The following is a 71,146-nucleotide window of genomic DNA, read 5'->3' on the forward strand; positions in this document are numbered from 1 at the left end:
TGAATCAAACTCAGTTTGATGAGTCCAGGCCTGTAAGGCACCATACCCAGGTGGCCTCGGAAGGACCTGGGGAGACAAGGGCTTGTTGTCAAAAGTAGAGGAAGTGAGATTTTTCATTGTGGCTTAGAGCAGAGATTCTAGTGGACATACAAGCCCCTGAGGGGTCTGGTTAAGATGCAGATGCAGCCTCAGCAGTTCTGGATGTGGCCCCAAATTCTCTGTGTCCAGCAACTCCCAGGTGAGGCTGATGCTGCTGGTCCTCCAAGGACCACACTTTGAGTGGCTTAGCTCTTATTCACCCGCCTCACTCAAGCCACAGAGGAGACTCACACAAGGAGAGCACATTGTAGAAGCACAGGTCACTTCTCACTCCTCCCCTTGTGTCTTAGATCTTTTTCTGTTACTGTAAAGAAGTACCCAAGACTGGGTAATTTATAGAGAAAATAAAAGGTTTATTTGGCTCACAGTTCCAATGGCTGTAAGGTTCAAGGTGTGGCACCTGCTCTTGCTGAAGACCTCAGGCAATTTCCAGTCATGGCAAAAGGTGAAGGGGAGCCAGTGTGTGCTGAGGTCAATGGGGGGAGAGGAAGCAAGAGAGAAGGGGAAGATGCCAGGCTCTTTTAAATAACTAGCTCTTGTGGAAACAGTGAGAATTCACTCACCCCAAGTGAGGGCATTAAACTATTCATGAGAGATCCACTCCCATCACCCTAAAAGCTCCCATTAGTTCCCACCTCCAACACGGGGGATCCAGCTTCAACATAAGATTTGGAGGAGACAAAGATCAAAGCCATAGCACCCTGAGGTTAGGCCACGCACTTGCTCATCTCTACATTTGTCCGTCCCCTCAGGACTGGGGTCCTGACTGCTCTGACTCAGTCTCCCTCCACTTCATGGACACCTGGCAGTCTGTCATCATCTGCTTTGCTGAATCCACAGCAACACTGGGGGTAACAATTTTGTCTCCTGGTTCCATGGGAAACAGAGTAGAGCCCCACACAGCTGAGGTGTGGGGTCAAAGATTAAAACTAAGAGACAAAAATCTGATTCTCAGGCTTCAAGTCTGACTAGTGAGCTTCTTTGAGACTCCCTGGGATCCCAGCAGTGAGACTGAACATTATTGCTGTCCCACACATCCCAAGCAATGAGGAAGTAAGACCAAAACCCTCCTAAGATTCCTGACTTGTGTCCTGACACCAGGCTGTGATTTCCGTCATTCCTTCAAGATTGCTCAAATAAGCAGTGACAATCACTTCCATATGAGATATGAGAGGAAAAAGAATTCCACATGAACCAAACCCACGAAGCCCACACTGAAGCCTGTCGAGTTCTCCGCAATCCAGTGAGATGGAGGGAACATTTTCATAGGAACTTTTGGGAATATGATGGGAACCAGCCCCAGCTATGGGTTCCAGAGACAAAACTCCGGGATGTCTCTCCCTGGCCTGGGCCCATCACCTGCTACCTCTCCTTACTCTTTGCACAGATGCTGCCCCAGGCTAAGCCCCCACAGGACCCTAAGCCTAGTCCTGACCCTGAGCTCAGCCCAGGTGATGCTTCAGGAGATGGGATCCTGAGAATGAGCCCCAAAGCCTCCTTAACCTGAATCCTCTGTGGTCTCCTAAAGACTCAGCTACCCCCAGTAGAGATGGCCATGAGACACCTGTCCCCACCTTCTCAGGAGACAGTGGAGCAGGCAACAGTGCAGAGAGAACCAGCAGGAGCCAGGCCAGGCCCTGCATCCAAAGCAGCCCCCAATTCCCACAGATTCTCCAGCTCTAGCCTGCGTACAGCCCCCACATTCTGCAGGCTGAAGTGGGCTTCTCGGGATGCCCAGGCCATGATGGAGGATGGAAGTGTGTCCATGGGACACAGCCATGCTGCCTGCCTGGCCATCATGTCCCCTCCCTCCTTACCCTGGTTAAGCTCCACCTCAAAGGGCCCAGGTTCAGAATTCAGGACACCTGGGTCAGCTCCTGGATTTGCCCCCACTGCTCTCTGTTCTCCTGAGCCAGTTAGTCTCTTTTGGCCTCAGTGTTACCTGCTGTGAAGTGAGGAGGCTTATACTGAAGTGAAGAAGCTCTTTTCTTCATTTGAAATTACAAGATAGAAAAACAATGAGTCATGTGAATTAAAGCCTGCTGAGGGGATGTCATTTAATGGGCTCCAATGGGCTTCAGTCATGGAACTTCTTGTCTTTCCTCTGTAGGGTTCCAAGAAAGGGACTCAAAAAGAGCTTGCCTTCTGTATGATGCCAACTACGTTCCCGAACCGAGCATAACCAGGAGAGTCCCAGTTTCATCAGCAAGACAGACCAGGCTAAAGTAGAAATCCTCCCCGCACAAGCTCTGAGAGGTGTGGAATGAAATAAAGATAAACATGAAATTAATATGCCGACGATGGTGATGTTAGCTCGTAACTAAGCTGCAGAACCAGAAACATCAGGTGATGGCAGTGAGTCATAGCTGCTCTTACTGGGTGGGAGGTGCACCACTTTGCTTCCTTAGTGCATAGAAGGCCTGGGTCCCTGTAGGATGGCATGCACGTCTCTCTGGACTTCCAAAGTATTGCAGAAGAGCTTCAGTTGACTCACTCTAATTAGTCCTGACCGAACAAACCCATTAGAGGAGAGCATTTCAACCCTGAGACACTTTCATAGCAATTTCACCTGCCCCACCTCCCTGCACTGCATGTGTGACCTCTCTGCGCTGGGCTGGGCAGGGCAGATTGGGTCACACTGGCACAGAATGGAGCTGGACTCTCTGGTCCTCAACTTCTGAGGCGACAGGTGCTGTTGGGTCACCTGGAAGGAAAAAATCTCCTGGGCTGAGTCTCCTCCACCAACTGGGGGCAGCAGAGCTGCCGCCAGGAGCAGTCAGGAGAGAGGCTGGGGCTGCCCAGCTGGGACAAAGAGGAAGGCCAGCCTGGGGTTCAACAGGTGTGCAAGAATCAGTCTTCAGACTGAAAGTGAAGACAGTTCATCCTATCCCCTCGGGCTGCAGTGGCCATGTTCCGAGGGTCAGACTCACACGGTGTCAGCTCAGAACACTGACAGAAGCCTGGCACAGTGAAGGCCTCACCTGGGAAATGCAGCTGGAGGAGGCTGGAACCAGGTGTCAACCTGGGCAGCTTCCTCAGGAAGGCGATTCCCTGGGAGATGTCCCGAGGTCGAGGTGCTCTAGGAGGGTACACAGTGTGAGGTGACGGGGCTCCCAGGGCCCGAGTTCTTCATCCAGGATGGCTTCCTGAACCTCCTGCCACTCTCAGGGTCTTGTCCCTCACTGTCCAGCAGCATCCTTGGGAGCTGAGCCCTCTATTATGGGCACTTCCAGATACACCCTCCCTACCCTCCCTCTGCCTCTCCTTACTGATCCAGGCAGACTATGAGTCAAGGGTAGCACCTGTACTCAGGGGAGTCTCAGGTGGGTGGGGTGAGGCATTTGGGGCCGTGGTCCCTGCATGGGCATCACCAGCCTCATTGAGGAGACACTCTCCAGAGGGACGGGGCTTCACACCTGCCTCAGGCCACAGCTCTGACCCCAGACTTGTCCATGTCACAGGTCAAAAACTAATTGCCAATCTTGAGCAGATTGTCCTGACTGTTTCTGCAGAACTGGACATCTCTTCCCAGCACCAGGAAGTCCCAAGCAAGGCCAGGTCTAGGAAGGCAAGTAGGAGTGTAACATACATCACAGAGTTTGGACAAGACAAAGTGGTTTTGCTGCAGTTCTGCTGGGACACATCCTGGTGATATCTCTCAGAACTCATTCAGGTGCCTGCAACAGAAAGCCCACAGAACAGGACAGCAGGATGAAGGCTGTGCTCCCTTTTTACCTGTGCACAAAGCAGTGCCATGTGTATGCATGTGTGTAAATGCATATGTCTGTGTGTTGATGTGTGTGCCTGTGTGTAAATGCATATACCTGTGTGTGAGTGTGTGTGCTTGTGTGTACATGTGCATGCTAGTGTTGCCAAGGAATGTCTCGAGTATCAAATGTCCCAAATTCAAAACTTTTCTATTTTCCTCACTTACCTCCTCCCTCAGAGTTAAACTCATTTAACTCTGGGTTAAATGAGTTTGCGGGGGCAGGGCCCAGAAATAGGCAAGGCACAGGCCATAGTCAGTGCTGAGTAAGGGTCATTAACGATTGTTATGCTCATATAGAACCTTCCTCAGGATGGGCCACATGTACACCCGGGTCTGGTCCTGACAGAGCAGCAGAAGGGGGACTGAGATACAACAATGGCCAGGGCCCTGGCAACACGGAGACACCTTCCCACCCCTGTGAGCTTCACAGACAACCATGGGTATGGGATTCTTGTAGTTCCTTTGAGTTTGTTCCAATAATCCCTCCCCTATGAGATATGAGAAGAATAATCCCACATGAACCAAACCCGTGACTCCCACACTGGAGCCTCCGAGCTCTCTCCAGACCCGTGACTCCCACACTGGAGCCTCCGAGCTCTCTCCAGACCCGTGACTCCCACACTGGAGCCTCCGAGCTCTCTCCAGACCCGTGACTCCCACACTGGAGCCTCCGAGCTCTCTCCAGACCCGTGACTCCCACACTGGAGCCTCCGAGCTCTCTCCAGTCCAGCGTGATGGAGGGAGCATTTTCGTGGGTACCTTTGAGAGTATGGAGAAGGCCTGAGGAAAATGGCCTCAGCTATGGGTTCCAGAGACAAAGCTCTGGGACATTTCCCCATGGCCTGTGCCCCTCACCTATCACCTTTCCTCACTCTGCACAGATGCTGCCCCCAGATAAGTCCCCACAGGGCCCTAAGCCCAGGTGATGCTTCAGGAGATGGTTCTCTGAGAATGAGCCCCAAAGTCTCCTCAACCCACAGGTTCTGTGGTCTCCTACAGACTCAGCAGCCCCCAGGAGAGGTGGGCATGAGACACCTGTCCACCACCTTCTCAGGAGAGACTGGAGCAGGCAACAATACAGAGAGAACCAGCAGGAGCCAGGCCAGGCCCTGCACCCAAAACAGCCCTCAATCCCCACAGATGCTCCAGTTCTAACCTGGGGTACAGCCCCCACCTTCCACAGGCTGAAGTGTGCTTCTCAGAATGGCCAGACCATGACGGGGAATGGCAGTGTGCTTGTGAGACACAGTCCTGCTGCCTGCCTCGCCCTCATGCCCCTTCCTCCCCACCCTGGTCAAGCTCTGCCCCAAAGGTCCCAAGTTCAGAACTCAGGACACCTGTGTCAACTCCTGGACTTGCCACCACTGCTTTCTCTTCTCCTCAGCCACTTAGTCTCTTGGGACCTGAGTATCACTTCCTGTGAATTGGGGAAGCTTATACTGAACTTAAAAATCTTTTTTCTTAATTCAAAATTACATGACAGAAAAGCAACAAAAGGCATATTAGTTAAAGTCTGATGAGGGGCTATCATCGAATGGGCTCCAATGGGCCTCAGACATGGAATCTCTCATCATTCCTCTGCAGAAATCCCAAGAAAGGTGGTCAAAAAGTGCCTGTTTTCTGTATGGTGGGAACAGTGGTCCCCATCTGAGAATAAGCAAGAGAATCCCAGTTTCGTCAGGAAGACAGATTAGGCTAGTGAAGAAATCCTCCTGGCACAAACTCTAAGAGGTGTGGAATGAAATAAACAGACGTGAAATTAATCATGCCAACGATAGTGATGTTAGTTCACAACTAAGCTGCAGTGCCAGAAACATGGGGTGATCGCAGTGAACCACAGCTGCTCTCATTAGGTGGGAGGTGCACCCGTTTGCTTCCTGAGTGTATAGGAAATCTGAATCGTTGAAGAATGGCCTGCATCTATCTCTGGACGTTGAAAGCTTTGCAGAAGAGCTTCGGTTGCCTCACTCTAATTAGTCCTGACAACCAAACCACTGTTGTAGGGCATTTCAAACCTGGGACATCATTATAGCAATTCCACCTACCCCACCTCCCTGCAAGTGTATGTGACCTCTCTGTGCCAAGCAAGGCAGATGGGGTCACGCTGGCACAGAATGAGGCTGGACTCCCTGGTCCACAGCCTCTGAGGTGACAGGTGCTACACCTCACCTGGAGGGAAGCTGCTGGTGTGAGTCACATCCACCAGCAGGGGGTAGCAGAGCAGCATCCAGGAGCAACCAGGAGACAGGCTGGGGCTGCCCAGGTGGAACCTAAGAGGGAGGCCAGTCTGGGGTTCAACAGATGTCAGAGAATCAGTCCTTAGCCTGGAAGTTGAGACAGTGCACCGTACCCCCTCGGGCTGCAGTAACCACTTTCTGAGAGTTAAGCACACAAATCATCACCCCAGGACACTGGCAGGAGGCCAGGCACAGTTAGGATTTTGCCTGGGAAATGCAGCCGGAGGAGTCTGGGCCCAGGGGTCAGCCTGGGCAGCTCCCACAAGGATGGGATTCCTGGGAGATGTCCCAAGGTCCAGGTGCTCTGAAAGGGGCAAAGTTTGAGGGGATGGGGCTCCCAGAGCCCAAGTCCTTCACCCAGGATGACTGCCTGAGCCTCCTGCCACTCTCAGGGCCTCATCCCTCCCTGTCCAGCAGTGTCCTGGGGAGCCAATCCCTCTGTCCTGGGCACTTCCAGAGACAAGCGACCCCTCCTCCCTCTGCCTCTCCTTCCAGCTCCAGGTGGATTCTGACTCAGTGGGGAGCTCCTGTGCTCAGGGGAGTCTCAGGTGGGTGGGATGGGGCGATCAGGGCTCTGGTCTCTGCATGGGGCATCCCCAGCCTCCTTGAGGAGACGCTCTCCAGAGGAAAGGGGATTCTCACCTGCCCCAGTCCACAGCTCTCACCACAGGGCTGTCCTTTGATCAGTGACAGGATCTGCATGGCTGGAGGAACTACTGAACACACACCTTCTGGAGCTCATGTCCTGAGCAGAGACCATGACCCGGAGACCCTCAGAGAGACCATGGGACCAAAAGTTAGATTTTCAGTACAGTGTGATTATCTGGTTCTTTTCGCAAGTTTACATAAAACATTGATGAGAAAAAGTGAATAAATAGAGGAAGAGCTGAGGATGGCAATTGCTGGTCCACTGCGGGGTTGGGGGATACCACGGAAAGAGCAGCAGCACGTGTCAAATGAGACTAGGGATTGGGATGCATCCACAATGTGGTTGCTCAAATGACAAAACTCTTCCAACGGCAATGATTAATAAGTGTCCTAAAGACACAGTACATCACGTACATAAAATTGCCAGGATGGGGCCAAGTGATCCTGGGGCATCCGGAGCGGAGATGAAAGAGGAGAAAGATGACGCATCTTTGGTGCACTTGCTGCTGAGTCGGGTGTCATCAATGATCTCTCAGCAGGGCCCAGCTCAGCCCCACGCCAGGCTCCTGGAAGGTCCACAGCCCTGCTCAATGCAGCCTAGGACAGACCACATGAGACAGAGGTTTGAGACAGCAACCATGTTGTCAATACCCAGGCAGGTGACTGTGATTACAGGCCTTGGAGGCCAAAGCTGATTTTCTGACTAGAGAAGCAGATGAAGGAAGTTGGGGACTCACTCCTTCTTTCTTAGTTTCTTGCGCTGCCCCAGAGCTGGCTTGAGGGATATCCCACCATGAGGAGTCCCACAGAAGTAAATTTGCATAAACACCAAGGATGCACTGCTCCAGTGGAACTGAGAGGAAATAAGAGAGGACTGGGGAGCCCAGCTGCTGCAGGCTCAGGAGGCAGAGCTCTGGGTGTCTCACCATGGCCTGGACCACACTCCTGCTCCCACTCCTCACCGTCTACACAGGTGCTGCCCCCAGGCCCTGCCCCAAGCTCAGCCCTCTTAGGCCTCTGAGCTTGTCCTGCCCTGAACCCTGAGCTCAGCCCAGGCAGAGCCCCAGGGTGACACCACTGGAATGGGTTTGTTATCTTCAAGCCCCCTCTCTTGTCCTCTCCTGCAGGCTCTGTTGCCTCCTATGAGCTGACACAGCCACCCTTGGTGTCAGTGTCCCCAGGACAGACAGCCAGGATCACCTGCTCTGGAGATGTACTGAAGGAAAATTATGCTGACTGGTACCAGCAGAAGCCCGGCCAGGCCCCTGTGCTGCTGATACATGAAGATAGTAAGCGACCCTCTGGAATCCCTGAGCGATTCTCTGGGTCCACCTCAGGGGACACGACCACCCTGACCATCAGCAGCACCCTGAGTGAAGACGAGGCTGACTATTCCTGTTTTTCTGGGAATGAGAACAATCCCACAGTGACACAGGCAGACGGAGAAGTGAGACACAAACCCCTTTTTCATCTGTGTCATGTTATTCCTCCAGCACCAGGAAGACTGTGGATCAAGCCATGAGCAGGTCTGGCCAAGTTCTACTGGATCTGAGACCTCCAGGCCATCCTTTCATCCAGCCAACCAGCTTGGCTCTGCAGAGGGTGGATCAGGAGTGGATTTAGGGCTGCTATAATCAGAATTCATGGTGTTTTTAGGCCTCTGGAGTGACTTGGGGAAATAAGAACTGGATGGAAGATGAGAGAGATGTAGAGAAACATCACTTGGCCTTAGATTTCCACACGATGGTGATTGGGTCACTCCTTCCAAATGGCCTACATCAGTGCCCAAAAATGCCCAGCTCAGCTCAACACCTGAGGTTCCAGGCTTCCATGGCAGCCTGGGATTTTGAACAAGAAAAGCCGAGAAAGGGACACTGTGGGATCAGCCTCAATACCCTTTTCTGAGCTCACCCACGCTCAACTGCTGGGAGCTTCTAGGAGCTCAGAACTGTGCCCTCACTGGGAAGTGCTATTAGTTCCAGAAAACTTCCTTCCTCATATTTAGGCCCAGTTTTGAGAGTTTTGATTTGATGGCTGCCTGAGCCAAGCACCCAAGGCCCTGCCTTAATACAGGATGACACTGAAAGGCCTTCCAGCTCCAGACCTCCCATCGTGGATGCCTGAGGCCTCCGTTGCAACCCTATTGTGGGTCAGGGTCTCCTGCAGGTGATGCCTTCCTCACTCCTTCCAGATCTTCTGTGCATGCACATCCTTATCTCAGAGTCTACTTCCAGGGAACCCAAACTAAGATGACCAGCTGTCACCAAAATGAAGTACCATAGACCTGAGGTGGAAACACCAGCAAATTTACCAAATTTCCATTGTGAGCATCCAAATGCCCATTTATATCTGAGTGTTCCTTGTATTCTTAGAAAATGAAAATGGAGCCTGACATACAAGGTTCTAGGAGTCCTGAAGGAGAGATGGAGTCTGATCCTCCTGCAAGGAATGCACTGAAAGGGGAGCACCCTCACACCATGCAGAGATCAGAGATGCACCCACAGAGGCAGCTGTAGGATGGAGCTGCCCACCTCCACCCTGCAAATCCTGTACAAATAATCACGCTTTCACCCCTCCTTCAGCTTATCAAAGTTGACACTTACGAAGCCAGCACAGGTCACCCTTGTTAATCGGACTCCTTCAAACCTCCATCAACCACACAATCCCAACATAAAGAATCTCCCCAAAATAATAATGGTAACAGTAGCTATGAAAATGTCTATAAAGTATCTCATAAATAAATTTAGATTGTGTGCATGTGTAAATATTATTTTTCACACTTTGTGTTAAATACAGTATATTATTGGAACTGATTTACCTTTTTATGTCTAATATGGTGACTAGACAGTAGGATTCACATGAGACTCACATCATGTTGTGATTGTACAATGCTGATCTCATCTTACCCCTTAACGTGACAGGTGCAGTGGAGTAACCTGCTTCAGCCCCATCTCCACCCGTAAGACGTATGTGTGAAGCCAGGGAGGGGCACTGGTGGAAGAGAAATGAGAACACGAATGTAGACCAGCTGTTTATGCAGGTGACTGAGTCCTGGAGCCCTGACCCTGCTCTGTCCTAGATGTGTCACATCCATCTCACCTGAGACCACTGCTGGCCTCTCTGAGCTCACAACTGGGGGCATCTGGCAGTTCTGGCAACATGGTCATTTGATGTCCAGTGTTATCCTGTCTCTCCCAGGGCCCAGTAAGACAAAAGGAGCTGTTTTTCCAAAGAGAAGTAATACTCTACTGCACATGACATGGCCTTCTTCCAAAACCCCAGGAGTCTACATTGGGATTCTCCAATGGGGTTTGCCATCTGCAGGAGGTTTCAGTTCCCACAGTAGAGTCAGCTGGATTTTCTGGCCCCAACAGCAGGACACTCACAACCCTGCCTGCACCTGCTGCAGAGCCTCAGTACTCTGGGCCTGGAAAACAATGGGTGATATTTATGGCTCCTCATATATGGGTTGGAGCCCCTTCCCAGAGTGTAAAATATGCTACCACTAGACCTTTATAGACCTTGTGTCTCTTTCTTCCTAGGGGGAGTTGAAGGATATAATAACATGTTCTTTATTTTATAGGAGAGTCTCAGCTGCTCCAGACAACTAAACTCCCAATTTCAGCTAATATGGAGGAGGAAGCATCTTAGTTTATTTCCCACTCTGAAAAGTGCATGGATCTCCCAAAACCTTCCAATAGGCCGTGCCCATCATGTACATGTGATTCAACTCTGATATCCAGATGGTCTGAACCCCCATAATGATATCATGACAGGGAAGGCAGAGCTAATGATGCTCGGCAGAAAAAGTGTGAATGTATACTGTTGTCCATCCCACATGAATGCACACTGATTCTGATCCTAGTCTCTGAGGGGAATAGACAAGAATTCAGTATCTGCTTCAATGGTGTAACTGTGCACTTGCAGCCATAACATTCTGTTCCAGGAGAGCCCCATCTGGCACAGATACTGCAAATGCCACTGTTGCCTGTATGGATCTGTACAAATCCAAATTCATCTTCCAGGATCCTTCAACTATTGTAGAGATCAGTTCAGTGAACTGAAAATGAGGACCCCAGATTTAATCACATGTACTGTCAGAGAGGAGAGAGCTGTCTCAGAGGCCACAGTCCTGTTGAAATTCCTCTGCTCCTTGGGAAGAAATAGCCCAGAAAAGGCCCCAGGGGCTGCATCTCATCTGGGTTCCCGGATGAGGAATACCCACTACTGTGCTGAGATTTCGCAGAAGCTGGGGTTGAAGTGCTAACACCGTCTTTGGTTCATCCTTGGGATTTTCTAAAGTAGCTGCCTAATAGATACAGAGGTACTGAGTGCACTGATGAAAAAGCTCTGGGGTTGGATAGTAGTGATGTTTGCACAACAATTTTACTGTACTAACTGCCACTTAATTACACACTTAAAAATGAATAAAAGGATGAAATATTTTGTTATGTTTATTGTACCATAATAAAAATATTGCATATTCTGGAAGCAAAGTAATACTAGTTTAATTTTGAAAGCATAGAACTGTTAAAAATGGAAGAATTATGTACCAAGCACCATTTTCTCTGTCCTATATGCTACAATTCAACTGTCTGTCTCTCTCACTCTTTCTTTGATTAACAGTGATCTCCTATCTGGTCCAAAGTCACACATTTCGTTTTCCAGGAATGTCTGTTGAAGCTGTTAATTTGTTGCCAGGGAGAATACTCAAACTTCATGCTCATATTTGATGGTCAGGTGTCTCCAGGCAGCATTTCTAAACCAGGATCCTTTGTCAAGTCTTGTGAAGAGTTTTGTAAAAAGTACCCCCCATGATGACAGTGTTCACTGTTGGTAGCAGCACTGTTTCCACACAGTAGGGCTAAACTTGGTGTGCTGTGGAGCCGTGCACAGTGTGCCCACGGGGCAGATTCTGTGCTGCTCACTGTGAATGATCCCTGTGCTTGGGAGGACCGTGTCCACTGCTGAGTCTACATCCAAATTTGATTCTCAAGAAAAAGGTCATTCATAGCTGTTGGACCCTCAGTCACATGGAGGGATAGACAGTGCCTGAGAACACCTTATCTCTGATGTGCATAAGGGGATTAGATCTGCTGGTGGAACAGGAAGATGAAGAAACCTGTGGTCCCAAATATGGAATTTCCATCCCTCAGTCTCTGCTGTCCATGCTCCCTCAGCTGTATGTTCCTGGGAGATGTGAACCACGTGTGTTAGAGGTGAAGGGGATTGGGAAGCTTTCATGTTCTCTCTCACCATCTCCCTTGCTCATCTAACACACTCTTCTACACCTACTTTATTGGAGCTTTTGCTCTACAAACATGCCTGACCTCTAAATTACAGACTTTTGAAAGTGCAGATGGATGCAGGAACTCGTCCATCTGGAGACTTTTCCACCACTTGAAGCAGTCTCTGCAAGGCTCCGAATTTCAAGAGACAGGATTTTGGGATTTCAAAGAAAACTCAATCTTTGGATGAACCACGACACAAGAGGGAAGCTTCACACATTTCCCTGCTGCTTGGGCCTCAGTGAGGACTGACTCAGCCAGTCTCTGGCTCCTGGAGACCGTCTGGGAGATTTGCACTAGGAAACCCTTTTCAGCACAACCTGGGTCAGGTAAGGGGCCGTTGCTCTGTTATTTTGCTGCCTGATAATTTTGCATCCAGAGAAGAATAAGGACCTGTGAGTTCGGGAGGTTCAGAGCCCACAGACGAGGTCCCTTCATTCTCCCATGACAGCCCGAGCTCTGCATTTCCCCCAAAAAAGAGCATCTTCCCAGCAGGAAGAACCAGGAGCAAAGAGGGAGCTTCTCAGAGGGCTGAGCGGGACAGAAGCCACCTTGGTCACTGGGAAGCAAACTTGCTCAGCTCATATCTGACCTGGAAAGACTCGGTCACACCTGTGCAAGGTCACCTGCGTGTGAGCATCATCTATTTGCTCCATGAGAAAATACATTGTGTGGCTCTTGGGTAAAATCATACCATAGGTGACACTTCTCTGCCTACTGCTTCAACCGATGTTGCTCCTGATGCACTTTAGGACACCTGCATAAGGTAAGCAGGTCAGGTTTGGGACGTATTGAACAGGAAAAGCAGAGGCTTCCCATATTAATGCTCATGGCTTGTATTTGTGCCCATACCTCATGGAAATGGGAAAAATGGAAAAGAAAATGATACTCTGCTCAAAAAAGTACCAAGAAATACTATTGTATTAATATATCTACAACTCATTAATTGACATAATAAAATATTAAAATAGATAGATCATTTTTATAGGGGATCCCTAATCCTTAAACATTATGTTAAAAATGTGTCAGGTAAAAGGCCTACGTTTGATTAAAATCTGGAGTAACGTCCTTTCAGTCTTCTAATCAGCCAATGAGTGCAGGGAGTTGGCTGCCCACCCAGGCCCTGACTGGCTCCATGTCCAGGTAGAGCTGCACTCCCCACAGGCAGCTGGAGGAACTGATGAGGGGAAGCTGTCTGCATCAGGACCTCAAAAATTTGGCTCAGGATTTTTCCATGTCCCCTTCCCAAGCCCAGGACACTCAGAAGAGCTCATCATTAAGGGTCTAGGACTTCCTTGGTCCTGCTCTTCTTTCTTCCTTCCCCAGTGGCCTTGAGATTGTCACTCCCTCTCATAGGCCCTTCCTTTCCTTGTCAAGTGCACTCCCTGAATTCTCTGCTTCTGGGTCAGCAAAGCTCTAGAACTTCAGGGAAAGTAGAGCTGGGTGACCCAGTGGGGCCCCAGAAAGCTGGCCCAGGACCAGACACACAGGCAGCAGGGGGGTCCCCACAAAGCTGACTGGTGGGCATCGGGTACAGGGGAGTGACCAGGACCAACAACCCTGAGTGTCTTCAGGGCCAGGTGAACTAGGGAGGGGCTGGGACCTGGTCTGGACCCACGCACTGGTTACTGCATTGACCCAGGAATAGGACAGGAGACTCCTCAGAGCAAGGACTGTGTCTTCCTCATGCTGAATTCCTAAAAAGCTGTCTTACCAGGACAGAGTGGATCAGGGGGAAATATTTGCTGGGTGAATGAGCTTCTGTCTCTGTTTTATTGCAGGAGTCACCACCAACCCACACTGGCCCTGTATTTGTATCCAGAACCAGTCAAAGCCACACGTGAGTCCTGCATCCCTCAGTTCCAAGGCCCAATCCCCCTTCAGGACCACCTACCACCCAGAGAGACGTGCAAGGAGCCTGAGAAAGAACCTGAAACCTCCACTACTACATGAAGTGTTTGTATTTCCACCAGGAATCTTGAGCGCCTTGTGCTGAGTCTTGAGGCAGGAAGGGGCCACACAGAGAAGAGGAATTTCTTCCCTGAGGTCAGCAGTCCATGAATGAAGGAATCAGGGACTTGAGCAGCAGAATCTGAAGCTACACCTGTACCCAGGAGGGCCCTGAGCCTCCAGTAGCCAGCGTAGGTGGCCACGAGGGGGCAGCAGAGAGTAACCTGGCAAAAACACCTCTGGATGGGGTGGGCCTGGCATCACGGAGATGCTGACATGCTGGGAGGGTCAGCGACCATGACCTGAGATGCAGAGGGAATGAAGTTCCTCTTTTCTTATAGTATTTGTCCCTGACACCGATGTTTAAATTCTGACTTCCTGGTTCTCAGATCTGACTCTTGGAGATGATCTCTATTTTTCTGACACACATTCAGGAACTTTGCCTCTTCCCATCGCCATGGCCCCCGTCTCACAGTCACACATGTCATCCCATCCTGTATTCACACGTGTCCCACATCCCTGCCCTTGCTTGGGGAGCCCTTATCCTGCAGACACAGCGGCTTCTCCTTCCCTGGCCACCCCTCAACATCCACTGTCCCCGGTCTTCCCCAATTCTGTCCTGGGGCACCTGCCAATTCACATTTCTTGATTTCCTTATGAGCACAAAACACTTACTCATTAATCTTTCACTGACTGAAGTTTGTATACATCGATACATTTTCCCAGCAACTGAAGACAACTTAGTTATAATAAACATTCATTTCCTGGGTCTTGGAGTTTGCAGCCCCCTCTCATTCTCTCATGAAGCAAAAATTTCCTTCACCTCCTGATCTGTCCCTGGTCCTGACAGCACCCTGGGGATACTGAGGCACAGCACATATGACCTGGCACAGAACTCACAGCTGAGGCAGAAACTTACTGCATCCCATGGATCTTCCAAAATTCTGTGTGCCCTTGGCAACCAGGGATTGCATTCTCTTCTAGGACAGAAGAGCTGTGTCCTGGAGTGGGGCCTGCACCTGTCCAAGGCTTGTGCTGTCCCCTGACGGAGATGAAAAGTGTCCCTGCATTGGGCTCTGGATGTGTCTTGGACATGAGTGAGAATGAAGAGGGTCCCGGCATTGGGCTCTGGAATGTGACTTCAAAATGGATTTCGCCTATACTGTACGTCTCATGTCTGACATAAAATATTTATAATCAGGACACTATTAGAGAAGCAGAAAAAAGCGAATCACCTCCCTCCTGAGCAAGGATGGAATGGATGAGGGGACTGTGGACCCCAGATAATTCCCCTGTCACCACTGTGACTCTGGCAACCTCTTGAACCACAGCCAAACTCTATCCCGTAGAAAGGACTTTATATCCCCTGGAAAATAGAGAAAGTCACCTGTGAGCTTTTCCATGACCAACCCAGCCAAAGAGCAAGGCTGGGCACAACCTAGGTAAAGATGTGAGCCCGGACCATGGGACCAGTGGGTGAAGGAAAATCGCATGGGCTGAGGGGCTGGGTAAGCAGGGGCCATCCCTCCTCCTTCTGTTTCCTTTGGGGCTGAGCCCTTCTCAGGAAACCACAGATCTCCTCTCCAGCAGCAGCACCTAACTCTGCTGATTTGCATCACAGGCCGCTCTCTCCAGTAAGAAGATAAGAGAGGCCTGGGAGGAACCTGCCCAGCCTGGGCCTCAGGAAGCAGCCTTGGCGGTGCCTCAGCCATGGCCTGGACCCTTCTCCTCCTCGGCCTCCTCGCTTACTGCACAGGTGCTGCCCCCAGGGTCTCACGAACCTGCCCAGCCCCAGGGATCTGGGTGCAGTGTGGCCTTGACTCTTAGCTCAGGAGGGCCCTGCCTGTGGTGGGCAGGATGGTCATGACCCTGCTGTAGGGTCAGACGCTGGTGGGGCTAAAATCCCCGCACACTCTGCTTAAAGACTCGTGAGGGCATGAGGGCAGCACCTGCCAGGAGAGAGTAGTGGGTTTTCCGTTCAAAGGCTCCACACGACAGGAAAGTCCATGGGCCACTGGCACTGGGGCTGATTGCGGGGGATACGCTGAGGGTTCAAAGACTCTCTGGAGCTTGTCCGGACAGCAGGGCAGGGATTTCACAAAAAGGGTCTTTCACCTGCAAGTTAACCTCTACTTTTTTTCTTTCTTTTCCTTTGCAGGCTCTGCGGCCTCCTATGATGTGACTCAGCCACGCTCAGTGTCTGTGTCCCCAGGACAGACGGCCAGGATCACCTGTGGGGGAGACAACCTTGGAAGTAAATATGTGCACTGGTACCAGCAGAAGCCAGCGCAGGCCCCTGTGCTGGTCATCTATAGAGATAGCAAACGGCCCTCAGGGATCCCTGAGCGATTCTCTGGCTCCAACTCAGGGAACACGGCCACCCTGACCATCAGCGGGGTCGAGGCCGGGGATGAGGCTGACTATTACTGTCAGGTGTGGGACAGTAGTAGTGATCATCCCACAGTGACACAGGCAGATGGGGAAGTGAGACCAAAACACCCTCCCAGCGTCTGCCACCCTCTTGCTCCAGCCCCGGGAGGCCTGTGGATAAACCCATGAGTGAATCTGGCCCAGTTCACCTGGATCTGAGCCTTTCAGGTTGCCCTTCCCTCCAGCCCCCTCCAGGAGTCTCTACAGAGTGTACATCAGGCAGAGACATGGCCTGGAAGGACCAGAATGATCTGGTGACTGGAGCTGTTGTGTAAGTTGAGAATGAGGGCCTGGGTAGAAAGGCAGACAGAGGCAACCTCTGTCCACATCCTGCCCCTGCATGGTCATATGGTGGGGACTGGGCCCGTCCTTAAACCAGCTGTCTGGATCAGGCCCCAGAACTGTTGCCCAGCTCTGCTGAGGTCCTGGCCCCCGGGCTGTGTGGCAGCCTGTGATTCCCAACAGAGCAAACCAGAGGAGGGGACACTGTGAAGTCTGCCCAGATCTCCTCTTCCATGTGACCCACCTGGCACTGCTGAGAAGCCCAGCAGCTCAGAGCTGTGCCCTCACTGGGAAGTGCTGTTGTTTGCAGAAAGCTGCCTCAAGTCTATGTCCCTTCTCAGAGGGGTTTGGTTTCATCAACCAAGGTCTCAAGTCCCTGCCTCAATTTGAGATGCCACTGAATGAAGGGCCTCCCAGCTCCAGAGCTTCCCGTGTGGATGCCTGAGGCCTCAGAGGCAACCCCGTCATGAGTCAGGGTCTCCTTCTGCCCAGTGTTGCCTCCCTCACTCCCTTCTAAATCTTCTGTGCATGGAAATCTCCATCTCAGAGTCGGCTTCCAGTGAACCCCATCTAAGATGGCCAAATGCCTCTACATGGGCCATCAGGGACCTGAGGAGGCCACTATACACTGAACACTCTGGCTTCTGTTCTAAATTTTCAGAGTAAATGTTCAAATGCCCAATGTGATTGTTCCTTGAAATTTTATGGAATGAAAAGGGAGCCTCAACTCAGGTGCTCTGGGTTGAGGGAGAGTTGGAATCAGATCTCCCTGCAGGGAAACCCGGGGCAGGAGCAGCCTCATCCCATGCAGGGACCACAGATGCACCCACAGGGTGAGCTGCAGGATGGACACTGCCCACCTCTGCCCTCCACATCTTCTCCAAATGTTGCTCCTTTCTACAATCCCAACCAGATACGTAGATGTGATGAGCTAGGTAAAAAACAGGTCACTTGTCACATCAAAAGCCACTGCAGGCCACCCTGGTCAACAGAAAACCCATTCACATCCCCATCAACTACACAGTCCCCAAATCATTGATCTCCAGAAAAATAACAGTAACAAAAGCCATGAAAACCTATGTAATTCATCTCATAAATAATTTCATGTTGATAACATGTGGAAATGATGGTATTTTTCTTTATTCACAAGAATAAAGTATACTATTTAGCCATATTTATTTTTATATTGTTTTTCATATCTTTTTATATTTAATGTAGTGACTAGACACTAGGGGTCACAGGAGGATCGTGTCATACCATTATGGGACAGAGCTGGTCAGGACTCTTTCAGGTGACAGGTGCTGTCGAGTAACCTGGTGCAGGAAGCCCCATCTCCACCAGACGATGGAAGTGTGAACCCAGGAAGAGGCACTGGAATAACAGAGAAGAATCTGCTTGTGAGGAATACAGTGCCCTTGGGCTCTGCTCCTGCTCCATCCTACCTGTGCCCCATCCATCTCACTATGGATCATTTCCTGCCCTGCCTGAGCTCATGATTGAGGGGATCTGACAGGTCTGGCTGTGTGGTCACTGCTATCTCACGTGGTTCTGTATGTAACAAAGCCCCTGAACATAGAAGAGGTTGTTTTCAATAGGAAATAATTCTCTACTGCACCTGACATAGACTTGTTGCTAAATCCCATGGGTCTACAGTAGGATTCTCCTCTGAAGCCTTGCCTTAAGCACAAAGTTTCAGTTTTGATGTCCAGTTCCTCTATTATGGTAGAGTCTGGTAGTTTCTCTGGCACAAAAGCAGGACACTCACACCCCTGCCTGCACCTGCTGCAAAGCTTTTCTGCTCTTGGCCCCAAAACACTGGGTGACACAGTTCTCAGACCCATGATTATGGTGTCAGTATTCAGGCCTCGAGGGTCCCTGATGGCTTCTCTGGCTCCAAGTCTAGCAACACAGCCTCCATGACCATCTCTGGATTCTAGGTTAAGGATGAGGCTGATTATTACTGCAGCTCACATAGGAGAGGTGGCACTTTCCACAGTGGCCCAAATTCATGGGGAATTGAGACCCAAACTTGCCCTGGGCTCTCAGGCTCTCCCTTATTCTGAAGATGTTTCCTCACCCTGTGCAAGGGGGTTCTTGCAGCACCGCCTTGAGAATTCCCCTCTCTCAGCTCCTCTCCTTTCTCACCACGAAGTCCAAAAGGAAACCTGCTCTGTGGTTTCTCATCCAGGACAAGGACAGCTTCCTGTTGCTTGTGTGCTGTGGTCCCTGAATGCGCAATTATTACCAGCTCTTCAAATGTAGGCACATAACGCAAAGGAGCAGGGGCATTCACTGCTGTTTTTAGGGGTATCCTTGCCCTGAATGCATCCCCATATCCAACACTGTGCACCAACCTGGACAGAAGTCATTACAGGGAGTTTCCTGAAATTGTATCTCACTCAACTCTGTCCACCATGCTCTGGTGAAGATGAAGATGACTCTCCTGGCGGGGCTATTCCTCTGAATCTCTGTTCTGAAGCAGTGACAATCACTGTGAGAAGATCTGAAAATGTTTTTGAGGGATTAAGAACAAAAGGAAGCTGTCGTTTTTCTTTTTTCTTTTTTTTTTTAAGACAGTGTCTCACTCTGTCACTCAGGCTGGAGTGTAATGGCGCGATCTTGGCTCACTGCAACCTCAGCCTCTCAGGTTCAAGCAATTCTCCCTGTCTCAGCCTCCTGAGTAGCTTGGATTACAGGCCTGCACCACCACGCCTAGCTAATTTTTGTATATTTAATAAAGATTTCATTATGTTGGCCAGGCTGGGCTTGAACTCCTGACCTCAGGTGATCCACCTGACTCAGCCTCCCAAAAGGGTGGGATTACAGGCGTGAACCACTGCACCTGACCTTTTTTTTTTTTTTTTTTGCTCCTCCTTTTTGCCTCAATACCCCAGGTTGCTGAGCTAAAGAGATTTTGAGTGACAGACTCAGTGTTCTCTCAAAATCCCTGCCTCACATCGCTGAGGCTCTGTCCTGGAAACTCCCCAAAAGTGGATGGTCTCCCTATAGGACGGGAGCTTCCAAAATGGCTCCACAGGGAAGAGTTAACCTGAGTCCATTCCTTCTTCCTCACTGACATCCAGAATTTGTAATTTCTGTGGGCATCGATACTTCTGTAGCTGAAATCTTTATTAATCTACTAAAGGTGAGAATTTATTTAATAAATATTGAGACTTTACCTGCATCCAATATTTAAATTTTATGAGTCAACTGGTAAACATAGCCATGAATATATATAGTTTAGGCTTCATAAACTTTGATTAAATGGATTTTACGAAAAACAAAGTAACCATTTTAGTATATGTGTATACTATATCAACATGTTGTGTACCTGAAATATCCACAAGAAAATGTATTTCAAAAACCTAAACTGTATTTATTGTCTATTTTTGCATAAAAATTGCTCCCTAATTGTTAGCATATTAAGAGAACATGTGTTTGTGATCTTGTCACTTCAGTGCATCTGGAATTGAGAGCAGCTTAGTTTTGTGGTTCTGGTTCTGGGTTGGTCATGAAGTTGCAGCCAAGCTGTCAGGCCAGGCTGCATTCAGAGGCCAGAGCAGGTGGCTAGGCCCAGCCTGAGGTGGCTTCTACTGTCCGTAATCTATTTGGCTGATGTGAAAGAGCTCAGAGGAAAAGGAGAGAGTGAAGTGTAAGGGGCCTGTCTTGGTCCCCCTTGTCAAAGACCATCCCGTACATGCACCATTTCTTATTCTTTCCTGTGACATCCTAGGCATAGAGCACTGCCCATTCATTCTAAGGCTGTAGAGTATTCCACAGCAGGATTTTAGCCATGCAGCCTCTAATGCTTATTACCATGATTTTGATCCTACAAATCACACTGCAGCGAGCATCCCTGTGCAGACTCCTTTGAGTTCATGTGTGCGTATGACCGTAGAATAAATTTCCAGAAGTGGATTTCTAGGACAAAGTACGTGCATTTGTAATCTTTACCCATCGTTTTCACATTCCCCTCCAGAGGAGTTCTACCAGTTTACAATGCCAGCCCTAAATATTGATCAGAATGCATTGGTGAAAGTGCAAATTTTGCCAACCTGTGAGATATAAAATGTTATCTTGTTACACTTTTAGTTTTGATTTCTCCTATTTTGCTTGAGGTTCAGCATTTACTCAAATATTTCAGTGCTCATAATTTTTTAGGATTTGGTCAACTTTTTCTTAAATGTCTAGATAAGAAGTATTTTAGTCTTTTCCACACATGAGTCAACTTTGAGAATAACATGTATGTACTGATAGCGCCATCCGCAACCGTTTAAAAATATAAAAACCACTATCAGTTCCAGGGTCATTTTTTAAAAAAAGGTGGCAAGCCAGGATGTCCCACAGGATGTGGTTTAATGCTTCCTCATTTTTAGTACCATTTGAAATTTGAACATTGTACCAGCATATGTTCTAGGTAGAGATTTCTTTGTGAGGGAAACTGTATTCCACCTCCTCTACTGGTCTGAGGTCTTTCTTTGGATAAGAACATACTTGTATCATCTATTTGATTGGATCTTGTGTCTACTCAAGACAGCCCTGTGTCACAAGCTCATGACTTTCATCTTCATCCATTTGCTCTGAGTTTTGTGAGAACTTTAGTACATGAGGAATAGAGACCCCTCCTAAGTGGAAAATTCAAGGGAGAGGGAGGGTCAAATGTGCTAGGAAGTTTGCACCACATTGAGAGTGATCCAGTGTAGGCTGAGAGAATAAAGGTCTTAAAATCAGCCTCGTAGCTAAAACCAAAACACACAAGATCATTGATATTCTGGGCATTATAAATAAACAAATAAATGAACTTCAGGTTTTAAAGGTATTGTGAATTTTTATAAAGCATGTAGATTGTAAAACTTAAAAGGTAGCAATGGGATAAAGAAGGGAGTTTGAGATTTTAAATTGTAAGTCCTCCACCTAAGTTGCCATGAAAAGAACAGCATGGTGAGAGTGGAAATATGTTATCCTGCAAATTATCATTTTATGTAAAATAATATTTTCCCTTTCTCAGATAAAAGAAACATGTATGGAGCATCTTCTCTCCCACTGTCAAGAGCACCATTAAGCCACAAATAAACTGTAACATGAAGTAGGAAACAATTGCCCTTTTATATAACCATTGAGAGGTCGCTTTATTTGCACACCAAAATGTTGATGCTCAATGCTAAAATTGGATTTAGTAATTTAATAGAATTATGAGAAATTAATTATCTTTGGACTGTATTATTTCTATGATTTATCTTAGTTAACTCAGATATATTCTGCTCTAAAGACAATTCAACTTTGGGTTTTTTTGTTTTATTTTCTCTATTAATTATGGCTGTTTTCCAAATGCTGTCAGAAATAACCCTTGGCTACTGATTATAAAATTCAATTTTATGGGCATTTAAATTTTTACTCTAAATTATTTTACGAATGAACAGATGTGAAGTTTTCACAGCTAACTCAAAATGTTGCTGATATTGATTCACTTTTTTGTGTCAATCTTAATCAAGTGGGTGTTTACTTTTCTGGACACTGGGATAATAACAGGAGAGTGGACATGAAACCCTCCAAAGCTGTTTTCCGTTAAACTCTCAGGATAAAACACCCATAGAATCACCCACATTTGACTTGGATGATATGTGAATGAGGGTTAGGTTTTAGAGTTGGTGCTGAGTTAGTTTAGGATTTGGGCTGTTGGGATGAGGTGAATGTTTTTACAAGGGAGAAAGACGTGAGTTTTTTGGAGTCCATAAGGTGCATGGGTATTGGCTGAATTATGTGCCCCAAAACTCTTACAATGAAGCTGTAATGCACAGTGTGTGACTGAAATTGCACACAGGGTCTTTAAAGAGGTAATTAAGTGAAAATGAAGAAATTAGGGGAGATTCTTATGCAATCTGACTGGTGTCATCCTAGGAAGAAAAAGTTTGCACCCACCAAAATGAGATACCAGAGATGAGAGTGCAGAGGAAAGACCACGTGAGGACATAACAAGAAGACAGTGACCTGCAAGCCAAGGAGAGAGGCCTCAGGGGAAGCCAAACCTACGAAAATGTTTATCGTGAATTTTTCAGCTTCAGAAATGTGCAAAAAGGTAGGTTTCTGCCATTTAGGTCACCAGCTATTTTATATCTGTTTGTGGGAGCTCTAGTAAATAAAAACAAGAGGGACTTCAAAGGCCTTGGAGGCTGGAGAAGGAGGAGATGGAGCAGGGTGCAGAAGGCAGAGCAGGGAGGGGCTGGAAGGTTGGGCTCTGAGGTGCATCTCCTGGGTGGAATCTTGACTCCACTCACTGCTGTCTGGAGGACTTGGGAAAAACATTGAACTTCCTAATATTGACTCACTAATAAAGATAGGTTTGGAGCATAAGGCTCCCCATCATCCTATTCCATATTATAAAAGTCTTCTTGAAGTAATACTTGTAAAACTGTCACCAATGTATCTGGCATGAATTATGGGCTCATTAAGTAGCCCTTCTGAGTGATCTAGTGACATACAGAAAATGGCATTCATGCTGTGGGCACCAGGGGACACTGTGAGGTTTAGTCTGAGGCCCCTAATGAGTCCAAGCCCCTGGGAATGCTCAAGTGCAAAGGGCATGACTGTTGCTTTTTTTGAGGCCGCTTGTATTGTGTGAATCTTAAAACACACTTGACCCTTCTTCTGAGCCTGAGAAATTACTCAGAGAAGGCCATCAGGCTCAGGGCCCACACAGAACTAGGACAAATGTTTTAGGGAATGGAGAACAAATTTGCATCCTCTGCTAACCAGAGCCACTTAACAATGACACAAGAATAAAGGCAGTAGATTTGCATGAAGAGACTTCCCTTCCTATGATAAGAGAGGACTGGAGGTTCCCCTTAGCTGTGGGCTCAGAAGCAGAGCTCTGGGGTGTCTCCACCATGGCCTGGACTCCTCTCTGGCTCACCCTCCTCAGTCTTTGCACAGGTGCTGCCTCCCAGGGTTCAACCCCGTATTATTATGCTAACTGTGTCAGCCTGGCCCTGAGCTTCAGCTCAACACAGGGAGTGGTGTAGGGTGTGGGACTCTAGGCATGAAACCCTTATCCTCACCTCTCCTGTCCTCTTTTGCAGGTTCTGTGGTTTCTTCTGAGCTGACTCAGGACCCTGCAGTGTCTGTGGCCTTGGGACAGACAGTCAGGATCACCTGCCAAGGAGACAGCCTCAGAAGCTATTATGCAAGCTGGTACCAGCAGAAGCCAGGCCAGGCCCCTGTGCTGGTCGTCTATGGTAACAACAACCGGCCCTCAGGGATCCCAGAGTGATTCTCTGGCTCCAGCTCAGGAAACACAGGTTCCTTGACCATCACTGGGGCTCAGGTGGAAGATGAGGCTGACTATTACTGTGACTCCTGGGACAGCAGTGGTACCCATCCCACAGTGACACAGACAGATGGGGAAGTGAGACAGAAACCCTTCACTATCTGTGTTACCCTCTCTCTCCAGTCCCAGCAGGACTGTGAGCAAAGCCATAAGCACGGCTGGCCCAGTTCACCTGGATCTGAGACCTCCAGGCTGCCCTTCCCTCCATCCCTCCAGGTAGGCTCTGCAGAAGGTGTGTCAGGATAGGATGTGAGTCTGGAAGGACCAGGCTGTTCTGCTGTTGTTTGGACTGTATCTTGCCTCAAGATGACCTGAGTGGAAGGAGAGTAAGAGGGAGACAGAGAGCTGTGGAGTGGTCATGGTCCCTGGAGTTCCTCTTGTGTGGTGACTGGATCTAACACAACGCCTGCACTCTGTGGCCCAAATACCCTGGATTATTGGTCTGAACTCCCCATGTTTAACTGAGACCCTCAAGCCCCAACCCCATGGATCCTGATGTTCTGAACAGGAAAGTCTTTCCTAGTGAGCGCTGTGGCATCCCTTGGCACCCCCGGCTTCATACAGCAATTCCCCACTGAAAAGATGCCATGGAGTGCAAAGAATGGCTTCATGCAAAGATGTGCCTCCTTCAGAATGTAGTTCAGGAGCAGTGACTACCTGATGCCTTCATCCCAATACCATGCTTTAATTTAGAATGATATTGAAATGCCTTCTAGCTGAGCAGTCAACTGTAACACATTCCTACTCATGCCTCCCACACTTCTTTCCTGAGAGTATATCCTGAAACCCTGCTGCATGGAATCCTGCCTCCCAGAGTAGGATTCCAGGGATCTCAAAAATTTTTTAGAAACAAACAAAAAGAGTCTAGTTGGAAGAGTCTCAAAGAGGAGGCAGTTGCACATGGAGAGAACTCTGAAGTCTGCAAATATTCATGCACTGATGAGCACTTGTGTGCAAACAAACTCCCTCTGAAAGAGAAAAGAACCACCCAAAGACACTTGAGGGAACACCCCACAGAGCTCACACCCACACACACTCACTCCCACACACACTTACAGACACTCACACACTGTAGTCAGAGGAAAGGCCTGAGTTACAGGGCACGAGGTTGACTCATCAGAAGAGCTTTGCCTCAGTACTGGGGAAATGTGACCCTAGACAAACGACTGCTCAGGTCTCAACTATGAAAGTGTAAAAGCAAACAGGAAATTCAAGCAGTTTTCAAGTAACTGTACTGAATTGAACAATAAAAGACAGAAATAGAGAATGAACTGCAAAAGAACTCTCAACCCAGCAGGAAAAATGTGCAATGCCTTCATCCTGTCAATATTTCCTACAAGGTACCAAGAAAACATATGCTATATCACACAGAGAAGTGAATCAATCCCAAATGGCAGTAAAATTGCACAGGTGATAGACCTTGTAGGAAGGACATGAAAGAAATTCTTATAACTCTATTCTGTTGTACTTGTTCGTAAGGATACAGGATTGAAACAACATGTTAAGTGGAGACATAAAACATATAAAGAGAGACCCAAGTTATACTCTTATAAATGATCCATAATATGGCTGCAGTAAAAAATACACTGAATGAGACTGATTGCATTCTATGAAAGAATAGATGAGTGAGCTTGAAGATATGGCAATGGCAGCTATTCAAGATGAAGCACAAAAGCATAAACAGTGTCAGTGAGCTTTAAGACATCTTCAACTGCCTAAATTGGTATAATGAAAGTCATTAAAGGAGATAAGATTGGACAAGGAAGAGAAAAGGTAGAAAAACAATTTAAAGGAAAAATGACCAAAATTTCCCAAATTTTGTGACAACTAGAAACTTACTATTCCAAAAAGCTTAACATGTCCCAAAGACACACAACACACATGGGGCGTGGGGGGTAGGGAGAGAGAGAGAGAGACAGAGAGAGAGAGAGAGAGAGAGAGAGAGAGAGAGAGAGAGAGATGGGAACAACATAATGACAAGAACAAATTTGGTTTAAAATTTTTTTTTTAATTTTAGTGGTTGCATAGTAGGCATATATTTTTATTGGGTACACGAGATGTTTCAAAACAAGCATGCAATGTGAAATAGCCACATTATGGAAAATTCGGTTTTCATTCACTCAAGCATTTATCCTTTGTGTTATAAACAATTCAATTACACTCTTTTAGCTTTATAAAATGTACAATTAAAGTTGTTATTGACTATAGTCATCCTGCTGTGCTGTCAAATAGTAGGCCTTATTCATTATTTCTAACTAGTTTTTTCTTACCCAGTAACCATCCCCAGATAATAGCTGATTTCTTACTAGAAGTAATGCAAGCCAGAGTCAGTGGAGTTATAGTTAGAAAATATTAAATGAAAAAACTTACTATCCAAAGCAATCTACAAACTCAATGCAATTCCTATCAAAATACCAATGACATTATTCACAGAAATAAAAAAACTCCTCTAAAATTGGTATAAAACCAGAAAAGACCCTGAATAACCAAAGCAATACTGGGCAAACAGAACACAGCTGAAGATATCACACTACTAGAATTAAAATATACTACAAAGCAGGAAGGTATTGACATGCAGTCAGACACTGAGACAAATATAACAAAGTAGAAAACCCAGAAATACATCCATATATCTGTATATGGCTGACTGATTTTCAACAAAGATGCCAAGAACATACACTGAGAAAATGGCACAATTTTCGATAAATGGTGTTGAGAAAACTGGATACCTGTGTACAGAACAATGAAACTAGACACTTATCCCCTCCACAAAAACATGAACTAAAAATGGATTAAATACCCAAATATAACATCCCAAACTATAAAACTACTAGAAGGGAACTTAACATGGGAAAGAACAAATTCTTTAGGACTTTGGTCTAGATAAAAATTATATAGCCAAGACTTCAAAAGCACAGGCAACAACAAATAATAGAATATGAGACTTCATTAAACTAAAAGGCTCCTGAAAAGCAAAAGAAACAATCAACAGAGTAAAGACAATGTGTAAAATGAGAGAAAATATTTGCAAACTGTTCATCTGGCAAGGACCTAACATTCTGTATAAGAAAAAAAAAACTGAAATAACTCATTAGCAAAAAATAATAATAATACCATTAAAAAGTGGGCCAAGAATTTGAAGAGACTTTTCTCAATAGAAGACATACAAATGGGCAACATTCATACGAGAAAAATGTTCAACATCACTAATCAGCGAGGGAATGAAAATCAAAACCCCAGTGAGACACAATCTCACCCTAGCTGGAATGGCTATGAGCAAAAAGACAAAAAACACAAATGCTGGTGAAGGTAGGTGACTTCATATTTCTCTAGTCCGATTCTCTGGAAACAATGAGAGTGCTCTGTCTTTGCTCTCCCTCTAGTAATTATTTTTCACATGCAAAAATATGGACCCTAGTGGGAAATAATGCCTAAGACCACCAACACCTTAGTCATTTGTTCATCATACTAGAAATGAAACTGTTTTCCAAATAATATTAACATCTATCTGTATGTATCACCATTGTGTCAAAGTCTGTGTGATGCTACAAAATTTAGAAGACCTAGAAGAATGTTCTTGCTTTTTGCAATACAAAGATGGCCTATATCATAGATGATACAGATATAGATAGATAGGGGGTTGTATCTTGAAATGTATTTCTCTAAAGGACTTATTTCACTTCAAATTTGAAATTATTCTGGTTTTAAATGTCACAAATGATAAACTTTATAGAATGATAACACAATTGTATATGTTATAGTCACAGGGTCTATCAAATGATGAACCAATCATTCAGTGTTGAGGTTAGTAGTTTTTTTTTTTATTTCAATTCTCACTAAATGAGAACACATTTTATATTATATATTGCCCTAACCATACCACTTACAGGGATTGATCAGAGACTGTGAGGTTCTGTCAACACTAAGCCAGGATGAGAATTGTATTCCTCACACTGCTCTCTGCACTCATTTGTATCCCATAATATCCCCCAAAAGTGAGCATGAAAAGTTCATTTTTTAAGCTGCTTGTTCATTCTCTTACATTTAATACATGTACCAAAAATTGTCTTCATTTTTAAAATAAAAAGTCTGGCAGTTCCTCAAATGGTTAATCATAGTGACCCTGTGACCCAGCAATTCCACTCCTGAGTCTATACCCAAAAGAACTGAATACATGTGTCCACCCAAAAACCTATGCAGTAATGTTTATAGCAACATTATTCATAAAAGTTAAAGGGTGGAAAAAAAATACCCATCAACATTGATAATGAATGAATAAATAAAACATGGTATGTATCCACGCAACAGAATATTATACACAATAAAAAGGAATGAAGTACTGATACACGCTACAACATGGATGAACCTTGAAAACATTATGCTAAGTGAAAGAAACCAGGCACAATGTATCACATATTTTGTGATTCCATTCACATGAAATCTCCAGAGTAGACAAATCCGTGGAGTCAGAAAGCAGATTAGTGGTTGCCTAGCAGAAGGGGTCAGGGAGATGAGAGGATCGGGAAGTGGTAGCTAAGGTTGCGGGGTTTCTTCTTGTAATGAAGATGTTCTAAACTTGATTGTGATGATGGATGCATAACTCTGTAAATAGGCTAAAAATATAAGGGAGTATACATCTTAAATGGTGCATTATATCTCAATAAAACTATTTAAATAATATATTTTATTCAACCCAATATACCTAGAATATTACTATTTTAGCATATCCTTAATATAAAAACTACAAATGATACATTTTGCATTTTTTCATAACCCAATGTGTAATTTCTGCTTCCAGCACGTCTCCATTTGGACTAGTCACATTGCAATTGCTTAACAATCACATGTGGCTAGTGGCTACCATATGGGCCACCAAAGTTCTACAGCCTTCAGGAAGATCCTAGGAAGACCAAATAGTTACCAGATTGGTGGGGCTGACTGGTTCTTTTAATCCAGCTCCTTCATGGAATGTCCAGTGCTCCCACCCCCAGACCCTTCTGTAGCCACTGCTGCTGAATGAAGACAGAGTCAAGACTGCAGTCTGCATGAGAGACAGCCCTAGCGGGGAAGAGGGCTCCACTGTCTGTGACATGAGCCTCCACTTCTGGCTCCGTGCTGGCGCACACACCCTTTGTCGGGTTCAACTTCAGACTTCAACATGTATGAGTGGTGTGTCTCATTTATGAAAATAGAGATGTAATAGTACCATTCCCTCTTAACTGTTTTGAGAATGGAATGTCATAATGTATGTAAACTGCTTTGGATGGTGTCTGGTACAAAGTAAGCATTATTTGGTATTTGGTAATTATTGAGGAATAATAATCATATCATTCATTCTGAAAACAAAAATTTTATGCTATCTTGTAATCTATGATCCTATAGAATAATCTTGATCCATACACTTTTGTTATCACAGGCAGAACAAGATCAAGTTCCTCTCTCTGGGATAAATGCCGTGACCGCTGCTCTTTGAGCATTATTTTTCTTAGATTATTTTTTAAACAGAAATTTATCTGACTTACCTTAACCAAATGTCTTTTCAAAGTAACCACATTTCTTTTAAGTGAAAAATTAAATATTCACCATCTGTTATCAAGAATTATCTGAATACAAAATATTTATCGTTTTAACTATAGAAGGAATGAAAAACATCTACAGGTTACTAATCTAAAAATGCAGGCTCTAGGTTTATATGGTATTAACATGTCTTCCAAATTTTAAGGAATAGGTATTTAAATGACAGGCACTTTGTTTTCAAATTTAGAAAATGTTTCAACCTCTTGGTTGGGCATAGTGGCTCACGTCTATAACCCCAGCACTTTGGGAGGACAAGCTGGGAGTTTCGCCTGATCCCAGGAGCTCAAGACCAGCCTGGGCAACATGATGAAACCCCATCTCTACAGTTACCAAAATTGGCCAGGCATGGTGGCACCGCCTGTAGTCCCATCTGCTTGAGAGACTGAGATGGGAGGATTGCTGGAGCCAGAGAAGTTGAGGCTGCAGAAGGTAAACTATCGAGGCTAAAACATGGTAAATATTTAATTTGCCACTTGAAAGAAATGTTGGTTACATTGAAAAGAAATTTGATTCATCTAAGTTAGATACATTTCTGTTTAAAAAATAATTGAAGTGAGTTCTGGTAGCACCACTGCATTCCAGCCTGGGCGACAGAGCAAAACCTGTAGAAAGAAAGAAAGAAACGGAAGGAAGGAAGGAGGGAGGGAGGGAGGGAGGGAGGGAGGGAGGGAGGGAGGGAGGGAGGGAAGGAAGGAAGGAAGGAAGGAAGGAAGGAAGGAAGGAAGGAAGGAAGGAAGGAAGGAAGGAAGGGGAAAGAAAAAAAGAAAGAAAACATTTCAAGCTTTACAGTAGCAGAGCCACTCTGTAATCAATAAGCAACAAAACCAAAATGAAAAGGGATTCTACAGAACAGTCTAACCAGCAATACAATTATAAATTGTTCAGATATCAAAACCATTTTCAACAGTAAATATATGGTATGAACACCCCATAGAGGTCAAGTAGGATGTATTACGTGTGAACGAAATTATGAGTTGAGAGTAGGAAATTTATAAATTTAATCAAACAAATTAAAGAATTATGAGGCAGTTGTGCCGCTAATGTATTATTTGGCAAGTTGTTCAGTGGAACACCAAGATATTCTTAAGATGCATATATCTTTTAAAATGTGATTATCAAAGTGGATTTTTTAAAATGAGGACATGAGTACCTTTACAAAGTATTCAGGGTAAAAGACAGAAAAGCAAATTTAGATTGTGTATATATATATAAAGTGTATTTCAAAAGATACACATTTTTTTTATTCCTTAAGTAAAAGGAGCAGATGTTTAAATTCCTTGCCTTTTATTTTAAAATTTAGAAAATGCTTACAGCTTCCCACACTGAAATTTATACTAAGACAGATCATCTAATCAAGGGATAACAAAATCAAAACAGAATTCTCTTGACAAATCTATTTTCTCGATTTTGAAGTCTCAATGTGTACTCTAATAATAAAACTGATTCTGCTGTTTGAAAATATTTGCTGATCATTTATCTTGCACCAAGTGACCTCCAGCTCTGAAGATAGGTCAGTGGTAAAATATACAAAGTTGCCCAACTTCGTTAAGTTTAAATTCTAATGAGGAAGAAAAGAAGTAATTGATCAGGGACTTTAAAACAGGAGTGTTGTGATATGACTTGGAACTCGAATTGCATATTGTGCTTGCTGTGTGGAGACTGGATTGAAACATAGGGCAATGATAGAAGCTTAAATTCTTTTAGAGCATGGCTGTCCTGCATTTTGAGGGCCTCTGAAAAAAGAATGTGTAATATTTCTCATTATTTCCTCAAGAAATCTCTGCAGTAGAGCTTTGGTCTTGTGAGGGAAGTACTATAGTCAGCAAGTGGTGAGGGTGGGAAGGCGAATTTGCAGATACCATCTGGAATGACTTCACCTTAAAGGTAAAGCTGGCAGGATTTTCATACATGTTAGATCCAAAAGTGTGTGCGTGCATGTGTGTGTGATAGAGAGAGATAGAAAGAGCAAGAGAGAGAGAATGAGAACCAGACAGGTACAGAGAGACAGTGACAAAGCTGCAGTGACAGAGAGAATTAAAAGGGGACACCAAGAATATTGAGCTGAGAAACTATTAAATGGGAGGTGCCATTAAACAGAATGGGGAAGAGCAGTTTCGGGGAATGTCAGTGGCTCCATGTGGACTTATTAATTTTGAGATTCCTAACTGACATCCAAATGGAGAAGTCAGACAGTGTTGTGCGTAGTCTAGTGTTACCGCATCAAAGAGAATATCAGGAAATGAATAACACAAAAATTAGTAAGAAAGCAACGATAAGAAACATAAGTCGAAGTCCTGAATCTAGTGGTTATCTAACACCCAAAAAGTAGTAGGCCGGGCACAGTGGTTCACGCCTGGAATCCCAGCACTTTGGGTGGCCGAGGCAGGCAGATCACCTAAGGTCGGGAGTTCGAGACCAGCCTGACCAATATGGAGAAACTCCATCTCTACTAAAAATACAAAATTAGCCAAGTGTGGTGGCTCATGCCTGTAATCCCAGCTACTCAGGAGACTGAGGCAGGAGAATCGCTTGAACCCAGGAGATGGAGATTGTAGTGAGCTGAGATTGTGCCACTGCACTCCAGCCTGGGAAACAAGAGCAAAACTTTGTCTCAAAAAAAAAAGTGATAAAGATGAGAAGAAACCAGCAAAAAAGTACTCGGGGTAATTATTAAAAATGTCCAGGGGAAAGTAGGTTAAGTGTTCTGGAATTCTCTCAAAGAAAGCTTTGAAAAAAGGAGGGAGGGAGAGAACAACTGCGTTCAATGCTACTGATCCATAAATTAAGACAAAGGCTGAGGAATTATGCTTCAATTCATCATTTCACAATATAGATATCGTTTGCGCTTTGATAAGAGCAAATTTCTTGGAGTGAGTAGGGGAGAAACCATATCAGAGTGGTTTCTCAAAGGAATGCCTGGTCTCTGGATTCTTAAGGACAATTTTTATTGAACAGTGGAGGCACAAATCGGATTAGTTTTAATTCAGGGGTTGGGACACACTCTAAACTTGTGCCTCTGCATGCCTCGCTTTTTAAAGCTGGGTATCCTGTTATCTTTCAATAACAGAATAATCGCCTGCAAAACCCACACCCGTTTAATGGACACACTCTACAAAGACTGACACTAGAGGTTGCTGGAGAGGATGTGGTTCCACGTAATATCTTATTGAGTTACCGATGAGCAAGGAAGCTGGTAAAATGTCTCTGGAAAACTCACCATTCCCGTTGTACTTAAATTTTCAGATACCAGACACCAGAAATTCCATATTGTAATATATTTTATGAGAAAAATCAAGAGTCTTGTATTAAAATATTTATTATTATTGAAAATAATCACACCGGGTTTCCTGATTATTTTTATTTTTTTATTTTTTTATTTTATTTTTTTTTTTTTGAGACGGAGTCTCGCTGTGTCTCCCAGGCTGGAGTGCAGTGGCGTGATCTCGGCTCACTGCAAGCTCCGCCTCCCGGGTTCACGCCATTCTCCCGCCTCAGCCTCCCAAGTAGCTGAGACTACAGGCGCCCGCCACCACGCCCGGCTAGTTTTTTGTATTTTTAGTAGAGACGGGGTTTCACCATGTTAGCCAGGATAGTCTCGATCTCCTGACCTCGTGATCCACCCGCCTCGGCCTCCCAAAGTGCTGGGATTACAGGCTTGAGCCACCGCGCCCGGCCTCCTGATTATTTTTATTAGCAAGCCAGTCTCTGCTTGTTTTCAATAGTACAAACTCTATCTAATATATCCATATTGTAGTTTTAATCAACCACTAAGAAAAAGTATTATATTTTATCTCAATTCTACGTTCAGTGCCGAAACCAGCATTTTGTAGATTCCAGAGATTTGTTGAAGATATAATGAATAACTTAAATAAGTTAATATTTATAGTGTCTATACACAAATAATATATGATCTCAGAATACAGTGATAACATTTGTTATGTAGAAAATGATTTCAATCTCAGTTAAAAATATTTTGGGCGTAGGTGTTACTGTCATATATAGATGCTCACATTGTTTTGTTTATATGAAAATGTTTGTAGTTAACGTACATTTTTGGTACTTAAGCCTTTTGTTCTTGCTGCCACAGCAAATAGGGTGCCCTTTAAGAACAGGTACCTGAGTTTTACTTCATTTTAACAGATTTCTTAATAAAATATATACCATACTATTTGGTTTAACACATAAGCGAAGAGCCATCCACTACATGACTGCCACCCATCCCTCCTCTAATACGGCTCCTGAAGATGTTACTGATAGCAGAGGACTTTGTGTTCAACCTAAGCACTTTATAGTCCTTTCACTTTCAACTAGGTATGAGATAAAATAATTCAGCACCAATAAAACACATACTTCTTTTTTGTTTGTTTTTGTTTTCTGGTTTTTTTAAATTATACTTTAAGTTCTAGGGTACATGTGCACAACGTGCACGTTTGTTACATATGTATACATGTGCCATGTTGGTGTGCTGCACCCATTAACTCATCATTTACATTAGGTATATCTCCTAATGCTATCCCTCCCCCTTCCCCCTCCCCACAAAAGGCCCCAGTGTGTGATGTTCCCCTTCCTGTGTCCAAGTGATCTCATTGTTCAATTCCTACCTATGAGTTAGAACATGCGGTGTTTGGTTTTCTGTTCTTGCGATAGTTTGCTGAGAATGATGGTTTCCAACTGCATCCATGTTCCTACAGAGGACACGAACTCATCACTTTTTATGGCTGCACAGTATTCCATGGTGTATATGCGCCACATTTTCTTAATCCAGTCTGTCACTGATGGACATTTGGGTTGATTCCAAGTCTTTGCTATTGTGAATAGTGTCACAATAAACATACGTGTGCATGTGTCTTTATAGTAGTATGATTTATAATCCTTTGGGTATATGCCCAGTAATGGGATGGCTGGGTCAAATGGTATTTCTAGTTCTAGATCCTTGAGGAATTGCCACACTGTTTTCCACAATGGTTGAACTAGTTTACAGTCCCACCAACAGTGTCAAAGTGTTCCTATTTCTCCACATCCTCTCCAGCACCTGCTGTTTCCTGCGTTTTTATTGATTGACACTCTAACTGGTGTGAGATGGTATCTCATTGTGGTTTTGATTTGCATTTCTCTGATGGCGAGTGATGATGAGCATTTTTTCGTGTTTCTGTTGGCAGTATGAATGTCTTCTTTTGAGAAGTGTCTGTTCATATCCTTTGCCCACTTTTTGATGAGGTTGTTTGTTTATTTCTTGTACATTTGTTTGAGTTCTTTGTAGATTCTGGATATTAGCCCTTTGTCAGATGAGTAGATTGCAAAAAATTCTCTCCCATTCTGTATGTTGCCTGTTGACTCTGATGGTAGTTTCTTTTGCTGTGCAGAAGCTCTTTAGTTTAATTAGATCCCATTTGTCAATTTTTGCTTTTGTTGCCGTTGCTTTTGGTGTTTCAGACATGAAGTCCTTTTCCATGCCTATGTCTTGAATGGTATTACCTAGGTTTCCTTCTAGGATTTTTATGGTTTTAGGTCTAACATTTAAGTCTTTAATCCATCTTGAATTGATTTTCATATAAGGAGTAAGGAAATCATCCAATTTCAGCTTTCTACTTATGGCTAGCCAATTTTCCCAGAACCATTTATTAAATAGGGAATCCTTTCCCCATTTTTTGTTTTTGTCAGGTTTATCAAAGATCAGATGGATGTAGATGTGTGGTATTATTTCTGAGGGCTCTGTTCTGTTCCGTTGGTCTATATCTCTGTTTTGATACCAGTATCATGCTGTTTTGGTTACTGTAGCCTTGTAGTATAGTATGAAGTCAGGTAGCGTGATGCCTCCGGCTTTGTTCTTTTGGCTTAGGATTGTCTTGGCAATGCGGGCTGTTTTTTGGTTCCATATGAACTTTAAAGCAGTTTTTTCCAGTTCTGAAAACACACACTTCTTAAAGAAGGACTCTTTTTTTTTTTTTTTTTTTTTGAGCCTGTTCAACAATACACAGCAAGACAGAGTACACTTCTCATTCCCAGCAAATCAGTGTTGGCACTACACTCTCTACACTCTGAAAACTTGCATTATTGGCTTTCTTACAAACACCGTTTGAGCTTATAATTTAGATGACATTGAATAATGTACAAAAAATATGCTACTTCCTTCCCCTTCACTTCTCTTCTCTTCTTACCAGACAATTGTCAATTGTCTTTTCTCTCCAACTCCTTTCCTCTGTTTACCTGATTTTTGAAAGATAATCTGCACGTTCCCAACCTTAGTATTGTAGAGACCAAATGTGTGGTCAAACTTCATATGCAGGAATAGTTGAATTATATGCAAGCACTTTTAAAAAACAATTCCTCCTCAGTTTTATGTGATTATTTTATATAATCAAACGTCTTCCAGATATACATTCTAAACCAGTGGTTGTCAAGCTCCACTTTGTTGTCTAATTTCATCAGAATTCTCCAAAATTCTTATGATAAATACAGATAAATTGGCATAACTCCAGATTTATGAAATCAAAATTTCCAGAACCCAGGAATATGCATTGAAAAAATGTATTCTTCAGGTGATGTTGACGTGATATGGGATCCAAGTTTATAATGCAAAGAAAATTACCTTGCTTGCCCTCTAGTTGACTCTTATATCCAGAGGTCCTCTTCTGCTTTCACATTCTGCTCTATATCCTTCTGCACTTTCCTCCTTCCCCCCTCCACTTCTGCTCATCCAATTCCCAAGGCCTCCCCCATGGATTCTCCTAAAACTCCAAATGGTCAGTTGCCACTAAAGTTCCCTCTGTCTCATGAACAGGTTATGTGGGCAAATGTAGAATTTAAGCTTGGACCGAGCTGAATCAAGAGCTGCAATTAAAGATTTCTCTAAACCCAGAGGGGACCAGCAAATACTTAAAGAATATTAGAGATTTCCTGTGAGTGCAAAGGGCTCAGGGTGACCTGATGCTATAGACCAAATTTTATGGTCCCCTCAAATTCATGTGTTAAAATCTAACTCCCTATTTGATGGGATTTAGAGGTGAGGCCTTGCAAGGCGATTCAATCATGAAGGCAGAGACCATATGAATGGGGTCAGTGTTCCTATCAAAGGGACTGCTGAGAGCTCCCTTATCCCTTCTATCATGTGAAGACACAGTACAAAGATGACAGTCTATGAACCAGAAAGCAAACTGTCACCAGACACAAAACCTGCTGACCATTTGACCTTGGATTTTACCTTCTCCAGAACAATGAGAAATAAATTTGTTTCTCTGGTACCTAGTCTATGTCATTCTGTTTTGGCACCCAGATTAGCTAAAGTACCAACATATCAACTTGTACTCATAATTTCTGGAAACTCTGATGCCAAATCTTTGCTGGCAAAATGTGATTGATCTGCTAGAGGAATGAACCTACACGATCCATCTTTCCACAATAAACCAGAGAGTAAGAACAAGGAAAAGTAGGCCAATGTCTTCTAAAAGCCATACCTGAAAGATTTCCAGTAACAGTTGATTAGATGGTAATTCCATCACACAAGCAACACAGCAAAGAGACACAAAGATCAGAGGTTTTCAGGATAGCCTCAAAAACACCAACTGACAACATTAGGGAGTTAAAGGAGATATGAAGTTTCAAAAAGTCAAACTTTATTTAAATCTCATTGTAGAAACTTGTAATTCTAACACTGAATACATTCTAGGGCAGGTGGTGGCATGGCATGGCGACTCTGGGGCACAAATGCTGAGTTTCAAAGCTTCGATTTCTATACCCTTTGGAGATGCCCCCTACCCTCCTCACCCCTGCCCAGCTGTCAAGAAGAGCCTGTCCTGAGCGGCACCTCAGGGGCAAACAGCCCAGAAGCCCAGTTCAGCACAGACCTCCATGCCTGGAGGAAGAAGCGACCTCTGGTAGCAGGAGGAGCTGCTGGAACCCCTCCTCCAGGGCTTCTTTTCCTGCTCTCCAGTGTCTCTTGCAGGCAGGCAAACAACTCCAGCGGCAGCAGCAGCAGCAGGCACCTCAGCTGCAGGACCGCAGCTCTGCTAAACGACAGACGCCTCTCTCCAGTGAGGCAGAGGAGCCCAGGCCACATACCCGGGTCTCTGCCTCCATGCCTCCCACAGTGCCCAGTACTGAGAGTAGAATGGCAGCTGCTGGCTGGAGCTGTGCTGGCCACCCCCTCTCTTCCACCTCTTGCTTTAGCCGTGCTTTCAGCTACAGGGGTGAGGCCAGTGGCTAGAGCAGGTGCCATGATGTCAGGCAGCTCCTTAATGGGCTGGTCCTTGGCAGGACCAGGCAAGGGCAGGAGGGGAGCTGCCTCTAGCTCCAGTTCTGTCCCTGAAGGGGCTCTTCCCCTAGTGCTGGCACTGGCTCATCAGATGGTGCTGGAAGGTCCTGTATTGCTGCACACTGAGCAGGAGCTGAAAAAGAAGAAAGAGTTCCCAATGTCAGTCACTTTCCACTGGAATTTCCACACATGGAAACAACCGCACTAAATGAAAGGAATTCCAACCAGAAAACATTGCTCCCAGAAAGTCTCCAAGACTACAGGCCACCTCACCATGTGCCTGTGCCTAGAGGAAGTCCAGAGGCTCCAGCTGGCCAAGGACAATGCACAGATGTGGCCCTGACAGGATAATATGTGAGGCCTGGCCTGGCAGGACTTGCCCTGGGCTGCCCTGTGGTACCTGGGAGCACCTTTGGCCAGAGGCGCCTGGGGTGAGGAATGAGCCAGTGTCAGCATGGTGGGAAAAGGCTCTCACTCTGGGCCCTCCTTAAGGAGGAGCCTCAAGATGTGGGGCCGCAGCATGAGAATTTCATGCTCTCCTGAGCATCTCCCACCAAGGGAGCTGGCTGCGGGGCTGTCCCTATGATGTGGGTGCCTGGTTACCAGAGTTCTAAGTTCCAATGGGGTCTGTCACCAAGGAAGTGAACTCACTTCTTTAAGGTTCAGTATCCTTGACTCCTTCCTTCCATAAAACCTACTGAGAACTCTCTGGGCTGCTGGCTGCTCACCCTCCCCCCAGGTCAGCTCCTTACCTGTACACAGGTAAGCCCACCCAGGGCCTGCTTGTACACCTGCGCCTGATGTGCACCTGGGGCCTAGGAATCCACTTGGGGCCTGTGATCCAACAGGGGTCTAAACTTGATTAAAACACATTTTGATTATTCCTATAGGGGAGAGAAGGCCTTGTAGCAATAAGAAGCACAGTGTCACATGAAATATGCAAAAATGATCAAAATCTTATGGAAGAAAAGTATCAATTTTAATCACTGAAATGTTAACTTTTGATAAATATTTAAGTTTATAAGGAAAAATAAAACCATGAAGATTAAACCAAAGTTGCAGGGAATGCTATAGAGTTTCTCGTTTGTGGATTGAACACGGAAATGTCCCACCTACTTATGGTCATGATTTTCTACCTTAATCTTCTTCTTCTTACGATTAATAGAAAAAATACCATGACAATGATGGTGATGATGGTTCAGGCACACAACCGAAGTTTAGTGACAGAAACATCAGGTGCTCCAGTTACAGTGTAGCCGTTCTTATTGGGGTGTGAAAATCAATCTTGTGTTCAGTATACATGGGAAGCAGGAGTACATGTGGGGAGAACTGCATTTCACTGGACTAAGTTTTTTTCCCAGAAGAGCTACAGTTCATCCTTCACTCTCCATTCTGTGATCAAAAACCATGGAACAGAGACGAGCATTTCAACCTGAGACTCAGTTACCATAAATGCACCTGCCCCACCTCCCCACAACCATATATGCCACCTCCCTGTGCTGAGCCAGAAGGGTTCACATATGGCACAGACTGAGGCTGGACTCCATAGTTTTCATCTTCCCAGGTGTCAGGTGTTTTGTGGTCACCTGGAGGAGGGAAGCTCCTGGGTTCCGTCTTCTTCACCAGCAGGGGGCAGCAGAGCTGCAGTCAGAAGTTAGTCTGGGGCTGCCCAGGAGGAGCCTAAGAGGGAGGCCAGCCCTGAAGGCTCAACAGGTGTTTGAGGATCAGTCCTGGGTCTGGAAGCCCAGTAAAGTGCATCCTATCCCCTCAGGCTGCAGTAAACCTGTCCTCAGTGCTACATTCACACAGCATCACCCAACTGACAGGAGTCAGGGAACAGTGAGGGGCCTCACCTGGGAAATGCAGCTGGAGGTGCCTGGGCCCTGGTGTCAGCCTGGGCAGCTCCCACAGGGCTGGGATTCCCTGGGAGACGCCCCGAGGTCGAGGTGCTCTAGGAGGAGGGCACAGTGTGAGGAAAAAGGATTTCCAAGGGCCCGAGCCCTTCACCTAGTATTGCTGCCTGAGCCTCCTGCCCCTCTCAGGGTCTTGTCCCTCTTTGTTCAGCAACAATCTCTGAGCTCAGCCACCCAGCACTGCTGGGAGCTTGTGGCAGCTGAGAGCTGTGTCTTCACTGGGAAGTGTGGTTCAGCGCAGAAAACTGCCTCCTCCGGGTTTATGTCCTTCCTCAGCGAGGTTAGGTTTCATGACTACCTGAGGCCAAGTTCTTGGCTCTGCCTCCATATAGGAGGAGCTGAAAATCCTCCCAGCTCCACAGCTCCCTGGAGGAAACACTGAGGCCTCAATGTGCGTCAGGGTCTCCTTCTGCCCAGTGTTGCCTCCCTCACCTCCTTTCACACCCTCTGTGCATGCAATTCCCCTTCTCAGAGTCTGCTTCCGGGGAACCCAAATTAAGATCACCAGCCATCCCCAACATGGGCCATGCGGGACCTCAGGAAGTACTGTACACTAGAAAGCGCCCGTTTATTCCTAAATTAGCATTGTGAGTATCCAGATGCCCAATGAGATCAGAGTGTTTCTTGCATTTGTATGGAATGCAAAGGGAGCCTGACTCACCAGGTGCTCTGGGTTCTGAGGGAGAGTTGGAGTCAGATCCCCCCACAGAGAAACCCAGGGCAGGAGGAGCAGCCTCACCCCATGCAGGGACCACAGATGTACCCAGAGGGGGAGCTGCAGGATGGACACTGCCCACCTCCACCCTCCACACCCTGGGCAAAAAATCATTCTTTCCACCCCTCCTTCAGCCTATCCAAGTTGACACTTAAAAAGCCACCACAGCCCACGCTTGTCAACAGGAAACCCATTCACATCTCCATCAGTCACACAATCTCCACAGATTCTTCAAAACATAATAGCAATAGCCATGCAAAGTGTATATAAGATGTCTCAAATAATTGTACTTAATTACATATGAAGGTGACACTATTTTTGATATGCTAGGTAAATAAAGTAAATTATTTAACTCATTTTCTTCTTCTCTTTGTATTTCTAATGCGATGACTAGACATCCGGTTTCCCATGAGGCTCACATCATATTGTGAATGGACAGGGCTGGTCTGCACCCCTTTAGGATACAGGGGCTGTGGAGTGACCTGGTGCAGGAAGCCCCGTCTCCATCCATAAGTCATTGGTGTGAACCCAGGGAGAGGCGCTGGTGCAAGAGAGATGAGAACCCAGGGGTGAACCACCTGTTTGTGCAGGAGACTGAGCCTTCACTTTGAGCCAAATAATTTGCTTTCCTATCTTCAATCCTGAACAAGATGGCTCTCTGGTCCTCTTTTTGTTTTCAAGTTTTTGCCCCTTGAAGTTTCAGGCTGTCTGGATCCCAACCAGGGGACACTGAGGAAATCCAGGAGTCTCACACTGACTGTTGTGTTTCATCTGCTGGGGCCATCCCAAACTGCAGCGTACCATTTCCTGTCCTGGTGCTCAAATAGCTGCTCCATGTACTTGTTGTGGTTTCAGACATGAATCTAGGTGGCAAGACGGGATAGTGTATGTTATAATATTTAAATGGAACCTGAATCCATTAATCTTTATTTTAATATGAAACATTAAAAGAATGTTGTCATAAGCAATGGGGAAACAGGAAAAGATAATAAAATCCTTTTGAGGAAAAAAGCAAAAATGTATTTATTGGATGTGTGTGTGTCTTCAGTGTTGCAGGGTTGAGAGAGGTCAGCTTTAGGTTGCCCTGAGGAAGTGATCTGATGGGAAAAAGCAAAAAAGCAGGAAAGATGCATCTCTGTGACCTGACACGTAAATCACAGTAAAATGGAAACAAATCTTCCAATAAATCAAACATTCACAAAAATATCACTGTGGTGCACACAGAAATGCCTGTTAACAACTTTCCCTTCGTCCTGCCGGCTCATATCCCCATGGATCACCTGTGTGCAGAGTGGACTCTGTGGTCGCCATTTCTCAGGCTGAGAACCAGAGAGTGGGAAGAACAAGCGGCCTGCTCGTGGGTGGGAAGGACAGGATTGAGAGTAGTGGACTCGGGCTCAGGACTGTGGCCCTGGTCAGTCCTCAGTGTTCCCTCCACAGGTCCCTCCCACATGTGCCCGTGTGGATGTGGGTGCACTGCCTGTGGCGGCTGATTTGCTCCAGGGATTCAATGTGGCAGATGCTTCAGCACAAAGCCTGCAGCTGGGGAGACCAGAGACCAACACCCCCTGGCAGAGGGGTCCACAGGATGGGCAGCCCCATTTCCTGACAGTAGAGACAGCCTGGAGGTGGCTGCCAAGCAGAGGGCACTGCAGGGTGTGTCCGGGCCTGGAGGGTCACAAAGACACAGGCACCTCACAGCAGAGACACTGAGGGCCAGGAGCTCACTCAGGAAAGGGATTTCAGCAGATCTTTCTCTCCTGAGGAAATCAGGTACAATAAAAGTAAGTTCCTGCCATCAGAATAGACAAACAGGGACTTTGATCTCCTCAGCTGAGCCCCACTGTCCAGGGAAGCAGAAGCCTCTGAGCCCAGGCCCAGGTGAGGGTGGGGTGAGGAGAGGAGCTCAGGGGGCAGATTTGCATGGAGGCCCCGCCCTCCTCTGAGGCAGAGGGGATAAGACAGGGCTGGGTCAGGCTCAGTGCTGGGGTCTCAGGAGACAGTGCTGTTGGGAAGTCTCCACCATTGCCTGGGCTCTGCTCCTCCTCACCCTCCTCACTCAAGGCACAGGCGAGTCATCCAGGGAAGGGGCTACAGGGGCCTCTGGGCTGATCCTCGGTCTCCTGCTCCTCAGGCTCACCTGGGCCCAGCACTGACTCACTAGAGTGTGTTTCTCCCTCTTTCCAGGATCCTGGGCTCAGGCTGCCCTGACTCAGCCTCCCTCAGTGTCCAAGTCTCTTGGACAGTCGGTCACCATCTCCTGCGCTGGAACCAGCAGTGGCATTGCTAGTTATAGTGACGTCTCCTGGTACCAGCAGCACCCAGGCACAGACCCCAGACTCCTGATTTACCGTGTCAGTAATCGACCCTCAGGGGTCTCTGATCGCTTCTCTGGCTTCAAGTCTGGCAGCACAACCTCCCTGACCATCTCTGGACTCCAGGCTGAGGACGAGGCTATTTATTACTGCTGCTCATATAGGAGTGGAAGCACTTTCCACAGTGGTCCAATTTCATGAGGAACTGAGACCAAAACCTGCCCTGGGTTCTCAGGCTTCCTTTTTGCTCTGAAGATGCTTCCTCACCCAGTGCAAGTGGCTTCCTGCAGTGCGGCCTTGAGAATTCTCCTCTCTCAGCTCCTTCCCTTTCCACTGTGAATCTGAAAGGAAACCTGCTCTGTGGTTTCTCATCCAGCACAGGGAAAGCTTCCTGTTGCTTGTGTGCTGTGGTCCCTGAATGTGCAACTCTTCCTAGCTCTTCAAATGCAGGGACAGGGACAAGGAGCTGCCTGATTGCTGCAGTCACTGCTTTTTTCAGGGATGTCTTCAACCTAAACACATCACCATCTCCCACACTGTGTGTAGAATTTTAGCCAACTACATTCTAATGGTTATCGCCACAACTTTGATCTTAAATAACAGTGCAGCGAACATCCGTATACAGCCTCCTTTGAGTTCCTGTGTGAATATGACCATAGGATTCATTTCTGAAAGTGAAATGGCTGCGTCAGAAAGATGTGTGTTTCTAATTTTCACCCACTGTTGTCAGATTCCCCTCCAGAGGGGTTCTTCCAATTTACAATGCCAGCCGGAAGTACTTGTTCAGAGTACATTGTTGAAAGTGTAAATTTTTGCCAAGCTATCAGACTGAAAAATGGTACCTTGTTATAGTTTTACTTTTGAGTCTCCTCTTCTGCTTAAGTGTGGGCCCTTTCACAAATAGTTCGGTACATTTTCCTTTTTAAGATTTGGTCAACTTTTTCTTAAATATCCAGATAAGAAGAATTTGAGTCTTTGTGGGCAGGCACTGTTGCTCACGCCTGTAATCCCAGCACTTTGGAATAAAACGACGGGTGAATTGATTGATATCAGGAGTTTGAGATTAGTCTAGGCCACACAGTGAACCCTCATCTCTATTAAAATAAAAAACATAAAAATAAATGTAAAAAACAATTATTTTAGTCTTTGTGGTTCAAGAATCAACTTTGAACCACAAAGTAGGTATGTGTAGCATTATTTACAATGTAACCATTTAAAATGATTTAAAAAAAAAACGGTCAACTCTGGGCCACACAAAAACAAGGCCAGGGATGGCCATAGGATGTGGTTGAACAGCCCCTAGTTTGTAGGTTTATCTGAGGGTTGAAAATTCCACCAGCATATGATCTAGGTGGGGATCTCTCTGTGAGGGTCACTGTATTTCACCTCCTGTATTAGGCTGAGGTCTTCCACTGGATAAGAACGTGCTCACATCATATTTGATGGGCTCATGGGTTTGCCCAAGAGAGCCCCGTGTCACAGTCACATAACTTTTATCTGCATTGCTTGCTCTGAGTTTTGGGAGAGCTTTAATGTATCAGGAATAGACTCCTCCTAAGGCAAAAGTCTGAGGGAGAGGGATGGGCAGGTGGGCAAGAAAGCTTGTACCAAAGCTGGAACATCCAGGGCAGGCTCAGAGAGAAGGGTCCTAATATCAGCATTTGACTGAAGCCAAAAGAAGAAGAGAACATGCAAGTTCTGAGAATAACAAGTAAGTAAATAAATAGTTTAAGTTTTGAATATATTGAATATTGTTATACTGCATGAAAATTCTAGAACAGAATTTAACAATGGGATAAGGAAGAGAGCTTGAGATGTTAAAAGTATAAAGATCCCAAGCCAAGTTGCCAGAAGAAGAACAGGACTTTTTGATGGAAGTATGTTTATGCTGCAAATTACCTTTTCCTATAAAATTATTTTTTAGGAATAAGGAAACATCCCATGGAACATTCTTTTTTTCTACACTCAAGACCACCCTCACCTCACAAGGGAATCTCAATATCAAATAGAAAAAATAATGCACTTTTGTATAACCATTAGGAGACTCTTTATTTGCACAGCAAAATGAGGATGCTTAATGGTAACATGGGAAATAGTAGTTTAATATGCATATGTGATGAATTTTCTTTTGACTATACCATTTCTGTCTGCAATTTATCTTTCTTAATAAGGACATACTCTATTCTTAAAACAATTTAACTTGTGTTATATTTTGTTCTATTTTCTGTATCAGCTTGTTTTTCCCAAACACTGGCAAAAATATGCCATGGCTAATGATTATTAAATTCAACTTATGGATATTTAGATTATTTAAATTATTTCAAGAGTGGACAGATGTGATCTTCCCAAATGTAACTCACAGATGTCTCTGATGCTGACTCGCTCTTCTCTTCCAATCTCAGCAAACAAAGTGGGAAAGTTGACATTTCTGAACACCCAGATGACAACAGGAGAGAGGAGGTGAAACCCCCTAAAGCTGTTATCCTTTAAACCCTCAGGATGAATCACCCTGGAGAATCCCCCACACATAAGGCTTCTGTTTCTGTGCAATCCCCCACCCCACAGTTTATGTGTCACAGATAGTGGCACATCCTTACTGCAAGGGGTCGTCTGAATAATGCAGCCCTCAGGAGCTTGGCTTTGAGGGGCAGCCAGGTTTATCCTTGAAGCACACTTCTGTTACCTCCAGCTGTGTGGGTGTCAGCAAGGCATTTAATCTCTCAGAAAACTATCCTTATGAGAGGTAAAAAATCTCTGAGAAAAGAAGTTAGACAAGAATTCATAGTCATTCTTCACTATTGAGGCTGCAGGGATGTCACTTAATCATGTTTGTAAAGTGCATAACATACGGTCTGACACACCCCAGCTGCTCCTGAGTTGGCAGCAATTATTCCCGACATCACTCATGACAATTGGGCCTGGAATGGGGATGGAGGGAAGGCAGTGCAGAGGGTTTCAGAGGGTTAAGAAAAGAGAGACTTTAATAATTTAAAATGAAGGCCTGGGAGTGGAGGCGAGCATCCTGGGACATTCTCCTGCCAACTCTCACAATGTCTCAGAAACTGTTCCAAGGTGAAATCTACTAGAGAGGTAAGGGAGGAGTCTCAGAATCAATGTCATGGACAAGGCAGTGGAGAGTCAGTGGGGAAGGAAAAGAGCTGAGCTCATTTGAAGGGTGTTTATTATCTTCTGGCCCTAGAGTCCTTGGCCATCCCTCTATGACCAGGGCCTCAGATAAGCAGAGAGCTTATCTGCTTCTCCCCTCCAACCATAGTTCCTGGTTATCCTGAGCCCAGGTTAGTGCAGCTGTGGCCTTTGCATTCTATGAGCCTATTTGACTCCCCCTTGTGCTCAATTGACTGACCTGGAGGAAACAGTAGGGGGTTCCCCTGCTCTCTGTCCCCAGGGTCCGTTCCTTTCAGTGGCACCAGCCCAGCCCTAATGCCCATCCATCTGTGCCTGCTCAGTCAGGCCTCCATGCAGCCCACTGTAATGGCCACAGGTCAAAAACTGATTGTCAGTCTTGAGCAGATTGCCCGACTCTTTCTGCAAAACTGAGCATCTCACTCAGCACCAGGACATCACAAGCAAGGCCAGCTGTAGGAAGGCAAGCAGGAGAGTAATGTCCATCAGAGAGCCTGGACAAAACTAAGTAGTTCTGCTGGAACACATTCTGCTGATGTCTCTCAGAATGGTTCAGGTCTCTGCAATTGCAGGCCCAGAGAACAGGACTGCAGGCTGGAAGATGTGCTCCCTTTCTCATGTACACAAAGCAGTGCCATGTGTGCATGTGAGTAAATGCATATGCCTGTGTGTGTGCATGTGTGTAAATGCAAATGCCTATGTGTGTGTGTGTGCATGTGTGTAATGCAAATGCCTGTGTGTGTGTGTGCATGTGTGTAAATGCATATGCCTGTCTGTTGGTGTGTGTGCCTGTGTGTAAATGCATATGCTGTGTGTGAGTGTGTGTACACGTGCATGTTGGAGTTGCCAGGGAGTGCTGGCAGTGTCAAATGTCCCAGACTCAAAACTTTTCTATTTTTCTCACTTACCTTCTCCCTCAGACGTGCTTCTGGGTTAAATGAGTTCATGTGGGCAAGGCCCACAAACAGGCAAGGCACAGGCCATAGTCACTGCTGAGTCAGTGTCATCAGATATTGTTATGCTTATATAGAACCTTGTCCAGGATGGGCCACATGTACACCCAGGTCTGCTCCTGACACAGCAGCAGAAGGGGGACTGAGACACCACAATGGCCAGGGCCCTAGCAACACGGAGACACCTTCCCACCCTGTGAGCTTCACAGACAACCGTGGGTATGGGATTCTTGTAATTCCTTTAATATTGTTCAAATAATCCCTCCCCTATGAGATATGAGAAGAATAATCCCACATGAACCAAACCCGTGACTCCCACACTGGAGCCTCCGAGCTCTCTCCAGTCCAGCGTGATAGAGGAAGCATTTTTGTGGGGACCTTTGAGAGTGTGGAGAAGGCCTGAGGAAAACAGGTCAGCTATGGTTTCCAGAGTCAAAGCTCTGGGACATCTCCCCATGACCTGTGACCGTGACCTGTTACCTCTGCTTACTCTTTGCACAGATGCTGCCCCCAGGATATGTCCCCACAGGACCCTAAGCCCAGGTGATGCTCCAGGAGATGGGTCTCTGAGAATGAGCCTCAAAGTCTCCTCAACCCACAGGTTCTGTGGTCTCCTACAGACTCAGCTGCCCCCAGGAGAGGTGGGCATGAGATACCTGTCCACCACCTTCTCAGGAGAGACTGCAGCAGGCAACAATGCAGAGAGAACCAGCAGGAGCCAGGCCAGGTCCCGCATCCAAATCAGCCCTCAATCCCCACAGATGCTCCAGCTCTAACCTGGGGTACAGCCCCCACCTTCTACAGGCTGAAGTGGGCTTCTCAGAATGGCCAGACCATGATGGGGGAGGGCAGTGTGCTTGTGAGACACAGTCCTGCTCATGGCTTGTATTCAGTCCCATACCTTATGGAAATGGGAAAAACAGAAAGGACAATGACACTCTGCTCAAAAAAGCACTGAGAAATAGCATTGTATTAATATATCTACAACTTTTTAACTAAGCTAATAAAATATTAACATAGATAGATCATTTTTATAGGGGGATCCCTAATCCTTAAACGTTATATTAAAAATGTGTCAGGTAAAAAGATCATTAAAAGGCCTATATTTGATTAAAACCTGGAATAACTTACTTTGAGTCTTCTAATCAGCCAATGAGTGCAGGGAGCTGGCTGCCCACCCAGGCCCTGACTGGCTCCATGTCCAGGTAGAGCTGCACTCCCCACAGGCAGCTGGAGGAACTGACGAGGAGAAGCTGTTTGCATCAGGGCCCCAAAAATTTGGCTCAGGATTTTCCCATGTCCCCTTACCAAGTTCAGACAGGTCCCAGGACACTCAGAAGAGCTCATCACTGTGGGCCTAGGACTTCCTTGGTCCTGCTCTTCTTTCTTCCTTCCCCAGTGGCCTTGACATTGTCACTCCCTCTCACAGGCCCTTCCTTTCCTTGTCAAGTGCACTCCCTGAATTCTCTGCTCCTGGGTCAGCAAAGCTCTAGAACTTCAGGGAGAGCAGGGCTGGGTGACCCAATAGGACCCCAGAAAGCTGGCCCAGGACCAGACACACAGGCAGCAGGGGGGTCCCCACAGGGCTGACTGGTGGGCACCAGGTACAGGAGAGTGACCAGGACCAACTCCCCTGAGTGTCTTCAGGGCCAGGTGAACTAGGGAGGGGCTGGGACCTGGTCTGGACCCACGCACTGGCTACTGCATTGACCCAGGAATAGGACAGGAAACTCCTCAGAGCAAGGACTGTGTCTTCCTCATGCTGAATTCCTAAAAAGCTGTCTTACCAGGACAGAGTGGGCTAGGGGGAATATTTCTTGGATGAATGAGCTTCTGTCTCTATTTTATTGCAGGAGTCACCAGCAACCCACGCTGGCCTTCTGTTTGTATCCAGAACCAGTCAAAGCCACCGGTGAGTCCTGCATCCCTCAGTACCAAGCCTCAGTCCCCCTTCAGGACCACCCATCACCCAGAGAGACACGCAGGGAGCCTCAGGAAGAACCTGAAACCTCCACTACTACATGTAGTGTTTGTATTTCCATCAGGAATCTTGAGAGCCTTATGCCATGTCTTGAGGCAGGAAGGGGCCTCACAGAGAAGAGGAATTTCTTCCGTGAGGTCAGCAGTCCATGAATGAAGAAATCAGGGACTTGAGCAGCAGATTCTGAAGCTACACCTGGACCCAGGAGGCCCCTGAGCCTCCAGCAGCCAGCGTAGAGTGGCCACCAGGGGGCAGCAGAGAGTAACCAGGCAGAAACACTGGGGATGGGTGGGCCTAGCATTTAGGGGATGCTGACATGCAGGGAGGGTCAGTGACCATGAACTGGGATCCGGAGGGAAAGAAGTTCTTCTTTTCTTAGAGTATTTGTCCTTGACACCTATATTTAAATTCTTCTGACTTCCTGGTTCTCAGATCTGACTCTTGGAGATGATCCCTATTTTTCTGACACACATTCAGGCACTTTGCCTCTTCCCATCGCCCTGGATCCCATCTCACTCTCACACATACCATCCCATCCTGTATTCACACGTGTCCCACATCCCTGCCCTTGCTCTGGAAGCCCCTATCCTGCAGACACGGCGGTTTCTCCTTCCCTGGCCACCCCTCAACATCCACTGTTCCCGGTCTTGCCCAACTCTGTCCTGGGGCACCTGCCAATTCACATTTCTGGATTTCCTTATGAGGCACAAAATGCTTACTCATTAATCTTTTGTTGACTTAAGTTTTTATCTATTGATACATTTTCCCAGCAACTGAAGACAACTTAGTTATAATAAACATTCATTTCCTGGGTCTTGGAGTTTGCAGCCCCCTCTCATTCTCTCATGAAGCAAAAATTTCCTTCACCTCCTGATCTATCCCTGGTCCTGACAGCACCCTGGGGATACTGAGGCACAGCACATATGACCTGGCACAAACTCACAGCCAAGGCAGAAACGTACCGCGTCCCATGGATCTTCCAAAACTCTATGTGCCTTTGGCAACCAAGGATTGCATTCTCCTCTGGCACAGAAGAGCTGTGCCCTGGAGTGGGGTCTGCACCTGTCCAAGGCTTGTGCTGTCCCCTGACGGAGATGAAAAGGATCCTTGCATTGGGCTCTGGATGTGTCTTGGACATGAGTGAGAATGAAGAGGGTCCCTGCATTGGGCTCTGGAATGTGACTTAAAATGCATTTAGGCCTCTACCAGACATCTCATATCTGACATAAAATATTTACGACCAGGATATTACTAGAGAAGCAGAAAACAGCGAATCACCTCCCTCCTGAACAGGATGGAATGGAGGAAAGGACAGTGGACCCCAGACAATTCCCCCATCGCCCCGTGCCTCTAACAACCTCTTGAAACACCGCCAACCTTAATCCCATAGGAAGGACTTTATATCCCCTAGATAATAGAGAGAAAGTCACCTCTGAGCGTTTCCACGACCAACCCAGCCAAGGAGCAAGGCTGGGCACAACGTGGTTAAAGATGTGAGCCCAGACCATGGGATCAGTGGGTGAAGGAAAATCGCATGGGCTGAGGGGGTGGGTAAACAGGGGCCACACCTCCTCTCTCTGTTTCCTTTTGGGCTGAGCCCTTCTCAGGAAACCACAGATCTCCTCCAGCAGCAGCCGCTGACTCTGCTGATTTGCATCATGGGCCACTCTCTCCAGTAAGAGGATAAGAGAAGCCTGGGAGGCACCTGCCCTGTCTGGGCCTCAGGAGGCAGCATTGACGGTGCCTCAGCCATGGCCTGGACCCTTCTCCTCCTTGGCCTCCTCGCTCACTGCACAGGTGCTCCCCCCAGGGTCTCACCAACCTGCCCAGACCAAGGGCTCTGTGTCCAGCGTGGCCTTGACTCTTAGCTAGGAGGGCCCTGCCTGTGGTGGGCAGGATGCTCATGACCCTGCTGCAGGGTGGGGGCTGTTGGGGCTGAACTCCCTGCACACTCTGCTCAAAGGCTTGTGAGAGCCTGAGCGGCTGCACCTGCCAGGAGAGAGTAGTGGGTTTTCCGTTCAAAGGCTCCACGCAACAGGAAAGTCCATGGGCCACTGGCACTGGGGCTGATCGCAGGGGATACCCTGAGGGTTCACAGACTCTCTGGAGCTTGTCCGGACAGCATGGCAAGGGATTTCATAAGACGGATCTTTCACCTGCAAGCCAATCCCTCTCTCTCTCTCTCTTTTAACCTTTGCAGGCTCTGCGACCTCCTATGAGCTGACTCAGCCACCCTCGGTGTCAGCGGCCTCAGGACAGACGGCCAGGATCACCTGTGGGGGAGACAACATTGGAAGTAAAAATGTGCAGTGGTACCAGCAGAAGCCAGCGCAGGGCCCTGTGCTGGTCATCTATGCTGATAGCAAACGGCCCTCAGGGATCCCTGAGCGATTCTCTGGCTCCAACTCAGGGAACACCGCCACCCTGACCATCAGCAGGGTCGAGGCCGGGGATGAGGCTGACTATTACTGTCAGGTGTGGGACAGTAGTAGTAATACGCCACAGTGGCACAGGCAGATGGGGAAGTGGGACAAAAACACCCTCCCAGCCTCTGTCACCCTCTTCCTCCAGCCCCGGGAGGCCTGTGGATAAACCCATGAGTGAATCTGGTCCAGTTCACCTGGATCTGAGCCTTTCGGCCTGCCCTTCCCTCCAGCCGCCTCCAGGAGTCTCTACAGAGTGTACATCAGGCAGAGACATGGCCTGGAAGCGCTAGAATCATCTGGTGACTTGGGGCTGTTGTGTGAGTTAGAGAATGAGGGTCTGGGTGGAAAGACAGACAGATGCAACCTCTGTCCGCTGTCCCGCCCCTGCATGGTCATATGGTAGGCATGAGGCCAACCTTAGACCTGTTGTCTGGATCAGGCCCCACAACTGCTGCCCAGCTCTGCTGAGGTCCTGGCCCCCGGGCTGTGTGGCAGCCTGTGATTCCCAACAGAGCAAACCAGAGGAGGGGACACTGTGAAGTCTGCCCAGATCCCCTCTTCCATGTGACCCACCTGGCACTGCTGAGAAGCCCAGCAGCTCAGAGCTGCACCCTCACTGGGAAGTGCTGTTGTTTGCAGAAAGCTGCCTCAAGTCTATGTCCCTCCTCAGACGGGTTCGGTTTCATCAACCAAGGTCTCAAGTCCCTGCCTCAATTTAAGATGCCACTGAATGAAGGGCCTCCCAGCACCAGAGCTCCCTGTGTGGATGCCTGAGGCCTCAGAGGCAACCCCGTCAAGAGTCAGGGTCTCCTTCTGCCCAGTGTTGCCTCCCTCACTCCCTTCTAAATCTTCTGTGCGTGGAAATCTCCATCTCAGAGCCGGCTTCCAGTGAACCCCATCTAAGATGGCCAAATGCCTCTACATGGGCCATCAGGGACCTGAGGAGGCCACTATACACTGAACACTCTGGCTTCTGTTCTAAATTTTCAGAGTAAATGATGAAATGCCCAATCTGATGGTTCCTTGAATTTTTATGGAATTTTGAAAAGGGAGCCTGACTTGCCAGGTGCTCTGGGTTGAGGGAGAGCTGGAGTCAGATCTCTCTGCAGGGAACCCCGGGGCAGGCAGAGCAGCCTCACCCCACTCAGGGACCACAGATGGACCCAGAGGGTGAGCTGCCACATCTTCTGCAAATGTCGCTCCTTTCTACCATCCCAACGAGATATGTAGATGTGATGAACTAGGTAAGACATAGCTCACTTGTCACATCAAAAGCCACTGCAGTCCACCTTGGTCAACAGAAGAAAACCCATTCACATCCCCATCAACTACACAGTCCCCAAATCATTGATCTCCAGAAAAATTACAATAACAATAGCCATGAAAACCTATGTAATTTCTCTCATCAATAATTTCATGTTGATAACTTGTGAAAATGGTAGTATTTTGCTTTATTGACAAGAATAAAATATACTATTTAGCCATATTTATTTTTCTTATCTTTTTATATTTAATGTGGTGACGACACCATGCGTCACAGGAGGATTGTATCATACCATTATGGGACAGAGCTGGTCAGGAGTATTTCAGGTGACAGGTGCTGTTGAGTAACCTGGTGCAGGAAGCCCCATCTCCACCAGACAATGGAACTGTGAACCCAGGAAGAGGCACTGGAACAACAGAGAGGAGAAATTGCTTATGTGGAAGACAGTGCTCTTGAGCAATGCTCCTGCTCCATTCTACGTGTGCCACCTCCATCTCAATGTGGATCATTTATTGTCCTGACTGAGCACGTACAGGAGGTTTTAATTCCCATGGTAGAGTCTGCTGGATTCTCTGGCCCCAACAGCCAGACACTCACAACCCTGCCTGCACCTGTTGCAGAGCACCCCTGCTCTGGGCACAGAAAACAATGGGTGATATCATGACAGGGAAGGGAGAAATAATGATGCACGGCAGAAAAAGTGTGAATGTATACGGTTGCCCATCCCACGTGAATGCACATTGATTCTGATCCTATTCTCTGAGGGGAATAGACAAGACCTCAGTATCTGCTTCAATGATGTAACTGTGCACCTGCAACCATAGCATTCTGTTCCAGGAGATCCCCATCTGGCACAGATACTGCAAATGCCACTATTGCCTGTCTGGATCTGTACAAATCCAAATTCATCTTCCAGGATCATTCAACTATTGTAGAGATCAGTTCAGTAAACTGAAAAGGAGGACCCCAGAAGCAATCACACATACTGCATGTGAAAATGATAGTATTTTGATTTACTGACATAAATAAAATATACTATTTAGCCATATTTATTTTTATTTTATTTGTCTCATCTTTTTATATTTAATGTGGTGACTAGACACTAGGGGTCACAGGAGGATCGTGTCATACCGTTATGGGACACAGCTGGTCAGGACTCTTTCAGGTGACAGGTGCTGTTGAGTAAGCTGGTGCCGGAAGCCCCATCTCCACCAGACGATGGAAGTGTGAACCCAGGAAGAGGCACTGGAACAACAGAGAGAAGAACCTGCTTGTGAGGAATACAGTGCCCTTGGGCTCTGCTCCTGCTCCATCCTACCTGTGCCCCATCCATCTCACTATAGATCATTTCTTGCCCTGCCTGAGCTCATGACTGAGGGGATCTGACATGTCTGGCTGCGTGGTCACTGTTGTCTCATGTGGTTCTCGATGTAACAAAGCCCCGAACATAAAAGAGGTTGTTTTCAAAAGGAAATAATTCTCTATTGCACATGACATAGACTTGTTGCTAAATCCCATGGGTCTACAGTAGGATTCTCCACTGAAGCCTTGTCTTAAGCACAAAGTTTCAGTTCCTATGTCCAGTTCCTCTATTATGGTAGACTCTACTAGTTTCTCTGGCCCAATAGCAGGACACTCACTCCCCTGCCTGCACCTGCTGCAAAGCCTTTCTGCTCTTGACCCCAAAACACTGGGTGACACAGTTCTCAGACCCATGATTATGGTGTCAGTATTCAGGCCTCGAGGGTCCCTGATGGCTTCTCTGGCTCCAAGTCTAGCAACACAGCCTCCATGACCGTCTGTGGGTTCCAGGCTGAGGATGAGGCTGATTATTACTGCAGCTCACATAGGAGAGGTGGCACTTTCCACAGTGGTCCAAGTTCATGGGGAATTGAGACCCAAACTTGCCCTGGGCTCTCAGGCTCTCCCTTGTTCTGAAGATATTTCCTCACCCTGTGCAAGGGGGTTCTTGCAGCACCGCCTTGAGACTTCCCCTCTCTCAGCTCCTCTCCTTTCTCACAATGAAGTCCAAAAGGAAACGTGCTCTGTGGTTTGTCATTCATGACAGGGACAGCTTCCCGTTGCTTGTGTGTTTTGATCCTTGAATGCACAACTATTTCCAGCTCTTCAAATGCAGGCACACAGTGAAAAGGAGCTGCCTGACTAATGCATTCGCTGCTGTTTTAAGAGATGTTCTTGCCCTAAATGCATCCCCATATCCGACACTGTGCAGAACAACCTGGACAGAAGTCATTACAGGGAGTTTCCCAAAATTGCATCTTACTCAACCCTGTGTCCACCATGCTCTGGAGAAGATGACTCTCCTGGCTGGGCTACTCCTCTGCATCTCTGTTCTGAAGCAGTGATGACCACTGTGAGAAGATCTGAACATGTTTTTGAGGGATTAAGAACAAGAAGAAGCTGTTGTTTTTCTTTTCCTTTCTTTTTTTTTTTTTTTTTTTTTTTGAGACAGTGTCTCACTGTTGCCCAGGCTGGAGTGGCACGATCTCAGCTCACTGCAACACCAGCCTCTCAGGTTCAAGCAATTCTCCCTGCCTCAGCCTCCTGAGTAGCTGGGATTACAGGTCTACACCACCACGCTTGGCTAATTTTTGTATATTTAGTAGAGACTGGGTTTCATTATGTTGGCCAGGCTGGGCTTGAACTCCTGACCTCAGGTGATTCACCTGACTCGGCCTCCCAAAAGGGTGGGATTACAGGCGTGAACCACTGCACCTGACCTTTTTTTTTCTGCTCCTCCTTTTTGCCTCAATACCTCAGGTTGCTGAGCTAGAGAGATTTTGAGTGACAGACTCAGTGTTCCCTCAAAATCCCCCTGTCTCACATCGCTGAGGCCCTGTCCTGGGAACTGCATAAAAGTGGATCATCTCTCTATAGAATGGGAGTTTCCAAAATGGTTCCACAGGGAAGAGTCAACCTGAGTCCATTCCTTCTTCCTCGTTGATATCAAGAATTTCTAATTTCCATGGGCTTCAATACTTCTGTAGCTGAAATCTTTATTAATCTACTAAAGGTGAAAATTCATTTAATAAATACTGAGACATTATCTGCATCCAATATTTAAATTTTATGAGTCAATTGGTAAACATAGCCATGAATATATATATAGCTTAGGCTTCATAAACTTTGATTAAATGGATTTTATGAAAAACAAAGTAAAAACTTTAGTATATGTGTATACTATATCAACATGTTTTGTACCTGAAATATCCACAAGAAAATGTATTTCAAAAGGCTAAACTGTATTTATTGTGTACTTTTGAATAAAAATTGCTTCCTAATAGTTAGCATATTAAGAGAACACGTGTTTGTGATCTTGTCACTTCGGTGCATCTGGAATTGAGAGCAGCTTAGTTTTGTGGTTCTGGCTCTGGGTTGGTCATGAAGTTGCAGCCAAGCTGTCAGGCCAGGCTGCATTCTGAGGCCAGAGCAGGTGGCCAGGCCCAGCCTGAGGGGGCTTCTACTGTCCCTAACCTATTTGGCTGATGTGGAAAAGCTCAAAGGAAAAGGAGAGAGTGAAGTGTAAGGGACCTGTCCTGGTCCCCCTTGTCAAAGACCATCCCATACATGCACCATTTCTTATTCTTTCTTATTCTTTCCTGGGACATGCTAGGCATAGAGCACTAGCCTGTGTTTTGAGGGTGCCTGAAATAACAATGTGTAATAGTTCTCATTATTTCCTCAAGAAATCTCTGCAGTGGAGCTTTGGCCTTGTGAGGGAAGTACTATAGTCAGCAAGTGGTGAGGGTGGGAAGGTGAATTTGCAGATACCATCTGGAATGACTTCACTTTAGAGTTAAAGCTGGCAGGATATTCCCACATGTCAGATCTGAAAATGTGTGTGTCTGTGTGTGTGTGTCTGTGTGTGTGTGTGCATGTGTGTGTGTGTGTGTGTGTGTGTGTGTGTGTGTTATAGAGAGAGAGAAAAAAAGAGAAAGAGAGAATGAGAACCAGACAGGTACAGAGAGACAATGACAGAGCTGCAATGACAGAGAGAATTAAAAGGGGACGCCAAGAATATTGAGCTGAGAAACTATTAAATGGGAGGTGCCATTAAACAGAATGGGGAAGAGTAAGTTTGAGGAGTGTCAGTGGCTCCGTGTGGACTTACTACTTTTGACATTCCTAACCGATATCCAAATGGAGAAGTCAGACAGTGTTGTGCATAGTCTAGTGTTATGGTATAGAAGAAAATACCAGAAAATGAATGATACAAAAGTTAGTAAGAAAGCAAAGGTAAGAAACATAAGTCAAACTTCATTTAAATGTCATTGTAGAAACTTGTAATTCTAACACCGAATAAATTCTAGGGCAGGTGGTGGCGTGGTATGGTGTTTTTGGGGTACAAGTCCTGAGTTTCAAAGCTTTGGTTTCTATACCCTTTGGAGATGACCCCTAGCCTCCTCACCCCTGCACACCTGCCAAGAAGAGCCTGTCCTGGGCAGTACCTCAGGGGCAAACAGCCGAGAAGCCCAGTTCAGCACAGACCTCCAAGCCTGGAGGAAGAATCCGCCTCTGGGAACAGGAGGAGCTGCTGGAACCCCTCCTCCCAGGCTTCTTTTCCTGCTCTCCAGCGCCTCTTGCAGGCAGGCAGACAACACCAGCAGCAGCAGTAGCAGCAGCAGCAGCAGCAGGCCCCTAAGCTCCAGGGCTGCAGCTCTGCCAAATGAGAGAAGCCTCTCTCCAGTGAGGCAGAGGAGCCCAGGCCACACACCCGGGTGTCTGCCTCCATGGCTCCCACAGTACCCAGTACTGAGAGCAGAGTAGCAGCTGCTGGCTGGGGCTGTGCTGGCCACCCCCTCTCTTCCACCTCTTGCTCAAGCCATGCTTTCAGCTCCAGGGCTGAGGCCAGTGGCTAGAGTGGGTGCCATGAAGTCAGGCAGCTCGTTAATGGGCTGGTCCTCCACAGGACCAGGGCAGGGGCAGGAGGGCTCTGGTGCTGCCTCTAGCTCCAGTTCTGTCCCTGAAGAAACTACTGGCCACCTCACCATGTGCCTGTGTCTGGTGGAACTCCAGAGGCTCCAACTGGCCAAGGGCAATGCACAGATGTGGTCCAGATGGGAACATTGGTGAGGTCTGGCCTCGTAGAGCCTTCCCTGTCATACCTGGGGGTGCCTTCAGCCACAGGTGCCTGGGATGAGGAATGAGCCTGCGTGGGCATTGTGAGAAAAGGCTCTCACTCCGGGCCCTCCTGAAGCAGGAGCCTCAAGATGTGGGGAGGCAGCACGAGAACATCTTGCTCTCCTGATCATCTCCCACCAAGGGAGCGGGCTGCGGGGCTGTCCCTAGGATGTGGGTGCCTGGTTACCAGAGTTCTAAGTTCTTTGAGGGTCTGTCGCCAAGGAAGTGAAGTCACTTCTTTAAGCTTCCATATCCTTGCCTCCTTCCTTCCATAAGATCTACTCAGAACCCACTGGGCTGCTGGCTGCTCACCCTCCCCCCAGGTCAGCTCCTTACCTGTACACAGGTAAGCCCACCCAGGGCCTGCTTGTACACCTGCGCCTGATGTGCACCTGGGGCCTAGGAATCCACTTGGGGCCTGTGATCCAACAGGGGTCTAAACTTGATTAAAACACATTTTGATTATTCCTATAGAGAAGGAAAGGCCTTCTAGCAATAAGAAGCAGAGTTTCACATCAAATACGTAAAAAATGATCAAAATCTTATGAAGAAAGGTATCAATTTTAATATCTGAAATGTTAACTTTTTGATAAATATTTAAGTTTATAAGGAAAAATGAAACCATGCTGATAAAACTACAGTCCTAGGGAATGCTATAGAGTTTCTCGTGTGTGGATTGAACACAGAAAGGTTCCACCTACTTACGGTCACAATTTTCTACCTTAATCTTCTTGATCTTACGATTAATAGAAAAAATACCATGACAATGATGGTGATGATGGTTCAGGCACACAGCTGAGGTTTACTGATAGAAACATCAGGTGCTCCAGTTACAGTGCAGCTGTTCTTATTGGGGTGTGAAAATCAATCTTGTGTTCAGTATACATGGGAAGGAGGAATACATGTGGGGAGAACCGCATTTCACTGGACTTAGGTTTTTCACAGAAGAGCTACAGTTTATCCTGCACTCTCCATTCTGTGGTCAAAAACCATGGAACAGAGAAGAGTATTTCAACCTGAGACTCAGTTACTAGAATTGCACATGCACCTCCCTGCAACCATATATGCCACCTCTCTGTGCTGAACCAGAAGGGTTCGCATATGGCACAGACTGAGGCTGGACCCCATAGTTTTCAGCCTCCCAGGTGTCAGGTGTTCTGGGGTCACCTGGAGGAGGGAAGCTTATGGGTTCCCTTTTCTTGACCAGCAGGGGGCAGCAGAGTTACAGTCAGAAGAGAGTCTGGGGCTGCCCAGGAGGAGCCTAAGAAGGAGGCCAACCCTGAAGGCTCAAGAGGAGTCCAAGGATCAGTCCTCAGTATGGAAGCCCAGTAAAGTGCATCCTATCCCCTTGAGCTGCAGTAACCCCATCCTGAGTGCTAGATTTATGCAGTGTTCACCCAGGACACTGACAGGAGAAGGGAACATGAGGGCCTCACTTGGGAAATGCAGCCAAGGCAACTGGGCCCGGTGTCAGCCTAGGCAGCTCCTACAGTGCTGGGATTCCCCCAAGGTTGGGGTGCTCTAGGAGTGGGACACAGTGTGAGAAGATGGAGATCCCAGGGCCAGAGTCCTTCACCCAGGATGGCTGCCTGAGCCTCCTGCCAATCTCAGGCAGTGTCTTGTCCCTCTCTTTTCAGCAACATTTTGAGGAGCTGAGTCCTCAGTCCTGGGCACTTCAAAAGACTCCCCCACCCCTTCTCCCTCCGCCTTTCCTTCCAGTTCCAGGCATACTCTGGCTCAGGGGGCAGCTCCTGTGCTCAGGGGAGTCTCAGGGGGCTGGGGTGGCGCATTCAGGACCCTGGTTCCTGGATGGGACATCTGCAGCCTCCTTGAGGAGATGATCTCCACAGGGAAGGGGATTCTCACCTGCCTCAGGCCACAGCTCTGGCCACCAGGTGGTCTTTGGCTCATTGACAGGATACACCTCATTGCAGGGACCAGGGACCACCACACTATGGAGCCCACACCCTGTGCAAAGACTGTGTCCCTGGGATTCTCACAGAGACCATGGGGCTTCAAGTTGGATTTCCCATCAGTATTTCATGTAAACTTGAGAAAGCACCAGAAAACCACATTGGATGGAGAACCCTGGTGCTTTTTACCAATTTACATAAAGATTTCATGGGAAAGATAGATAAACAATGGCAGAGCTGAGGATGGCAATAGCTGGTCCACTGTGGGGAAGGGGATGGCCTAGAAGGATCAGTACCATGGGCGAAATGAGACCAGATGTCCTGATGACTCCACATGGGTGAGCGGTTCCTTACATGACTCAACTATTCTCACTGAAATAGGTGACAAGTGTCCTAATGAAACAATCCATCATTTAGATGAAATGACCAGGATGGGACATTTCCTCTAGCCAGGAAGACTGTGGACAAATTCATGAGCAGGGCTGGCCCAGTTCATCTGGATCTGAGACCCTCCAGCCCTCCAGGCAGACTCTGAAGAGGGGGCATCAAGAGTGGATTTAGGACTTAGCTGACCGGGATGTATTGGGGTTTGGGGACTCAGCTGTGACTTAGGGAAATGGGATCTGGTTGAATCATCAGACTGAGGTAGACATCCCTCAGCTGGTCTCTGGATTTCCACAGGTCATGACAAGCCAGTCATTGGCCTGAATATCCTGGATCAGTCCCCAGAACTGCACAGCTTAAGTCGTGTCATTCTCTACAGAAAAACCAGTGGAGTGGACACCATGGAATCTGCACAGATTCTTTCTTCTGAGCTCAGCCACCCAGCACTGCTGGGAGCTTGTGGCAGCTGAGAGCTGTGTCTTCACTGGGAAGTGTGGCTCAGTTCAGAAAACTGCCTCCTCCGGGTTTATGCCCTTCCTCAGTGAGGTTAGGTTTCATGACTACCTGAGGCCCACATCTCAAGACTCTGCCTCAATATAGGAGGACCTCAAAATCTGCCCAGCTCTACAGCTCCCTGAAGGAAATAATGAGACCTCACTGTCGGTCGGGGTCTCCTTCTGCCCAGTGTTGCCTCCCTCACCTCCTTTCACATCTTCTGTGAATGCAATTCCCCTTCTCAGAGTCTGCTTCCAGGGAACCCAAATTAAGATCACCAGCCATCCCCAACATGGGCCATGCGGGACCTCAGGAGGCCACTGTACACTGGAAACCTTACCCGTTTATTCCTAAATTAGCATTGTGAGTATCCACATGCCAAATGAGATCTGAGTGTTTCTTGCATTTGTATGGAATGCAAAGGGAGCCTGACTCACCAGGTGCTCTGGGTTCGGAGGGAGAGTTGGAGTCACATCTCCCTGCACAGAAACCTGGGGCAGGAGGAGCAGCCTCACCCCATGCAGGGACCACAGATGCACCCACAGGGGGAGCTGCAGGATGGACACTGCCCACCTCCACCCTCCACACCCTGTACAAAAAATCATTCTTTCCACCCCTCCTTCAGCCTATCCAAGCTGACACTTAAAAAGCCACCACAGCCCACACTTGTCAACAGGAAACCCATTCACATCTCCATCAGCCACACAATCTCCACAGATTCTTCAAAACATAACAACAGTAGCCATGCAAGGTATAGAAAATGTCTCCTAAATAATTGTACTTAGATTACATACGAAAGTGATACTATTTTTGATATGCTAGGTAAACAAAGTATATTATTTAACCAATTTCTTCTTCTCCTTGTATTTCCAGTTCAATGACTAGACATTCGGATTCCCATGATTCTCACATCATATTGTGAATGGACAGTGCTGGTCTGCACCCCTTCAGGTTACAGGGGCTGTGGAGTGACCTGGTGCAGGAAGCCCCGTCTCCATCCATAGGACATCGGTGTGAACCCAGGGAGGGGCGTTGGTATAAGAGATGAGAACCCAGGGGTGAACCACCTGTTTGTGCAGGGGACTGAGCCTTCACTTTGAGCCAAATAAGCTTCTTTTCCTATCTTTAATCCTGAATAAGAGGGCTCTCTGGACCTCTTTTTGTTTTTTGGGCTTGTGCCCCTTCAAGTTTCGGGCTGCCTGGATCCCAGCCCGGGGACACTGAGGAATTCCAGGAGTCTCACACTGACTCTTTTGTATTTCATCTGCAGGGGCCATCCCAAACTGCTGAGTACCATTTCCTTTCCTTGTGCTCAAATAGCCGCTCTGTGCACTTGTCCTGGTTTCAGAGATGAATCTGATGGGAGGACAGGATAGTGTATGTTATATTTAAAAGGAACTTGAATCCATTAATATTTATTTTAATATGAAACATTAAAAGAATTTTGTCATAGGCAATGGGGAAAGAGGAAAGATATTAAAATTATTTTGAGGAAAAAAACAATAATGTATTTATGGAGTGTCTGTGTGTGTCTTCAGCATTGCCGGGTTGAGAGAGGTCAGCTTTAGGTTGCTCTGAGGATGTGCTCCGATGGGGGAAACCAAGAAAGAGGAAAGATGCATTTCTGTGACCTGACACATAAATCACAGTAAAATGGAAACAAATCTTTCAATAAATCAAACATTCACAATAAATACCACCCTGGTGCACACAGAAATGCCTGTTAACAACTTTCCCTTCATCCTGCCGGCTCATATCCCCATAGATCACCTGTGTGCAGAGTGGACTCTGTGGTCCCCATTTCTCAGGCTGAGAACTAGAGGCTGGGAAGGACAAGTCACCTGCTCATGAGTGGGAAGGGTAGGATTGGGGGCAGAGGACTCAGGCTCAGGATTGCGGCCCTGGTCGGTGCTCCTGTTCCCTCCACAGAGTCCCTCCTACATGTGCCATGTGGATGTGGGTGCACTGCCTGGGGTGGCTGATATGCTCCAGGGATTCAATGTGACAGATGCTTCAGCACAAAGCTTGTGGGTGGGGGTGGGATGAAGCTGCAGCTGGGGAGATTAGAGACCAACGCCCCCTGGCAGAGGGGTCCACAGGATGGGCAGTCCCATCTCCTGACAGTAGAGACAGCCTGGAGGTGGGTGCCAAGCAGAGGGCTCTGCACGGTGTGTCCAGGCCTGGAGGGTCACAGAGATACAGTCACCACACAACAGAGACCCTGAGGGCCAGGAGCTCACTCAGGAAAGGGATTTCAGCAGATCTTTCTCTCCTGAGCAAATCACGTACAAAATAATTAAGTTCCTGCCATCAGAATAGACAAACAAGGATTTTCATCTCCTCAGCTGAGCCCCACTGTCCAGGGAAGCAGAAGTCTCTGAACTCAGGCCCAGGTGAGGGTGGGGTGAGGAGAGGAGCTCAGGATGCAGATTTGCATGGAGGCCCCGCCCTCCTCTGAGGCAGAGGGGATAACACAGGGCTGGGGCAGGTGCAGTGCTGGGGTCTCAGGAGGCGGCACTCTCGGGACATCTCCACCATGGCCTGGGATCTGCTCCTCTTCACCCTCCTCACTCAGGGCACAGGTGACACCTCCAGGGAAGGGGCTTCAGGGGCCTCTGGGCTGATGCTTGGTCTCCTGCTCCTCAGGCTCACCTGGGCCCAGCACTGACTCACTGGAATGTGTTTCTCCCTCTTTCCAGGATCCTGGGCTCAGGCTGCCCTGACTCAGCCTCCCTCAGTGTCTGGGTCTCCTGGACAGTCGGTCACCATCTCCTGCACTGGAACCAGCAGTGACATTGGTGGTTATAACCGTGTCTCCTGGTACCAACAACACCCAGGCAAAGCCCCCAAACTCATGATTTACGAGGTCAGTAAGCGGCCCTCAGGGGTCTCTGATCGCTTCTCTGGCTCCAAGTCTGGCAACACGGCCTCCCTGACCATCTCTGGGCTCCAGGCTGAGGATGAGGCTGATTATTACTGCAGCTCATATGCAAGCAGCTACACTTTCCACAGTGGTCCAAGTTCATGGGGAACTGAGACCAAAACCTGCCCTGGGCTCTCAGGCTTCCTCCTTGCCCTGAAGATGCTTCCTCACCCTGTGCAAGGGGCTTCCTGCAGCGCGGCCTTGAGAATTCTCCTCTCTCAGCTCCATGCCTTTCCACCATGAAGTCCAAAAGGAAATCTGCCCTGTGGTTTCTCATCCAGGACAGGGACAGCTTCCTGATGCTTGTGTGCTGTGATCCCTGAATGTGCAACTCTTCCTAGCTCTTCAAATGCAGGGACAGTGACAAGGAGCTGCCTGATTGCTGCAGTCACTGCTTTTTTCAGAAATGTCTTCACCCTAAATGCATCAGCATCTCCCACACTGTGTGTAGAATTTTAGTCAACTACATTCTAATGGTTATCGCCACAAATTTGATCTTAGAAATAACAGTGCAGTGAACAGCCTTATGTGGCCTCCTTTGAGTTCCTGTGTGAATATGAGCATAGGATTCATTTCTAAAAGTGAAATGGCTGTGTCAGAAAGATGTGTGCTTGTAAGTTTTACCCACTGTTGTCAGATTCCCCTCCAGAGGGGTTCTTCCAATTTTCAATGCCAGCCAGAAGTACTTGTTCAGAGTACATTGTTGAAAGTGTAAATTTTTGCCAACCTACCAGACTCAAAAATGTTACCTTGCTATAGTTTTATTTTTTAGTCTCCTGTTCTGCTTATGTTTGGGCCTTTTCAGAAACAGTTCAGTAGTTTTTCCTTTTTTAGGATTTCATAAACTTTTTCTTGAATATCCAGATAAGAAGAATTTTAGTCTTTGAGGCCAGGCACGGTGGCTCACGCCTGTAATCCCAAGCACTTTGGAAGAGTTAGACAGGTCAATTGCTTGATCTCAGGAGTTTGAGATTAGTCTGGGCCATACAGTGAATCCTCATCTCTATTAAATTAAAAAGCATAAAAAAAATTTAGAAAAGAATTATTTTAGTCTTTGTGGTCCAAGAATCAACTTTCAATCCTAAAGTTGATTCTCAGGTACTTATAGCATCATTGACAACATAATCATTTAAAATGATAAAAGTCACTATCTCTCTGGACCATACAAAATCAAGTGTCAGGCCAGCGATGGTCACAGGATGTGTTTGAACAGTCACTGGTTTGTAGATTTGTCTGAGGATTGAAAATTCCACCAGCATGTAATCTAGGTGGGGATCTCTCTGTGAGGGTCACTGTATTTCACCTCCTGTATTAGGCTGAGGTCTTCCACTGGATAAGAACATGCTCACATCCTCTATTTGATGGGCTCATGGGTTTGACCAAGACAGCCCCGTGTCACAGTCACATAAATTTTATCTGCATTGCTTGCTCTGAGTTTTGGGAGAGCTTTAATGTATCAGGAATAGACTCCTCCTAAGGCAAAAGTCTGAGGGTGAGGGAGAGGCAGGTGGGCAACAAAGCTTATACCAAAGCTAGAATATCCAGGGCAGGTTCAGAGAGAAGGGTCCTAATATCAGCATTTGACTGAAGCCAAAAACAGAAGAGAACATGCAAGTTCTGAGAATAAGAAATAAATAAATAGTTTAAGTTTTGAATGTATTGAGTATTTTTATACTCCGTGAAAATTCTAGAACAGAATTTAACAATGGCATAAGGAAGAGAGCTTGAGATGTTAAAAGTATAAAGATCCCAAGCCAAGTTGCCAGAAGAAGAACAGGACCTTTTTGGTGGAAAATGTTTATGCTGCGAACTACCTTTTCCTATGAAATTATTTTTTAGGAATAAGGAAACATCCTATGGAATATTTTTCTTTCCTACACTCAAGACCACCCTCACCCCACAGGGGAACCTCAATATCAAATAGAAAAAATAACGCACTTTTGTATAACCCTTAGGAGACTCTTTATTTGCACAGCAAAATGTGGATGCTTAATGGTAACATTGGAAATAGTAGTTTAATATACATATGTGATGAATTTTCTTTTGACTATACCATTTCTGTTTCCAATATATCTTTCATAATAGGGACATCCTCTGTTCTTAAAACAATTTAACTGATGTTATTTTTTGTTCTATTTTCTGTATCAGCTCTATTTTTTACCAAACACCGGCAAAGATGTTCCATGGCTAATGATTCTTAAATTCAATTTATGCTTATCTGCTTCTCTCCTCCAACCATAGTCCCTGGTTATCCTGAGCCTAGGTCATTGCAGCTGTGGCCTTAGTATTCTATGAGCCCATTTGACTTCCCCTTGTGCTCAATTGACTGACCTGGAGGAAACAGTAGGGGATTCCCCTGCTGTCTGTCCCCAGGGTCCCTTCCTTTCAGTGGTACCAGCCCAGCCTTAATGCCCATCCATCTGTGCCTGCCCAGTCAGGCCTCCATGCTGCCCACTGTAATGGCCACAGGTCAAAAACTGATTGTCAGTCTTGAGCAGATTGTCCTGACTCTTTCTGCAAAACTGAGCATCTCACATAGCACTAGGACATCACAAGCAAGGCCAGCTATAGGAAGGCAAGCAGGAGAGTAATGTCCATCACAAAGGAGTTCTGCTGGGACACATTCTGGTGACGTCTCTCAGAACGGTTCAGGTGCCTGCAATTGCAGGCCCAGAGAACAGGACTGCAGGCTGGAAGATGTGATCCCTTTCTCCGGTACACAAAACAGTGCCATGTGTGCATGTGTGTAAATGCATATGCCTGTGTGTGTGCATGTGTGTAAATGCATATGCCTGTGAGTTGGTGTGTGCCTGTGTGTAAATGCATATGCTGTGTGAGTGTGTGTGCACGTCTGTACATTCGCATGTTGGTGTTGCCAGGGAGTGCTGGCGGTGTCAAATGTCCCAGACTCAAAACTTTTCTATTTTTCTCACTTACCTTCTCCCTCAGACGTGCTTCTGGGTTAAATGAGTTCATATGTGCAAGGCCCACAAACAGGCAAGGCACAGGCCATAGTCACTGCTCAGTCAGTGTCATCAAATATTGTTATGCTTATATAGAACCTTGTCCAGGATGGGCCACATGTACACACCTGTCTGGTCCTGAGAGAGCAGCAGAAGGGGACTGAGACAAAACAATGGCCAGGGCCCTGGCAACACGGAGACACCTTCCCACCCTGTGAGCTTCACAGACAACCGTGGGTATGGGATACCGGTATTCCTTTGAGATTGTTCAAATAAGCAGAGACAATCACTCCCCTATGAGACTTGAGAAGAAGAAGAATTCCAATGAACCAGCCCCATGAAGCCCACACTGAAGCCTGCTGAGTTCTCTCCAGTTGAGCGTGATGGATGGAGCATTTTCATGGGGACTTTTGAGAGTATGGAGAAGATCTGAGGAAACCACGCTCAGCTGTGGGCTCTAGAGACAAAACTCTAGGATGTCTCCCCATGCCTAGACCCTTCGCCTGCCACCTCTCCTCACTCTTTGCACAGATGCTGCCCCAGGGAAAGCCCCCACAGGACCCTAAGCCTAGTCCTGACCCTGAGCTCAGCCCAGGTGATGCTTCAGGAGATGGGACCCTGAAAATGAGCCCCAAAGTCTCCTCAACCTGTAGGCTCTGTGGTTTCCTAAAGACTCAGTTACCCCCAGTAGAGATGGCCATGAGACACCTGTCCACACCTGCTCAGGAGACAGTGGAGCAGGCAACAGTGCAGAGAGAACCAGCAGGAGCCAGGCCAGGCCCTGCATCCAAAGCAGCCCCCAATTCCCACAGATTCTCCAGCTCTACCCTGGGGTATATCCCCCACCTTCTGCAGGCTGAGGTGGGCTCCTCAGCATGGCTAGGCTATGACAGGGGACGTCAGTGTGTTCACAGGACACATCCCTAAAGCCTGCCTGGCCCCGATGCCCCCTTCCTCCCCACCCTGGTTAAGCTCTGCCCCGAAGTGCCCAGGTTCTGAAATCCAGACACCTGGGTCAGCTCCTGGACTTGCCCCCACTGCTCTCTGTTCTCCTGAGCCACTTAGTCTCTTTGGGCCACAGTGTTACCTGCTGCAAAGTGAGGAGGCTTATACTGAGCTGAAGAAGCCCTTTTCTTCATTCCAAATTAAAAGACAGAAGAGCAACGAATGTCATATTAATTAAAGCCTGATGAGGGGATGTCATTCAATGGGCTTCAGTGGGTTTCAGACATGGAACTTCTTGTCCTTCCTCTGCAGGGATTCCAAGAAAGGGGCTGAAAAGAGCTTGTTTTCCGTATGGTGGGAACAGCAGCCCTCAGCTGAGAATAAGCAGGAGAGTCCCAGTTTCATCAGGAAAACAGACTAGACTAGTGTAGAAATCCTCCCGGCACAAGCTCTGAGACGTGTGCAATGAAATAACCGTACACGTGAAATTGATGGTGCCGACGATGGTGATGTTAGCTCACAACTAAGTTGCAGTGCAAGAACCATGCGGTGATGGCACTGAATCATAGCTGCTCTTACTGGGCGGGAGGTGCACCAGTTTGCTTCCTAAGTGCATAGGAAGCCTGGATCCCTGTAGGATGGCACACGCGTCTCTCTAAACATCGAAACCTTTGCAGAAGAGCTTCTGTTAACTCACTCTAATTAGTCCTGACTGAACAAAATCATGAGAGAAGGGCATTTCAACCCTGTGACACTTTTATAGCAATTGCACTTGCCCCACCTCTCTGCACTGCAGGTGTGACCTCTCTGTGCTGGGCTGGGCAGGGCAGATTGGGTCACACTGGCACAGAATGGGACTGGACTCTCTCGTCCTCAACTTCTGAGGCGACAGGTGCTGTGGGGTCACCTGGAAGAAGAAATCTCGTGGGCTGAGTTTCCTCCACCAGCTGGGGGCAGCAGAGCTGTAGCCAGGAGCAGTCAGGAGAGAGGCTGGGGCTGCCCAGCTGGGGCAAAGAGGAAGGCCAGCCTGGGGTTCAATAGGTGTCCAAGAGTCAGTGTTCAGACTGAAAGTGAAGACAGTTCATCCTATCCCCTCAGGTTATACTGACCACGTTCTGAGGGTCAGACTCTTACAGTGTCACCCAAGGACACCAACAGAAGCCTGGCACAGTGAAGGCCTCACCTGGGAAATGCAGCTAGAAGAGGCTGAGCCCAGGTGTCAGCTTGGGCAGCTTCCTCAGGAAGAGGATTCTCTGGGAGACGTCCCGAGGTCGAGGTGCTCTAGGAGGGGGCACAGTGTGAGAGCATGGGGCTCCCAGGGCCCGAGTCCTTCACCCAGGATGGCTGCCTGAGCCCCCTGTAACTCTCAGGGCCTTGTTCTGCCCTGTCCAGCAGTGTCCTGGGGAGCTGTGCCCTCTGTCCTGGGCACTTCCAGATACACCGGCCCCCTCCTCCCTCTGCCTCTCCTTCCAGCTCCAGGTGGACTCTGACTCAGGGGGCAGCTCCTATGCTCAGGGGAGTCACAGGTGTGTGGGGTGAAGCATTTTGGGGCTTTGATCCCTGCATGGAGCATCCTCAGGAGCATCCTTCAGGAGATGCTTTCCAGAGGAACAGGGCTCTTCCCCTGCTTCAGGCCACAGCCTTGACACTGGCGCTGTCCATGTTCAGTGATGGGACAATGACCAGGAGCCTGGCTGGAGTAACCAGGGACCACCCACCCTCTGGAGCTCACGTGCTGTGCAGAGACCATGGGGCCTAAAGTTAGATTGTCAGTCCAGCGTGGCTTTCTGCTGCTTTTTGCAAGTTTTCATAAAACATTGATGAGAAAAACATATATAAATTCTGGCTGAGCTGAGGGTGTCAATGCTAAATCTCTTGTGGCAATGAGGAGTGATGTAGAAGGAGCAGCACCATGGCTGAAATGAGACCAGAGGCCCTGTTGACTCCACAGGGGTGTGTGGTTGCTTAAATGACCCAACTATTCCTACTGAAGTAATTAGCAAGTGTCCTGATGACACAGCACAGCATTTAAATGGAATGAACAAGAGGGGACTGAGTCTGAGGGACCAGCAGGAGGAAGATGATGGGTCCCTGGTCCACCTGCTGCTGAGTCAGGTGTCATCATGATCTCTCAGCAGAGGCCAGCTCAGCCCCATGGCCAACCTCCTGGAAGGCCCACGGCTTTGCTGAACTTGGCCCAAGACAGACCCCAGGTCAGCGAGGTTTGGGACAGTGGTCATGAGATCAATTCCCAGAAAGGTGACTGTGATCACAGGGCTTGAAGGCTGCAGCTGATTTTCTAATCTGAGACCCTGCTTCTTCCTCCTGTCGCCTGTGCTGCCCCTGCAGCTGGTTTGAGTGACATCTCTCCAGCAGGAGTCTCAGAAGTTGTAAATTTGCATAAACACTAAACACTGACTGCCCCAAAAGCCTGAGAGGGAATAAGAGCGGCCTGGGGAGCCCAGCTGTGCTGTGGTTCTAGGAGGAAGAGCTCTGGGTGTCTCACCATGACCTGGACCACTGTTCTGCTCCCCTTTCTCACTCTCTGCACAGGTGCTGACCCCTGGCCCTGCCCCAGGCTCAGTCCCCACAGATCCCAAGTTGAGCCTACCCTGAATCCTGAGCAAAGCCCAGACACAGCCTCTGGGTGGGACTCCTGGGAATGGGTCCTTCATCTTCAAGCCCCCTCTCCTGTTCTTCTTTGCAGGCTCTGAGGCCTCCTATGAGCTGACACAGCCACCCTCAGTGTCAGTGTCCCCAGGACAGACGGCCAGGATCACCTGCTCTGGAGAAATACTGGCAAAAAAATATGCTCAGTGGTTCCAGCAGAAGCCAGGCCAGGCCCCTGTGCTGGTGATATATAAAGACAGTGAGAGGCCCTCAGGGATCCCTGAGCGATTCTCTAGCTCCAGTTCAGGGACAACAGTTACCTTGACCATCAGTGGGGCCCAGGCAGAAGATGAGGCTGACTATTACTGTCAATCAGCAGACAGCAGTAGTAATCATCCCACAGTGACACAAGCATATGGGGAAGTGAGACATAAACCCCTCCCTCTCTATTTCATCCTCTTCTGTGAAATAGAAGAGGGACAAAGACCGTGGACAAAGCCATGAGCAGGATTGGCCCAATTCAACCCAATCTGAGACCCCCCAGGCTGCCCTTCCCTCCAGCCCTCCAGGCAGGCTCTGCAGAGGAGTCAGTCAGGAGTGGATTTGCACCTTGCAGGATCAGGCTGTCCTGTTTCTTTCCTGGGGTTTGAGTTGTTGATGGAGAGTCTAAGCGGAAAGACAGACACAGGGAGACATCCATGCAGGCATATCCAGAGGGACGTGGGGAACTCTCAGGTCTCAGTTCAATACAGTCATTGTTGTATCCCCTGGGAATGCATTTCCCCAGTGCACTAAGACCTCTAGACCCACAGAGCCTGAGGTCAGGAGGAGAGGATGTTAAATTTTTGTTAATGGATCACTAAAGGCATTTTTGAGTGGAGCCACTACAATTTACTCCTTGATTCTGGACACATGGATCCTGACTGTGGGAGAAAGAGCACCATATATTGGACACTGCTGCATAGCACATGCCCCATTCTGGAAGACATTGCCCAACCCTACACATACTCGCCACTTGCCTGGTTCAGTCATGGAGTCTTCAAGTTGTCATTAAACCATTCATATATGCCACATGCCTCAGAATGTTGGGGAAATAGTAAGACTCTTGAATGCCATGAGAAAATGCCCATAGCCCTTTGTTTGCTGTGAAATGAGTTACTTGGTCAGAACCTCCTGTGGAATACCATCATGATGGGTGTGTCGTT

At 47.1% G+C, this 71,146-nt stretch overlaps 2 long non-coding RNA genes and 1 pseudogene across 2 annotated transcripts; 1 reads left to right on the top strand and 2 right to left on the bottom strand.

The window, feature by feature from the left end:
* The first annotated feature begins 47,066 nt into the window (after positions 1-47,066).
* LOC139358680 (uncharacterized) lies at positions 47,067-49,224 on the top strand. Its single transcript, XR_011613935.1, has 3 exons — positions 47,067-47,307; positions 47,397-47,536; positions 48,749-49,224. It is a non-coding gene; the product is annotated as an uncharacterized lncRNA (long non-coding RNA).
* Positions 49,225-50,919: 1,695 nt separating this feature from the next.
* LOC139358679 (uncharacterized) lies at positions 50,920-57,883 on the bottom strand. The gene is made up of 4 exons (XR_011613934.1): positions 57,693-57,883; positions 53,698-53,811; positions 52,859-52,972; positions 50,920-51,149 (listed from the first exon to the last, which is right to left on the bottom strand). It is a non-coding gene; the product is annotated as an uncharacterized lncRNA (long non-coding RNA).
* Positions 57,037-57,578, bottom strand: LOC105498523 (uncharacterized protein C2orf27A-like; annotated as a pseudogene).
* Positions 57,884-71,146: the final 13,263 nt, after the last annotated feature.

Source organism: Macaca nemestrina, chromosome 15 (assembly GCF_043159975.1).
Source record: "Macaca nemestrina isolate mMacNem1 chromosome 15, mMacNem.hap1, whole genome shotgun sequence".
Lineage (NCBI taxonomy): Eukaryota > Metazoa > Chordata > Mammalia > Primates > Cercopithecidae > Macaca > Macaca nemestrina.